Source organism: Nicotiana tabacum, chromosome 4, assembly GCF_000715075.1.
Source record: "Nicotiana tabacum cultivar K326 chromosome 4, ASM71507v2, whole genome shotgun sequence".
In the NCBI taxonomy this organism is placed as follows: domain Eukaryota; kingdom Viridiplantae; phylum Streptophyta; class Magnoliopsida; order Solanales; family Solanaceae; genus Nicotiana; species Nicotiana tabacum.
This window is the reverse complement of record NC_134083.1, coordinates 102,422,548-102,494,636: the sequence shown is the minus strand read 5'-3', so window position 1 is coordinate 102,494,636 and position 72,089 is coordinate 102,422,548. Positions and strand designations below refer to the sequence as shown.

Below are 72,089 nucleotides of genomic sequence, written 5' to 3'. Positions count from 1 at the left end.
GATAATACTCTCATACCCAAGAATCATACTCCTAATCAACCAACTTCTACCCAAATTCGAAATTGAAAACTAGGGTATGGAACTTTACCTCTTAGATGAAGAACTTGTGGGTTTTTCCTTATTAATCTTCTAAGATTTGAGCAACACTTGATGAATAATTATCCTAGGGTTTTCTCTCTCTCTAAAACACTCTCCCTTCTCTCTAAAACATCAGAATATTTGCTCAAAAATGACCTTTTGTGTGTATTTAACGAAGTAGGGTCGGGTTTTAAAAACCCAAAAATGAAGCTCCGGAATAGGTTCTACGGTTGCATATGTGATTGCATATCCGTCGCATAATTGGTGTCCAAAATAACCAAAAATATGCCTGAATCTGCGGTCACTATGCGGTCCGCATAACTGTTATGCGGTCGTATAGTACACTGCATAACAGTTATGCGGTCGCATAGTCGACCGCATAATTGCTTCCAACTGACCCAGCTGCAGATCTCGTAATTGCAAGACTCTTGTTCGCAATTGAGATGTTCACAAAAGCGAACCACTTATCGCAATTGCAAACAGTGCCTGTGCCTCACAGATGTCGCAAATGCGACTAAACCTTCATACTTAAGAAGTAATAGCCTCTCGCAAATGCGAATCTGTCCCACCTACTTCCCAGTATCACAATTGCGACATAAGCCTCGCAATTACAAAGTCCACCAACTCGCAAAAGTGACCAAAGCTTCGTAAATGCGAACCTGCCCTACCCCTGCCCAATATCGCAAATGCGAGCTAGCATTCGCAAATGCAAGGCTCGCATTTGCGAATTGACCCTCGCAAATGCGAGGTCTATAGCACCAGTAAATCCCAGCTTTGCCAAAATAATCCCAAACTCATCCAAAACTCATATGATCTCCTCGCGCTCCAATTCGAACATGCACACAAGTGTAATAACATCATACGAACTCGCCCGTAAGCTCAAATCCACAAAAAAATCATAATTCAAGAATCAAACACCAAAACTCAAAGAACTTCAAAGTTCATACTTCAGATTTCCAATTTTCACATGAAGTGATGAAATAGCCTCGGGTCACTCGAGACCCCCAAAAATAACATGTGTATAAGTTCAAAATCACTATACGAACCTACTATAATTATCAAAATACTGGTCCGAGGTTATTTATAAAAACAATTGACTATGGTCAACTATAGCCATTTCCAAGTTTCACAATCAAGTTTTCTTTAAAATTCACATTAAAGCTTTCTGGTAATTAATACGGACCACGCATGCAAGTCATAAATCATTATATAGCGCTATGAAAGTGCTCGATAATAAAAAGGGGAGCTAGTATTGTAATGAAAATCTCCTCAAAAGTCGCTTATTCCCAAAATCTAAAACTTTGTGAGGAAAAAGTGACTAAATTTTGGAACAAGTGAAAAACTATAGCAGTTGTCCCTGCCTGAATCAGATGCTAGATGATCCCGAAACTCACCTTTGACGAGCGCAACATGCGAGATTCCGCCCAAGATAGACTTTTGAATCACCAATTTGGCCTTAAATGAGAGAGACATGATATTTTGAAGTTTTAAAGGAAGTCTAAAATTTATGGATGAACTTAGGGACATAACCGATATTTTCGAAATTATCGTACCAGAAAATTCAGCAATTGCAAAATCTTACTTTTATCCTCGAACTCATCCGGAACCTCATGAACACAAATCATATATGCATTTCAATCATAAAACACGTTATCAACCTGCTCGCGCACTCAACACACCGAAAAGTGGTCGTCTTGACCCGATATTGACCGTGGTCAAACTCAAAATTCTTAACTTAACTAGTCTCTCAATCAATGATCTAAAATATACCCGAGCCCCCTCGGGACCTCGTCTAATCATAATAACAAGTAAAAATGTATTATCCAAACTAATCCAAAGACTCGAAGTACCACAAATAACATCAAAATCAAGAATTGAAGATCAAATCATTCTCTTAAGTTTCAAACAGTCTAATTTGCCGAACACGTCCGAATCATACTTAGATATTCTAGATCACAACCAAACTTTGCACACAAGTTTTAATCAACTAAATGAACCTATACAAGGTTTCAAAACCACAATAGGATTCTGATAATACCGAAGTCAACTCCTAGTGAAACTTATGAACTCTCCAATTCTTTAAATTGCCAACTTTCGACACATAGAGCCAAAACATTCTAGGAATATCCAAATTTAAATTCAAACATATGCCCAGGTCCAAAATCACTACACAAACCTATTGAAACCATCAACTTTCGATTCCGATACAATTTACTCAAAAGTCAAATCTTGGTTAACTCTTCTAACTTAAGGCTTCCAAATTGAGAATTACACTATCAAATCAAATTTGAACCATGCGAATATCAAAACCAACCATATACAAAAGTCATAATACATCATATGAATCTATTCAAGGTCTCAAATTGCCGAACGGAATGTTAAAGCTCAAAATGACCAGTCGGGTCCTTACACAACTTCAGAAACCTATCAATTCTATTCATCAACGGGCCTAACCTCAGGCTGTGCGGCAATGATAGGCTAAATTACCCCAACTGATAACATTCATGAGGTCTGATATCGCTAAGTCATATGCTCCGGAGTATGAATGATGAAAGTATGAACTCTTCCCCTGGCCTGAGAAGTGGCAGGTGCCATAGGGAACACATCGGCCTGAGCCATTCTCTCCATAAAGCCCACTATACGGACTAAGGCTTCCTGGAGTACTGGAGTAGCAATAAACCCCTCTAGGACCTGTTTTGGTCCTACTAGCTGACGAGCGCAAAACACAACACGAAATTGATGCTCGCTAGCCAAAAATATTATAGAATAATTATCGTCTCCACAGAGATTGGATTTAAATAATGTTCAAGTAATTTCTGGTTTAACGCTATTCAAGATGATTAACAATTTGATTGGAATGATTATGAACCAAAATTAACTATTAAAATTAAAGCAATTGATCACAGAGAACTAGAGAGTAAAGCACTAGGTTATTATCAAGACAAAGAATAAGGGTTTTGACATGATAGGTGCACTGCTATCCTGGATATGACACTGTTATATTTCACTCTTGAGGTTCTATTCAATTCTCAAGAATTCAATAGGTGATTAGCTTATACTCCCGATTCATACTCTCTATATTAAATCTAAATCTTTCAAATAAACTAATGTGAAGTGCGATGAAACTTGCAAGAATCTATTGGTAGGAATGATCTAAGGGAAACTTCTCGCCGATATTTCTCAATCTTAATTTATGGCGCGGCACGGTAGTGCAATTTTCTCAAAATAATCTCTTTATTTCATTTTTTGACATCCAGACTTGGTCCTCGACCCCGAACGTGATTCCAGCTTAATTTCTTAGGCTTCTACTGAGACTTCAAAGCTCCAAATCATCCATTTTATCTCTAAACTGGTTTTTTCACTCAAAATCATATCCTACATAACATAACACATATAATAAGTACAAAGCACTACAATTAGGCTCAAACACAATCAAAGTGTAGTAATTAGAGTGTAAAATGTATTTAAAACACAAGTTCCTAGCCTACCATCACTGGCTCAACCTGCACCGGAATCTCATCCTCTGGATTCATCTGATGCTCAACTAGCGTTGCTCTAGCATGAGCTTGAGTGGTTGCAGGTGCTGCTGCATGTGCCCTTGGCTGGGCTTTGGCTCTGCCACTACCACAGCCTCCGCTTCTACCCCTCGTATCGGCTATGACCTGGGGCTCCGGCTCCTGCTCTGCTGCGGCTGAAGCACGTGTCTTCACCATCTATGAGAGAATAAGATAAAAAAAATTCAAACTTTAGAATAGAACAAAATCAAACGACAGAGAAAGAAAGAAAGTGAAGTTTCCTAAAGTCTTCTAGCCTCTAAAAGATAAGTACAGACGTTTCTTTACCGATCCTCCAGACTCTACCAAGATTGCTCATGACTCGTGAGACTTATGTAACCTAATGCTCTAATACCTTATCATGAACCAAAATCCCGCTTGCTAGGCAAGCCAACACTTAGCAACAATAAGTAAATCAAATTTAATAGTAAACACCATTATAATAAAGATAAAGAGGGAAAACTCATAAAATATATAATAAGGCTACAACCTAACGCTGTCTAAACCTCTTCCTAGATTTAGTGACACAAGTACATAAGCTACTAAGAGTATTAAATACAAAGTCAACAAGAAAATACAAAACTATCTAGTACACTGAACAGTAATAAAATGAAAGGAAGGGGACTCCATGGTCTGCAAACTGCATGCGGCACTACCTCAAGTCTTCTGAATAGTCCGAGCTAATCACACGTAGGAGCACCGCTGGGACCAATACCGGTATCTGCACAAAAAGTACAGAAGTGTAGTATGAGTACAACCAACCCCATGTACTCAGTAAGTATTGAGCATAACCTCGACGAGGTAATGACGAGGCGATGATAAGATATTTACCGTACTATTTTGCACAGATAATAGGCAACAGAAATAGTAATAGAGATAATAGTAATGATAGCATGAATAAAGGCAAGAAACAATAGAAGAATCTGGTAGCAATAGTGATAACCATATTTCTTGAACAACGCAACCAAAACCCTTTACAGCGGTTCAAATCAATGGGAAAGGAATGATATCCATAATCAACAAAACCAAAACCCACAAAGAAAGACTATATCAAAAATAAAAATCCACATCTCATAACACATATATTGTGGCGCATAACCCGATCTAACGCATACATAAATATCGTTGCGGTAGCAAAACGATCCCATGGACATACTATTATTGCAGCGGTCAACCCGATATAGCGATTGTCAATCCTGATCCAACATATCAATTCACACAGAACCATCCAACAACACATCCAAATATAGCGAAATTCATAATAACTATCAAGGAGAATAAATAAGCATAATTTATGTAGTAATGAAAAATCCCAAGTTTTAGAGTTAATCTTACTCATGTAACATAATAAGAATCCAAACAAGGTTATTAACATACACACGATGAAAGGATCGCAAAATCCCCAATATAGCATAGGAAAATAAGGTATAAAACAAGTCTAGGCATGTTCTAGTAAAGGCATTTATTAAGTAAAAGCATGACCCCAATAAGGCATACATTAAATAAAAGCATATATTAAGTAATAGTATGTATCAAGTGAAGGCATGTAGCAAGTAAAGCAAGTAACAAATAAAGGCACAAAACAAGTAAGAGTATGTAATAAATAAAACATAACATAAACTAATTATACATGTATTCTTTGATCCACGACAGTGTATATGTACTCGTCACCTTACATATATGGCGTCTCCAACACATAATTCATGTCGGAAATAGACCCAATAACGTCCTAATTCCCTGAATCAAGGTTAACCATGATACTTACCTCTTCCGGAACCAAATCAATAATCCAACACAACTTTGCGTTTAGCACAAACCTCCAAACAACCCGAATCTAGTCAAATAAAATTCAAATAAATCAAAACAAGTTTTAGAAACTATCCTAGTATCAAAAGGTTTCGATCATTAACATATTTGGAAAAGTCAATAAAAAGTTAAGCTGGGCTCACATGGTCGAAATTCAAAATTAACTCCGAATTTCGACTACCCATTCATCCCCAAATCCAAATGTGTTTTGTTTCGTTATCTGACCTCAATTCGAGGTCTAAATATCTAAAATATAAAAATCATATGTTCTAACCAAAAACCGTATTTCTACTCTATGAAAACTTAGATTTAGGGATACAAATCTATGAAAAATAATAAAAGTTAATCAAAAAATAAGTTAAAGCTACTAACGTATGAAGTTGGGATGAATATCTCTTCAAAAGTTGGCTCTACACGAAGTCCAGATCTCTAAAATAGAAGAAAATGAGCTAAAACACTAAACCATTCGCATTTAGTCAGTTGTGGCTGTCGCATGTGCTAACTGTTGTTCGCACATGCAGACATCACAAATGCAACCACTCATCTCGCAATTGCGAACTAGCGTCGATGTAAATATCGCATTTGCGATCAAGCCATCGCTAATGCGTCACAGACATCGCAAATGCGATCCTTCCCCAAGCTGAGCTCCTTCGCAAATGCAAGCCGGCATTCGCAAATGCAGACCTCGCATTTGCGGACAGTGTTTCGCAATTGCGAAACCACCTGAGCTCTTCCCAATCTTGCAAATGTGAGCTAGCATTCGCAAATGCGAGCCTCGCAATTTGCGAGGCTGCCTTCGCATCTGCGACAACAGCAGCACCAACATATCTCAAGTCTTCCTAAACATCCTGAAACCGATTCCTCGGGGCCCAATCCAAAAATCCATACAAGTATATAAACATCATACGAACTCGCTCGTAATCTCAAAACACCAAAATAACATCAAGAAACAAGAATCACGCATCAAAACTCAAAAATTTCAAAGTTCATAAATTCAATTTTTAACTTTTCATAATAAGCACTGAAACGGCCTAGGGTCACCCGGGACCCCAACCAAACATGCGTATGAACCTACTAAAATCGTCAAAACACTGATCCGAGGTCGTTTACTAACAATGTTGACCGTGGTCAACGCCAATAACTCCTAAGTTCAAAAAGCAAGTTTTCTTTGAAAAATCACATTTAAACTTTCTGAAAATCAAAAGTGACCACGCAAGTCATAAATCATCAAATAACGCTATGTAAGGTTTCAAATCATGAAATGAGAAGTTAGAACTTAAAACAACCTATCGGATTGTTACATGTATAAAAATCCCTTTTCTATAAACCTATGTATTTTCCAAATTTCCCCTACATTTCTCAATTTATCTTTTACTTACATGTACTTTTGTTTATATTTATCCTTCTAAATGTACTAAAAGGTAGTTAAAAAAGGTTCAATTTTGCTTTTAAACTTTGCAAAATTAGTCTTTTTTGTCTTCTGTTAAAAGTTTACTTCAAAAAAGATTTCGTTGTTACCAAAATGTATTAATACCCTTCGTTTCTGTCGACGCTCCAACTTACATATTTTGTTTATGCTGATCATTTTAAGTTAAGTCGGGGAGACGGGGAGAGACGTGAAAGAAAAAAAGAAAAAAATTCAAATTTTCCCTCAACTTTATGAAAAAGGAAGAGGGAAGACAAAAGTCTGTATAATGAACAATTTTTTTTTAATTTTCTTTTTAGAAAAATGACTTACCTTTTACAAAATATTTTTCGATGGTTGATCGAAGAGAAAAATATCTTTTAAATAAAATATTTACTAAAAATTGATAATAATATTATTAAATCAAATAATGATTTGATGATGTTATGAAAATAATTATATTGTGGATGTCCATTTATTACTCCGCTATAGATAATCTTCCTGAAGAAGATTATCCATTTAGTACTTTGTTGAAATTTATCTACAAGCAGCTGATGCAGGCAGGATGCAAGCAGCTCAATGAAATGATTTGCAGCAGCTTATTATTAAACAGGCAGGTTGCAAGCAGCTCATGCAGACAGCTTACAAGCAGCTAAAGAAAAACCTTGCAGCTGCTTCCTGAAAAGCCTCGCAACTGCTTCCTTTCTTCTATAAATAGAGGAGTTTTCAGTTCATTATGTACAGAAGTTTGAAGTTTGAATAATATATCAATCTCTCTCTATACTTGTCTTCGATTTATTTACTTTATAGTTTTTTATTTTAAAACACATTATCAGCACGAGACCCTGCCATCTCGAGCAAATACTTTGAAAGTATCACAGGTATGAACTTTCTTTTTCTAAATAATGTCAAATCTTTCTAAACTTGAATTTGTAGCCCTGGATGTATCGGGTAAAAGCTATATGTCTTGGGTGATTGATGCCGAAATTCATCTTGATGCGATGGGTCTGGCAGACACCATCAAGGACAAAAATTAGGCATCAAACCAAGATCGTACCAAAGCAATGATATTCCTACGACATCACCTTGATGAGGGCCTGAAAATGGAATATCTTACTGTTAAAGATCCAGTCATACTGTGGGATAATTTGAAAGATAGATATGATCACCTGAAGATAGTCGTTCTTCCACAGGAACTCATTTAAGGCTACAAGATTTTAAATCTATCAGCAAGTATAATTCTGCTATGTTCAGAATTATTTTCCAATTAAAATTATGTGGTGATAATATTAATGATCATGATATGTTAGAGAAAACTTTCATCACTTTTCATGTCTTAAACATGCTCCTGCAGCAGCAATATCGAGAGATGGGATTCAAAAAGTATTCTGAACTTATCTCACATCTTCTTGTAGCCGAGCAACATAATGGGCTATTAATAAAAAATCATGAAAGTCGACCTACTGGTTCTTGTCCATTCCCTGAAGTGAATGAGACGAACTTCCACCAAGCTAAGCGTGGAAGAGGACGTGGCCCCAGTCGTGGTCATGGCCATGGTCGGGGAAGAAACACTAATCATGGTAATAATAATGCACCAAAGAACCCTCCTCACCACCAGCAGTGGAAAAGGAAGGAACAAAAGCATGAAGCGGTGCAAGCAGCAAACGTAGAAAATGCATGTTATAGATGTGGAGGAAAAGGGCACTGGTCACATACATGTCGTACGCCAAAGCACCTAGTTGAGCTGTATCAAGCTTCCCTGAAGAATACTGAGAAAAATGCTAAAGCAAATTTTATTTCTGAAGATAATTTAGACTTTATGCATTTGGATGTAACTGATTACTTTGCACTCCCGGAAGGAGAAACAAGTCATGTGATCGGTGATGAATCTGTAAAGATGTAAATATTTTAATTTTTGTTGTTTGTAGTAGATAGTATGGTTATGTAATAGTTGTACATAAATAAAAGTTATGCTTTGATAATAATGTTTACTATCATATTTATTTTGTTTATGTCATTTTGAAGAATATGGATAATCCTCAAATTATGTTTGGATCAAAGACCAATCATGAAGATATTTGTGTAATTGATAGTGGAACAACCCATGCCATATTCAAAGATCAGAAATACATTTCTTATTTGTATAAGTAAAAAGCAAATGTTTCTACAATTTCTGGTAATATAAGTTTGATTGAAGGCTCCGGAAGAGCTATTATATTTATGTCTAATGGAACAAAACTTATTATAGACAATGCATTATTTCTCCTCCAAGTCCCGAAGAAACTTGTTGAGTTTTATGGATATCCGCCGAAATGCTTATCATGTTGAGACCATAGATGAAATGAATATGGAATATCTTTGTATTACAAAGAATGTTTCTGGCCAGAAGTGCATTGTAGAAAAGTTACCAACTTTATCTTCTGGCTTATACTATTCAAAGATTAGTACAGTTGAAGCACACTCTATCGTAAACCGGAAGTTTACTGATTCAAATGCTTTTTGTGCTTTGGCATGGCTGTTTGGGCCATCCTGGATCAATAATGATGAGATGAATTACTGAAAATCCGAGTAGGCATCCATTAAAGAACCTGAAGAGTCTTACAAATGATGGATTTTCTTGTGATGCTTGTTATCAAGGCAAAATGATCACTAGACCATCACCAATGAAGGTTGGCATTAAGTCCCCTGCCTTTTTAGAGCGTATACATGGGGATATATGTGGACCTATTTACCCACCAAGTGGGTTGTTCAGATATTTTATGGTCCTAATAGATGCATCTTCAAGATGGTCTCATGAGTGCCTACTATCATCTTGCAATCTGGCGTTTGTAAAGTTATTAGCCCAAATAATTCGATTAAGGGGAAAATTCCCAGATTATCCTATAAAGGCTATTCGCCTTGATAATGCTGGAGAATTCCCATCTCAAGCTTTTGATGATTACTGTCTATCAGTTGGGATAAAAGTTGAACATCCTGTAACTTATGTTCATACTCAAAATGACCTTGCAGAGTCATTTATTAAACACCTACAGTTGATAGCAAGACCACTACTTATGAAAATAAAATTGTTCACTACTGTTTGGGGCCATGCTATCTTGCACGCATCATCACTTATCCGTCTCAGACCGACACATTATAATAAATATTCTCCGTCACAATTCGTTTTTGGTCATGAACCAAATATTGCCCATCTACAAATTTTTGGATGTGTTGTATATGTGCCAGTAGCACCACCACAGCACAGTAAGATAGGCCCGCAAAGAAGGTTAGGAATATATGTTGGGTTTGAATCACCCTCTATCATTCTCTATCTTGAACCATTGACGGGAGATTTATTTACTACTCGATTTACAGATTGTCAATTTGATGAAACAAATTTTCCACAATTAGGGGGAGAGAAAAAGGAAATCAAAAGAAAAATTGTGTGGAAAGTTTCATCATTATCTCACTTTGATCAACGTACCCCTATATGTAATCAGGAGGTCCAAAAGATCATCCATTTACAGAATATAGCAAATCAAATTCCAGACGCATTTACTTATTTGAAAAGGATAACTAAGTCACATATCCCAGCAGAGAATGTGCCTATCCGAATTAATATCCCAGCAGGACCATCTACTAGCATGAGAGCTAGTGAACTTAAAGCACGCCTGAAGCGTGGTAGGCCTTTGGGTTCTAAGGATCGAAATCCTAGAAAAAGAAAATCGACAAATGATCAAAATGATATAATGAAGGGATCTCCTGAAGAGACCCAAGATCTGATTAGTTCTGAGATTCCTGAAGAAATCAATGAACTCGAGACTCGAGTGAGGAACTTTTAATAAGTTCTACTAGTGATGGGATTAATTTAAATCGATCTGAAATAATGGTGGATAATATTTTTGCATATAATGTTACACTTAACATTATGCAAGATAGTAAGAATCTTGAACCCCGATCTGTCGAAAAATGTCGATAAAGATCTGATTGGCCAAAATGGCAAGAGTCAATTCAATCGGAATTGAAGTCACTTGCTAAAAGAGAGGTTTTTGGACCAGTAGTCCAAACACCTGCTGGTATAAAGCCAGTTGGTCATAAATGGGTTTTTGTGCGAAAAAAGAATGATAAAAATAAAGTTGAAAGATACAAGACTCGCCTTGTTGCACAAGGATTTTCACAACGACCTGGAGTCGATTATGAAGAAACATATTCACCCGTTATGGATGCCATAACATTTTGATATCTCATCAGTTTAGCCTTACGTGAAAGGCTTGAAATACATCTAATAGATGTGGTTACAACTTATCTATACGGGTCACTTGATAATGAAATTTACATGAAAATCCCTGAAGGATTTAAAATGCCTGAAGCATATTCAAAATCTCGCGAAATGTACTCAATCAGATTACAAAGATCTTTGTACGGTTTAAAGTAATCTGGGTGCATGTGGTATAATCGCCTCAGTGAATATTTGCTGAAAGAGGGTTACATAAATGATGTTATTTGTCCATATATTTTTATAAAGAAAACGGCTTCAGAATTTGTTATACTTGTTGTTTATGTTGATGACATAAATCTTGTTGGAACTCCAGAAGAGCTCCAAAAGGCAATTGAATATCTTAAGAAAGAATTTGAGATGAAAGATCTTGGAAAGACAAAACTTTGTCTTGGTCTGCAAATTGAACATTTAGCAGACGGGATCTTTGTCCATCAATCTGCCTATACAGAAAGGATCTTAAAACGCTTTTACATGGACAAAGCGCACCCATTGAGTACACCAATGGTTGTTCGATCACTTGAAGTGAATAAAGATTTGTTCTGACCTCCAGAAGAGGATGAGGAACTCCTTGGTCCCGAAGTACCCAATCTCAGTGCAATTGGTGCACTAATGTATCTTGCTAATGCTACAAGGCCTGACATAGCATTTTCTGTTAATTTACTAGCAAGATATAGTTCTTATCCTACACGGAGACATTGGAACGGGATTAAGCATATATTGCGAATTTAAAGGGAACTCTTGATATGGGTTTGTTTTATGCTAACAAAGATAGTATAGATCTTATTGGTTATGCAGATGCACGTTATTTATCTGATCCCCATAAAGCTAGATCTCAAATCGGGTACGTGTTTACATGTGGATGTACTATCATATCATGGCGCTCCACAAAGCAATCTATTGTTGCTACTGCTTCAAATCATGCTGAAATAATAGCTATTCATGAAGCAAGTAGGGAATGCGTATGGTTGAGATCAATAATTCATTTTATTCAAGAAAAATGTAATTTTGAATGTGAGAAAAGACCCACAATTTTATACGAAAATAATGCTGCATGCATAGCCCAATTGAAGGGAGGATTTATAAAAGGAGATCGAACGAAGCACATTTCACCAAAATTATTCTACACACACGATCTTCAGAAAAATGGTGACATTGATGTGCAACAAATACGTTTAAGTGACAATCTGGCAGATTTATTCACTAAATCTTTGCCAACTTCAACTTTTGAGAAGATGGTATACAAGATTGGAATGCAGAGACTCAAGTATTTGAAACAAGGTTTTCATCAGGGGAAGTAAAATACGCGATGTACTCTTTTTTCCTTACTAAGGTTTGTTCCCACAGGGTTTTCCTTATAACATTTTTAATGAGACAGCTAGAAATGCGTATTACTAAATATGTGTACTCTTTTTCCTTCACTAGGATTTTTTTCACTGGGTTTTTCCTAGTAAAGTTTTAACGAGGCACAATACCTTTTAATGAACATCCAAGGGGGAGTATTATGAAAATAATTATATTGTGGATGTCCATTTATTACTCCGCTATAGATAATCTTCCTGAAGAAGATTATCCATTTAGTACTCTGTTGAAGTTTATCTACAAGCAGCTGATGCAGGCAGGTTGCAAGCAGCTCAATGAAATGATTTGCAACAGTTTCTTATTAAACAGGCAAGTTGCAAGCAGCTCATGCAGACAGCTTACAAGCAGCTAAAGAAAAGCCTTGCAGCTGCTTCCTGAAAAGCCTCGCAGCTGCTTCCTTTCTTCTATAAATAGAGGAGTTTTCAGTTCATTATGTACAAAAGTTAGATGTTTGAATAATATATCAATCTCTCTCTATACTTGTCTTCGGTTTATTTACTTTACAGTTTTTATTTTATAACGGATGACAGTTTCTCAGCATTAAAGAATGATAATATGTGCTGGCCAAATATTGATATGAAGTTAAGGGGGTCGTTTGGTAGGATGTAAATACATGTATTATCTTTGGTATTATTAATCCCTTATTTGGTAGTATTTTTTAATCTATGTGTAATTAATCTAAGTACTAGTTATACACCATAGTCAATACTATTTTTGTACATAGCAAACTATGACATTAACAATACCATAATATTTAATACAAGGATAAGTAAATATAAAGACAGAACTGCCCTTTCAAAACCTTTTCTAAATCTTTTCCAACGTTTTTTAGATGTAGATGGAGGGCATTTTTCGAACAAATATTTTTTTTTTTTTAAAAGTATTGCAATGGATGTTATTTTTAATACACCAAATTAAATAGTTGATAAGAAATAATCTCAATATTACCAATACACCTTATTCAGCAGGGGGGTACGCATAAATTTTTGTAAGTGGTATCAAAATTTATAGAATGGGAATATTTGCCAAAAAATAAGTGCTAGTTCAGCTTAGAACCTCTAACCTCTAACCTCTTAGAGTAAAATCAAGCATATACCAACACGCCAAGAGACAATGTGTCAAGTGGTGTCATTTTTTCTACTTATTAATTTCCTCATTGTATTAATACATATTTATTATAAAAAAAATTCGACGAAGTGGTGTCGCGTGACACCGCTTCCTTGAATATATGTCCGCCACTAATATTCAGTATTATTTTTGTACACTCTACCAAACGACCCCTAATAGTTAAAATTGTTGCAAATGGAATAACTTCCGCCAAAAAAGTAAGTGAAGTTATTTTACCCATTTTTCTGGCAACTTAACACCAAACAATGAATTATTTTCCAAAAAATATTTCCCATTATACGAAACACATCAAAAAATCCATTAAATGACTCAGAATTGGGATTTATGGTTTGAAAAATGATAAAAAGAAACAGTTCTTCGAAAGAAAAGAAAACTTGCCCATAAAAATAAAAGGATGTTTCTAGATGAACGCGCGAATATTGCGTTGACGTAGTAAATATATAGCGATTTGAAAAATCATCACATGCAGCTGCAGTTGCCATATCCCATCACCTAAACCTAAAACAAAGGGAATTAGTCATAAAATTCAGCCAACTACTCCTCCCCCCACCCCCACCCGCCAAAACCCCTTCTCTTCTTTCTTCTCCTTTTTCTTCCAGGATTAGGTACGCGCTTTCAAGCTTTGTCAACACTTTTACTTTATAAAAAGGCAACCGCTTTCTAGCATTTAGCAGAAAAACAGGGAAGACACAAATTAGGCATTCGAGGTTGCAGATATTTACATAGAAATTCTGGGGAAAATATCATCATGTGTCCTTTAAGATTTATCTTGGTGTTCTTTTCGGCATTATTGGCTGGTTATGTAGCTTGGAGGACGGTTCGTTCTTCTTCGACAGATACAGATTTTACAATTCCTGAGGATTCTATGGTTGAAACAACTAATGCTCCCCAGAAAGAGAAACAAGAATTCGATTCCATTGAGGTGAGATTTCCATGTAACTTCCCTAAGATGATTCAAAATGGATTCTGGGTTTTTGTGGACATGGCAAGTGGGAAATACTTGTGGAGGAATCTCAAGTCATTGCAGAACGTTGACAAGTCAAAGAGTTATTAGGAAACATTCTGGAAAAGCACAAAAGATTCTGAAATTGTCCATTTCACCGACCAAATCTCAGTTTTTGTACAAGGAGGTTTAGAAGTGGCTAAGACAAGAAATGTAAACAATTATGCCAACCCAATGTACAAGTCATTATTTTTGTAGAGTTGTGTAATTAATTGACTCATCAATATAATGTATCTATTCGTTCCTTCCTTTCACTTTTCGGGACTTCTCAAGAAACATGTAAATTTTTCCTAATGTATCAAAAATCAATAGAGGGACTGAAAGAAATGTAACATGCCACCTCAAAAAGTCAAGAATCGCATTTAGAGAGCTATGGAAACCTAAAACATGGTAGTGTCTAACTTGTCAAATGCTTAAAAATTTACACATTTTGCTGAAATCTATATTGCCAACCTTCCTGCCATATTAGCAGTAATTGTAAATTGAAAATGCATTCCTGGCACAGTGAAAGTAGTAAAGTACTCACCTTCAGTGGTTTTGCTCAAAAAGATGTGATGAACAGCTAGTTAAACTTAAGGTAATATTGGGTATGCATTTACATTATGAACCAACAATGTTCTCCTTATATGAGTTCTACGAAATCCACTACTATCAGACAACTCCACTGTAAGAAACAGGAAGGACTAATACATATACAACTGGACTAACATATTCACACAACAGTAACTTTGTTGCAAAACCTTCTAACTCAAATCAGCTTGTAATTCGATTGACATGTATAACAGAGTAAGAATAGCATCTTGTGGGAGTGGAGCATACCTAGCAACATTGCAGCCGAGCCACATGGCCACAACCACCAGTGCTAGCAGGCTACTACTGGTTTTCCACAAAGCCAACCTGCAAATGAAAGGCAAAAAGTAAAATGCCACCTCTGCCTCCCAGTATCCATGCAAGTACCAATCTTGTATCCAGCATCTAACTTTCTGTCAAACAGGGCCATGAGACTACTAAACGTCAAAGAAAAATGCATGCCTGCTGTGTACATTATAGGAATAAAGAGACAAAGGCAGATCTGAGCACTTCTACGAAAGGACCTCTTTCTTCTTCATCAGGGATTTCTTCTTCCAACTCATCGACATTTCATAATAAAAAGAGAAGTTTTCCCTAGGATAATACTGTTCCCAGTATCTCTGCCTCCGCCAATTTCGTTTGCTATCAGCCCACCTGTAGGTCCTTACACCATTGCTGTACTCAAAGTTGTAGTCCCAATCTCCGCCCAATAGACTGTTATTATCATATTGATGTTGAAGGGCACAATCATACTGATTTCTAGTTGATTCATTAGACAATACCTGTCAAAGCCAACTGAACTTTGTCAATTGCGTTGAAACTTCAACCAAAAAGACTTGTTGGTTTTAAATAAAATGTTTATTGACGTGGGAAAAGTTAAAGCACTAGCATCCTTTTCATCAAATGCCCAAGAAACTTCAACCAAAAAGACTTGTTGGTTTTAAATAAAATGTTTATTGACTTGGGAAAAGTTAAAGCACTAGCATCCTTTTCATCAAATGCCCAAGAAGCACAAAAACCCAAACTTTTCACCACCGACAAAACCAGAATAGTAAATGAAGATAAGAAAAGAAGAAGAAATCAGCTTCTACTAAAAGAGCTACCATATATAGCAAAATTAAATTTAAAGCCAAAAATCGCAAATGAATCACCAACTTTCATACTCTTCCTATCAGCCCTTCGCCATTAAGCACCTCTCTGTATCTGCTCTGATTATCCACATAAGCTATTTCATTATCTCCTCATTATCCTGGTTTCTATGAACCTTTCTTTTTCAGTTTCATTCCTACAGATCCGCCAAGGATGTAACACCCAAACAGAACTCCTTAACCTTCCTTTCCCCCTGCTCCCCTCCCCTCCATCATCAACAGAATTCCAAGGCAATCCAAAGGAGTAAATTTGACGCCATAATAGTTAACACACTTAGGAGACGGAAAATTTGGCAATTATTGATTATAGCACTTTCTCACATGCTAGCATGAATAAAAATAGGGTGATCAGTTCTACTAATTTCATTACAAACAACTTACTCGTATCTAAAGATTTAGTTTATTCGAAAGGGTTTTAATTTCAAGGGCATACAACATCTGTGAAGATTGTAAAGCAACTGTGAACAAATGACCCCTCATCAAAACTTTGCACTTCCTTCTTTTGTAACATCCATATAGAAACTAAGTTTTCCTTCAATAGAAAACAGATATACATATTGAAGCATGTCATTTATTAACAAAACCATCCACACTCATGCTCGTTCGTTAAAGGAAAGTGTACACATCAACAGAATCTCTAGTGCTCTATAAGAAAGCGCTTAGTTTCACATCCATGAGGAAATCCCAAGTGTTTCCAGAACCAGTCTCAATGTTCATTTGACTCTTCAGTGAAAAGCCATTTGTAAACCCCACACAGAAAAATCGACGAGCTTGTCATAGTGGCTTCCTTGTTCATGCTGAAAAATGCTCATACGAGACATTGTTTAGGAATTGCTTCAGAAATGTAGAGTGGTTTCACAAGATAGCATCTCCACAAACATATACATCAATTACTTGGTTCGTTTTGATTAAAGCCTATTCAGAAAAAAGAGCCAACAGAATAGTCTACCATTTGCGAATCATTATAGTTTTCCAAATTCTGGACCAAGAAACATGTTTTGCCTCCTCCATGTCCAAACTGTCGAATACGACAGGACAGGTATGTTCAATAACCAAATCTGATTTGCGATAAATCTCCATGTCTGGTAAACTGGAAAATGAAGCTGCTCTCTGGTTTACGTTATGACAGATAAAAACTATTTTTTCCTTAATACTATTTGTCTAATATTTTCAACCATTAGAATAAGATAAACCTTTGAGCCTACTGTAAGAAACAACACTAACAACAATTATTTTCTTCAGCATTCTAAAGTCGACCATAAAATATGAGGGAAAAGAAACCCTTTTCTCTGCTCAAGCAAACAAATTATATACACAACATCCCCGAGCAATAATTACTCAGTTTCATGAAAATAAGAGACAAATGTCAAAACCAAACCGAAAGGAGTTACGCACTTCATATGCGAGACGTATTTTCTTGAAAACCTCATCAGCTCCTGAATCCTTGCTAACATCTGGATGATACTGCACTTAAGTGTTAATAATTAACTTTCAGGAATGTCACAGATGCTGGAAAGGAAACAAGAATATGGTGTCTCCAATTCAATCCAAAAAGTAAAAGAAAATACGATAAATAAGTGACCTCCTTGCAAGAAAATGATCCAAGTGAAGAAGAAAAATTAGTTCCAGGGAACAGTCTTAGTTTGTAACCATGCAAGAAAGTGTTCCCTGTTGAGACCGAGATGATGGGGTCAACACATATAAGCGTATCATGGAACATGCATCAAGCACTCTCGCTGGTTCAATTTTAGGAAAAGAGTGACACTGTCAGATAGTATGACAGTAGCCTCAGAAGAAACAGGAAAGTCATTCCTTGTGATCAATCCATAGATACTGATAGAAAATAAATAGGCACTCAAGACAAGTACATGTTCGAGAATCATTAAACAACTCCTTATCAATCTAGACTCCTTTCAATACAACAACAACAACAACAACTCAGTATAATCCCACTAGTGGGGTCTGGGAGGGTAGTGTGTACGCAGACCTTACCCCTACCCTGGGGTAGAGAGGCTGTTTCCGATAGACCCTCGGCTCCCTCCCTCCAAGAACTCCTCACCTTGCTCTTGGGGTGACTCGAACTCACAACCTCTTGGTTGGAAGTGGAGGGTGCTCACCACTAAAGCAACTCACTCTTGTACTTATGCAATTAATCAATATATGTGAATATAATGCATTTGATATTGGGAAAAAATCTTTTTAGTAGATATTCAGAGATTATGGCAATAAACAACAGGATGGAAACCAATAGCAGAATATTTGCACAAGTCCTAGCTCTGAGTTACTGTGACCTTGTTTTTCCTATTTTCTTCCCGAATTACTTGGCTTGTGATTGCCATTCATATGTTGTTCACTACATTTTTTTTTCTTTTTGAGAAGTTAAATTCCACGTCAATATATTATGCCAGAATAGAACCTGCATCATTTGCATCAAATTAAACACCCTTAACCGCTCAGCTCTCTCCCTCTACATATGCTGTTCACTGCATTTGTTTCAGGAAATAGAGAATTGGACAAGAGAAAAAGACTGATTCAGGCTAAGTACTGTTCCTCTAGTCATATGTTAGTTCTATAAATTTAACAGATATTTCATCTTTTAGGTTTCATCAATAGTTATTTGAGAAATAAAGGAGAAAACTATGTATTGTTGATGCAGCTAAACTTGTGAAGAAATTTACCCGATATAGTTTTAAGTATGTGTATCTTGACTTTTTACAGTTGCCCCCACTTCAACATTTTCCAGTAACATCTTTCTATATAGAATTAGAACGACAGAAAAAAATGACCTATTTATTTTTCTTATTTCATTCTGGTAACTAAGCATGATTGTTAACATATTGAGGCAATTCAGTGAAGCATTTTTTAGTCAACGCTTCACTTGAATCGCACAAGATATCAACTTTTTGGTCTTCTTTTCGTGCATTATTCTGTAAGGTTTTATACATGTCTGAGGAAAATACGAAGTAGTACCTTGAGAACGAGAAGACGATAGGACTTTTTTAGATCAGCAAAAGACGCATTGTTAGGCACACCAATCATACTATAGTGGTTTTGCTGGCTGCCACTGATAGCGGATGTAGAAACCTGGGTACAACATCGAAGTGTACTTCTTTGCTTGCTCCATCGTACCCATAGTCAATCAAAAGGGGAGCCAAGAAGAGGTAGGCCTCCATGATATTGTTTGCACTTATTCAAACCTCCATGATACTCCACATTCTGTTTTCAGGTATAGAAATTGAAAATATAAATGGACGTGTCAGCAAACGCTTTTGTGATTAAGCGAGTAATAAGTGATAATAGGGTGTGAACAAGAACATTCTTGCAGTAAATGGCCTTTTTCGTCAGAAATACGTGTTCAATATGATTTTTGTACTGATACAACGAAAACTGAATCAGAAAGATTAGCAAATACAGTGCCCACAAATCATTTCCATGTAGTACGTTTACTAGCTTTAGGATAAATTTTCATAAGTAGGAGTCATCTAGTTAACAGCTTTAGCTATTTTTCAAAGATCTCAAGATTGCAAGAAGATGTCTCATGAAACAATCTCTACTATAAAAACCATCAGCAACCTTATCTTGATTTCATTTTTGTGGATACACTCACAGCACGATTTCAAACTCCAAAAGGGTCATCATCTGCAATGCTGTTTGTTAAGAAAGTCGAACAAGTTGGGTTAAGTAGCATTAGTACAAGAAATGAACCTTAAACTTGACAAAATGAAAAATTCTCGATCAACTAATAACAAAGTATGGTACTTGGCATGAAGAATAAAAATAAAAATAAAAATATACGGTTTCTTTCCCTTTTGAAAATCGCAATCTCAAGATTAATAAAAACGACAACAAAAGAAAAAGAGTTGGACGAAGATACGCAGAAAAACAAATAACGGTAATAATTAGCCATTTCAGGGTCAAAAAATGAAGAAATGGGGAGATTTTCCCCTGCAATTACCTGAAGGCTGACGGTTGAGGGTGCGTTAACGATTCTCCACATATTTGAAGTAGAAGAAATGAAAGGGGAAGAAAGAATTGGATAATTTCTTGCTCTTTGTTTCATTCGTTTTATCTTATACCAGTGTTAAAACCCGCGCATAATTTGACATAATATTAATTTTGTAATTTTTTACTAAATTATAATTTTGAATTCATCAAAAAGTATAAAGAGATAAACCTTTTATTACTTTAATAAAAAATATACTAATATTTTTAATAAGTAATCATTTGTGTTTTATATTATCTTATGTATAATATCCTAATAGTTTCTTTATATTTTTATATTTTTCATTATGAAATTATGAGTTCCATTTATTAACTAAAATTTTCTACACGAGAAATTTAATTAGTATATAAATATTATAAAACTATCTTTATCCCCCTCTTTTCGTACATTCTTTTCTACTGTAATATTTACTTAGTTTTCTCATTTTGTATTACACTGAAAATTTAAATAATGAAACTTTGTTTACTAAATTATAATTTTGAATTCATCAAAAAGTATAAAGAGATAGACTTTTTATTATTTTAATAAAAAATATACTAATATTTTTAATAATTAATCATTTGTGTTTTATATTATCTTATGTATAATATCCTAATAGTTTCTTTATATTTTTGTATTTTTCATTATGAAATTATGAGTTCTATTTATTAACTAAAATTTTCTACATGAGAAATTTAATTAGTATATAAATATTATAAAAGTATCTTTATCCCCTCTTTTTGTACATTCTTTTCTACTGTAATATTTGCTTAGTTTTCTCATTTTGTATTACACTGAAAATTTAAATAATATAACTTTGTTTACTAAATTATAATTTTGAATTCATCAAAAAGTATAAAGAGATAAACCTTTTATTATTTTAATAAAAAATATACTAATATTTTTAATAATTAATAATTTATGTTTTATATATAATATATTATATTGTGTATAATATCCTAATAGCTTCTTTATATTTTTGTATTTTTTATTATGAAATTATAAGTTCTATTTATTAACTAAAATTTCCTACATGAGAAATTTAATTAGTATATAAATTTTTGCGCTATCGCATTTTTTTTTAAGTATTCTTCCTTTGTTATTTGTAGATGTACGATTTTTTTAATAATAATTCTAATTATAAGTCTTATATTTTTATAGTTTCCCATAAATTTATTTCTTTTGCTTATCTAATTGTAATATCCATTACTTTTATTTTTTTAATTTTAAAATAATTTAAAAATAATTTCATTATTTATTTTTAAATAATTTAAAACTCCAACTTTGTTGGAGCCGTTTTCCTAAAAATCTACACTTGTCGTCTTATGGTGCCACTTGGCATCATATAATTATTTGCTTTTCTTTATATATATTAGGAAGAAATTACTCCCAATTTGAATTGGTAATTTTTTATTTTATTTTTATTTTTATTTTAAAATAATTTTAATACTCCAACTTGAAACTACTCCCCAATTTGAATGAGTAATTTATTTTTTTATATTTTCATTTTAATTGATAATTATAAGATATCTACATTTGTTAATTCAAGTAGAGTAACCAATTAATTCAAAATTTAAAATTTAAAAAAATAGTTAGAAAGGTAGTTTATTTTGTCTTAACAATGCCACTTGGCTTTTTATAGTTATGACATTTGTCTTACTATAATGCTTTTGCTTCTGCTATTATATATAGATATATAGATAGATAGATAGATAGACTAGTCGAACTTGCCGAGCTTTGGGTGGTTATTTTGTAAAAAAACTCTTAATCCATACATACACTGTACAATCATAGCATCGTATTATATTATAAGTGTGAACGCTCTAAATCAAAGTTAATTTATAAATTTACCCATTTAATACTAAGTATCAGTTTTGCCCATCATTTTTACCCTTTAGAAGTAAAATAGTAATCGTACTTGCGCGATGTGCGGTTAATATTAATTAAATTAAATTATGATCGGACTTGTTTGAACATATTAGATCGTATTGCTTTAATAAATTTCAATTTCATCTTATTTATCAATATGATATACCTAATAATAAAATCTTTTTTGTCTGCACACTTTTTTTTGTAATATAAGAGAAGATATATATTATATTAATGTTGAAATATTTTTTATTTTAAATTTTATTCTGTTGTTGTCAATAATATTATCTGAATTTTAATGAATAAAATCTCTATTAAATTAAAGGGACTTATATAGTCAATTAGTTGTTTTTTGTTATGTATTTTTCTTTATTATATTATCCAATATTTAATATAATTGTATTATTAATAGAAATTTTTATTAGCATATTACTTTATTTAATATTTTTGTCTACTACTTCTTTTTGTAATATAATAGAAGATATATATATTATTACTCTTGAAATACTCTTTTTATTTTAATTTTATTCCAATGTTCTCAATAATATTGTCTAAATTTTAATGAATAAAATCTCTATTAAATTAAAGAGACTTGTATAGTCATTGAATAAATTTTTTGTTCTATATATATATTTTTTTTAATAATTATCCAATATTTAGTATTTTTACATTGGTAATAGAAATTTTTATTAGCATGTTACTTTGTTTAATATTTTTATCTACTATACTTTCTTTTTGTAATATAATAGAAGATATATATTTTAGTACTCTTTAAATATTTTTTATTTTAAATTTTATTCTATTGTTCTCAATAATATTATCTGAACTTTAATGAATAAAATTTCTATTAAATTATAGAGACTTATATAGTCATCGAATAACTTTTTTGTTTTGTATTTTTCTTTATTATATTATCCATATTTAGTATTATTTCATTGTTAATAGAAACTTTTATTAGCATATTACTTTATTTAAATTTTTGTATGCTACTTTCTTTTGATAATATAATAGAAGATATATATATTTATAATTTATATTTTATTCTATTATTCTCAATAATATTTTCTGAAAAAATAAACTTTGTATTTTTAAAAAGAAAAACAAAAATTATTAAGGAAAACAAAGAAATTTTGAATTGGCATTATTTTTTGTAATTTTAGTTTTTTATTTTAAAATAATTTTAAAACTCCAACTTGAAACTACCCTCCAATTTGAATGGACAGTTATTTTTGTTAATTTTCGTTTTTTATTATAAAATTTTTTATTTTATTATTTAATAAATATTTAAATACAAAAATAATAACCAATAACTACTTATGCCATGTGGCTTTTTTCTAGGCTACCACTTGGCTTAAGGAGAGGGCTTTTTTCTCTCCTTTTAATAATATATAGATTATCTCTTGGTTATTGATGTATAAAAATGTAACAACACTAGATTACAATATACAATGTATCTGATACACTTTTAAACTTGTGATTTTTTTAGTATTCCTAACTAATTAATTGTGCTACTTATTATAGTATGAACTAAGTAATTCATAAAACATCTCAGTTGAGACTTGAAAATATATTCCAAATGGAATACTAAGAGTCGCAGAGCTCGATCTCTCACTGCATATATAAGAGCTGACAGCCGGGTAGGAACGCGCACAACAATATAGGAGTTGGTTTTACCTTTAGTTACCGAACACTTTGATTTCATATCCTATCTACTGTTAAATTCCAAACGTTAATATTAAGTCGTGACGAACTATAACACTTTCTTAGGCATCTATAAAAGGAAGCTTGGGTCACATTGAATATGGTTTGCTTGTTTGGTTGATATAAAGCGAAGAAAACTGACAAACTAAAACAAACCAGAAGTGAGACTTTATGTAAGTGAGGGGTTCTAGCATTTTCCATTTCTTGTTTGTAAAGTAACAATCAAACCAGAAGTTGTTTCCTGAAGAAAAAAATGTGTTCTACTTATTTATGCTGTCATCGCCATTTGTATTAGTTTTTTCCTAAAATTTCCCTTGTAATTTTAAAGTGTTCATAATTATGATCTTATTACATTTTTAATTTTCATGCTTGTATTAACTTTTTAAATAAACACTAAGTTGAAGCATACAAATTTTGATGTTTGACATGCTTTATCTCAATCATTTGAAGCTGTTTAATTTCTCATTATTATTTATGAATATTTTTCGGGATGTAATGCCTGATGATCTCAACTCTCAAAACAATGAACTACGGAAGACCTCTAGAATAGTGAAATCTATTGTAGGAATGTAATTAAACACACAAATAAAATAATTTTTTCGTGACTTTTGAATTATTGTTTGAAGTTAAAAGGAATAAACTTCTAATTGACATTATAAACCCTAAAGGTTGAGATAGTATGCACTGTGTACATTGCAATAACGTACCCATAGATAAAAGTAACGTAGAGGATTTCAATCAGTGTGTCCAAACAATTAATGCATTCATATTCAAATAGCAATACAAGTACCGCATTTGAGTTATTTTCGTTTACGGAGCACAGAGCTCTTTTAAGTTTCTTTTGCTTCTTGCTTCTTACTTATCGTGTAACTAGTTTTTCGGCAAGTACATTGCACGTGTATGCCAAGTCATATTATATATGCCATCATAAAATAATATTAATATTATTAGAACAAAACTTTGAGTATATATATAAGTATACATTAATAGAAAAAGTAAATTTTTTTGTGATAGATTTATGTGGATTGTCGCATATTAAATAATTATATATGAAGTGCTTAATCTATCAAAAACATATGAAGTCTAGAAAAATTTATCAACTTGGCTAATTCGAACTAATTACATTGTCATTAACACGACAATATAGATATTTAATGTAAGATATATATAAAAATTAAATTTAGACGGCATCCGAACATGAGTTATGGTACGATACAGTAACTACCACTACTTAGTTTACTCCCCTTCTAAATTTCTTTGCTATTCTTTTATTAGTAAATTTCTTGCATATTTTTATTTCAACAATAAAAGCTCAAGTGTCTAATTAGGAAAATGTGAATGTTGGCACTCTTAGTTCTCATATATTTCATGTAAAAATAATAAATGAATACTGACATCTGTGTGTATAAAGTCGAGGTATATTTTTGTAAGGATTAGCACAACGAATACATTTAATCAACATCTTTCACTTTTATATTCAATAATTGGCCGGTTCATGGAATGTACGATGTTCTATAATGATAAGGAAAATACAATTCAAAGAACAAATAAAACACGAAGTGCCAACTATTTCTTTGCGCATAGAGATAAATATATAGAATCAAGACAGGAGAGAAGAATGAATTTTGGTCACGAAAGAAGTACTTGAGCTAAATACATGAATAGTCTTAAATTGGAGTAATATATATATATAGTGTTTTATAGTGGTTATATATATATATATATATATATATATATATATATATATATATATATATATATATATATATATATATATATATATATATAAAAGTATTATTTTTTTTTTTTAAACCCCTCCCAAATTAAGAAGATTTATAGTATTTTCACACTTCCCTTCCAATGTGACTCGAACCCAATACCTAACGGTCGTAGGTAAAGGTGTTTTTACCAACTGAGCAAGCCTCACTTGTCTACATGGTTATTGAGTACTATTAACTAAGTGACATCCAAAAGAAGATAATATATATAATGGTGTGAATTTTCAAGGAAAAATTTCATCTTCACTGACCATGACAATTTTCAAATGAAAGTTTATTATGAACTAATGCCAAAATCTAAAAGTTAGTTCCAAACAAATGCTATATGTACAAGCAATGGTAAGTATTTCATCTTTGACGGCATTTATATCTATTTCTCGTTCGAAGCCTTATTTTTCCTTCTAATTAATGAGATTCTATATCTTACTTGGGAATTCTCATCCACAATCTACCCATCATTTAATATTGTTTGGTTGTCTTTGTTATATTTTCACTCCAGAGCATGGAGACAAAGGTCAACCTATTGCTTCTCATTGTCATTTTTTGGGGTATTCATTTAGGAATAAAGCATACATGGTTCTCAACTTAAAGACTATGACTATGATAGTTTCTACAGCTTTATTGTAGAAATGGGATCAGTAGAAAATCTATTAATGAGTTAGGTTGTAATAGAAACCTTAAATTATTCCAAAAACTTTGCAATGATCAAGAGATAGTAATAAAATATCATCATTTATGAGCATTACATAGAATCAGATAAGGACACATAGAAATTGTACAAAAAAACACATAGAGAAGCATGCTCTCATCAACTCATAATCTGCAGGACATTAACTATTCATCTTATCAAGAAATTAAGAAATAAAATCATTTGCTTTATCTCATCATAATTAATTGGCAATGTGTAATTTGAACATAAGTTTGTGACCATAATGGATGATTTATATTGGCAGAGAAACACAAACAATATAATAAAGGGCAAAAGTCCAAAATAGCAAAGTAGAAGAAGTGATTCACGGGCAGAAACTTCCCTTCTCTTTTAGAAAATAAAGCACCACAAAATCTTTAAATAAACTAAAATGGTCAAATATCCCTATCCAAAAGAAACTGACACAATTAACTAACACTAACCAGTGAGTCATAAGAAGTTTGAACCGACAGTTTTTGCTAAGTAAACAGAAAATTGAACTTAGGAGTATATTTTTGTTGGATATAGATATCGTTGAAATTGTCAAAAGTCCCACATCGGTGGATGACAATTTTGAATGGGAATTTTACCCTATAAAAGGAGGCCTAATGTTTAGGATTTATGTACACCTCTCATTTGCCTTTTTTATCTTCTTAAGGCATTTGTATCTTCTCTCTTTAGTATTATTTCACTTGTAATTTTGGAGTGGAATAAAATATTGATTGTGTCCGAGGAAGTAGGTAAAATTGGCCGAACCTCGTAAATTCTGGTGTTCTTTTATTGTTGTCTTATTATTTTGTTTATTATTTAGTGGTTGTCATAATTTTTGGTATAGTAGTTGTGACTCATTCACACTATATACATTTGGCTTCCGCAACAATTAGTATCAGAGCCAAGGTACTGTCTAAGTATGCTCTGTGGTTGCAGCATAGTCTCATCTTCCACATTAGAAAAGATCTATCTTGGTAACTGAGTCAAGGTTCTGTCTGAGTATGCTCTGTGGTTGCAGCTTAGTCTGATCTTCCACACCAGAAAGGAAATAATCTTGATTTGTGTCGTGAGCTACTAAATAATATTTCTGTCAAAATGGAAGACAATAAACAAGAAGAATCTACATCAAGTGTCAATAATACATCATCGTTGGCATCTTCGCTTATGACAAGAATTGCGTCAAATGCAAAATTTGCGGTAGAAATTTTTGACGGGTCAGGACATTTTGGGATGTGGTAAGGCGAGGTTCTAGATATTCTTTTTCTACAAGGGCTAGATCTTGCCATTGAAGAAAAGAAGCTAGAAGTTATTGGAGAAGAAAATTGAAAAATTATCAATCATATTGCTTGCGGTACCATTCGATCCTACCTTGCTAGAGAGCAGAAATATCCATACACAAAGAAAACTTCTGCAAGTAAATTATGGAAAGCACTGGAGGATAAATTTTTGAAGAAAAACAGTCAAAATAAAATGTACATGAAGAAGAGACTGTTTCGCTTCACCTATATTCCTGGTACCACAATGAATGAACATATCACCAGTTTCAATAAGTTGGTCACAGATTTGCAAAATATGGATCCAACTGTTGATGATGGTGACTTGGCCTTGATGTTGTTCGGGTCACTTCCTAATGAGTACGAGCACCTTGAAACTACTCTACTCCATGGAAATGACGAAATTTCTCTCAGAGAAGTTTGTTCGGCTTTGTACAGCTATGAACAAAGAAAGGGAGAAAAACAGAAGGGCGGAGAAGGAAAAGCACTAATTGTGAGGGGTCGTCCTCAAAATCAAACGAGGACTAAGAAGGGAAGATCCAAGTCGAGATCTAGACCCAGCAAAGATGAATGTGCCTTTTGTCAAAAAAAGGGGCACTGGAAGAAAGACTGTCCGAAGTTGAAGAATAAGGCCAGACATAACAATGGAAAGGCCATTATGGATTCAAATGTAGCTGATTGTGATGATTCAGACTTCTTATTAGTTACAACAGAGTTATCAACATCATCAGACATATGGTTGATGGACTCGTCTTGTAGCTATCATATATGTCCCAACAAGGACTAGTTCATGAATTTTCAAGAAGGAGAATATGGAGTCATCCACACAGCGGATAACAGCCCTCTTACCTCATATGGCATTGGTTCAATAAGATTAAGGAGCCATGATGGAATGATCAGAACATTAACAGATGTTCGATATGTACCGGGTTTGAAGAAGAATCTCATCTCTGTGGGAGCCCTAGAATCAAAAGGGTTCAAAATCATTGCAGAAAATGGAGTGATGAGAATATACTCCGGTGCACTAGTGGTAATGAAGGCCAATCAGAAGAACAATAACATGTACCGCTATCGTGGTAGTACAGTTATTGGGACAACAACAGTGACATCCAGTGATGACAAAGAGACAGAAGCAACCAGGTTGTGGCACATGCGCTTGGGACATACTGGAGGGAAATCCTTCAAAGATCTATCTAATCAAGGATTGTTAAAAGGCGTAAAGACTTGCAACTTGGAGTTTTGCGAGCATTGTGTCAAAGGAAAACAAACAAGGGTTAAATTTGGTATAGCGATCCATAATACTAAAGGCATTTTGGATTATGTGCACTCTGATATTTGGGGTTCTTCCAAAACACCTTCATTGGGTGGGAAGCACTATTTTGTAACCTTTATTGATAATTTTTCCCGAAGAGTGTGGGTGTATACAATGAAGAGGAAAGATGAAGTGTTGGGAATTTTTCTCAAATGGAAGAGGATGGTGGAGAATCAAACAGGCAGGAGGATCAAGTGTATTCGCACAGACAATGGAGGTGAATACAAAAATGATCATTTCAATAAGGTCTGTGACAATGATGGTATCGTCCGACACTTCACTGTCAGACATACACCACAACAGAATGGAGTGGCAGAACGTATGAACCGGACTTTACTGGAGAAGGTACGGTGCATGTTGTCCAATGCTGGCTTGGGCAAAAAATTTTGGGCTGAGGAAATTATATATGCATGCCACCTCATTAATCGTCTACCATCTGCTGCCATTGATGGCAAGACACCATTTGAAAAATGGTATGGAAAACCTACTGTACATTATGACTCTTTGCACGTGTTTGGCTCAATTGCATACTATCATGTGAAAGAGTCAAAATTGGATCCGAGAACAAAGAAGGCTATATTTATGGGGATTACTTCTGGAGTCAAAGGATACCGCTTATGGTGTCCAGAGACAAGGAATATTATATTCAGCAGAGATGTTACCTTTGATGAATCTGCCATAACAGATAAGGTGACAGTTGAAGATGTCAAACAAACTGGTGGTGCATCAAAGCAGGTGGAGTTTGAGGGAAAATTTATTTTTCCTACGCAAGAAGCAGAGGAGGAAACAAATGAAGATTACCCTCTGGAAGAAGAGCCAGTAGAGAGGGAGATTCCAACTCAGGAACCTCGATAACAACTTGAATCAATAGTAACTAACAGGCCAAAAAGGACAATAACGAAACCTGTTCGTCTCATAGAGACGGTTGCTTGTGCAACCTCAATTGTAGCTGATGGTGTTCCTACCACTTATAAAGACGCAATCCAAAGTTCAGAAGAAGATAAGTGGAGGATTGCCATGAATGAAGAAATGCAGTCCCTTCATCAGAATCATACATGGAAATTGGCCAATCTCCCGAAGGGAAAGAAAATAATTGGGTGCAAATGGGTATTTGCAAAGAAAGAAGGATTTCCTAACCAAGAAGATGTTCGCTACAAAGCAAGATTGGTGGCCAAAGGATATGCTCAGAAGGAGGAAGTTGATTACAATGAAGTATTTTCTCCAGTTGTATAACATTTCTCCATTAGAATTATGTGGCTTTGGTAGCACAGTTAGATTTAGAACTAGTTCAGATGGATGTAAAAACTGCGTTTTTACATGGAAACTTGGAGGAGGAAATCTACATGAATCAGCCAGAAGGATTCAAAGTTGCTGGAAAAGAAAATATGGTATGCAAACTTGAAAAATCGTTGTACGGATTGAAACAATCTTCTAGACAATGGTACAAGCGATTTGACAAGTTTATGTTACGGCAAGGGTACAAGAGAAGTAAATACGATCATTGTGTGTATTTGCGCAAACTTAATGATGGTTTCTTTGTATATCTTCTCCTATATGTTGATGATATGTTAATCACTTCCAAGAATTCGGAAGAAATTGATAAGTTGAAGATTCAACTGAAGGAGGAGTTCGAGATGAAGGATCTGGGTGAGGCAAAGAAAATTCTTGGCATGGAGATAATAAGAGATAGACGTTCGAAGAAACTCTGTTTATCTCAGAAAGAATATTTGAAGAGAGTACTATAGCGTTTTGGCATAGATAAGAAGACTAAGCCAATTAGTACGCCACTTGCTCCCCATTTTAAACTAAGTACTACTATGTCGCCAAAGGATGAAACTGAACAGGAGTATATGTCAAGGGTACCACACGCAAATGCTGTTGGTAGCTTGATGTATGCAATGGTTTGTACGAGACCTGACATTTCATAAGCCGTTGGAGTTATTAGCAGATATATGTATAATCCAGGAAAGGAGCATTGGCAAGCTGTGAAATGGATTCTACGGTATATTCATAGTACTGTAGATGTTGGGTTAGTTTTTGAGCAGGAAGGCAATCGGTCAGTAGTTGGATATTGTGACTCGGATTTTGCGGGTGATCTGGACAAGCGAAGGTCAACTACTGGTTATGTGTTTACTTTTGCAAAGGCACCAGTTAGTTAGAAGTCTACTTTGCAGTCAACAGTTGCTTTGTCTATAACAGAGGCAGAGTACATGGCTATTACAGAGGCTGTGAAGGAGGCAATTTGGCTTCAGGGGTTGCTAAAGGAGCTTGGTATTGAACAAAAAAATATTACAAATTTTTGTGATAGTCAAAGTGCTATTCAATTAGCGAAGAACCAAGTTTATCATGCAAGGACGAAGCACATTGGTGTTCGGTATCATTTCGTATGAGAAATCATAGAAGAAGGTGGAGTCATGATGAAGAAAATTCATACTACAGAGAACCCTGCTGATATGCTGACAAAAGTGGTGACTGTGGTTAAGTTTCAACATTGTTTGGATTTGATCAACATTGTTGAACACTAAAGATTGAAGATGAAGACACAACCAAAATTTGTTATTGAGAGAAAATTGAAGATGTGGAATTTTGCCAAGGTGGAGATTTGTTGAAATTGTCAAAAGTCCCACATCGGTGGATGACAATTTTGAATGGGAATTTAACCCTATAAAAGGAGGCCTAATGTTTAGGATTTATGTACACCTCTCATTTGACTTTTTTATCTTCTTAAGGTATTTGTATCTTCTCTCTTTAGTATTATTTCACTTGTAATTTTGGAGTGGAATAAAATATTGATTGTGTCCGAGAAAGTAGGCAAAATTGGCCGAACCTCGTAAATTCTGGTGTTCTTTTATTGTTGTCTTATTGTCTTGTTTATTATTTAGTAGTTGTCATAATTTTTGGTATAGTAGTTGTGACTCATTCACACTATATACATTTGGCTTCCACAACAATTGGTATCAGAGAAAAGGTACTGTCTAAGTATGCTCTGTGGTTGCAGCATAGACTGATCTTCCACATCAGAAAAGATCTATCTTGGTAACTGAGTCAAGGTTCTGTATGAGTATGTTCTGTGGTTGCAGCTTAGTATGATCTTCCACACCAGAAAGGAAATAATCTTGATTTGTGTTGTGAGCTACTAAATAATATTTCTGTCAAAATGGAAGATAATAAACAAGAAGAATCTACATCAAGTGTCAATAATACGTCATCGTTGGCATCTTCGCTTATGACAAGAATTGCGTCAAATGCAAAATTTGCGGTAGAAATTTTTGACGGGTCAGGATATTTTGGGATGTGGTAAGGTGAGGTTCTAGATGTTCTTTTTCTACAAGGGCTAGATCTTGCCATTGAAGAAAAGAAGCCAAAAGTTATTGGAGAAGAAGATTGAAAAATCATCAATCGTATTGCTTGCGGTACCATTCGATCCTACCTTGCTAGAGAGCAGAAATATCCATACACAAAGGAAACTTCTGCAAGTAAATTATGGAAAGCACTGGAGGATAAAATTTTGAAGAAAAACAGTCAAAATAAATTGTACATGAAGAAGAGACTGTTTCGCTTCACCTATGTTCCTGGTACCACAATGAATGAACATATCACCAGTTTCAATAAGTTGGTCACAGATTTGCAAAATATGGATGCAACTTTTGATGATGGTGACTTGGCCTTGATGTTGTTGGGGTCACTTCCTAATGAGTACGAGCACCTTGAAACTACTCTACTCCATGAAAATGACGAAATTTCTCTCAGAGAAGTTTGTTCGGCTTTGTACAGCTATGAACAAAGAAAGGGAGAAAAACAGAAGGGCGGAGAAGGAGAAGCACTAATTATGAGGGGTCGTCCTCAAAATCAAACGAGGACTAAGAAGGGAAGATCCAAGTCGAGATCTAGACCCAGCAAAGATGAATGTGCCTTTTGTCGAGAAAAGGGGCACTGGAAGAAAGACTGTCCGAAGTTGAAGAATAAGGCCAGACATAACAATGGAAAGGCCATTATGGATTCAAATGTAGCTGATTGTGATGATTCAGACTTCTCATTAGTTACAACAGAGTTATCAACATCATCAGACATATGGTTGATGGACTCGGCTTGTAGCTATCATATGTGTCCCAACAAGGACTAGTTCATGAATTTTCAAGAAGGAGAATATGGAGTCATCCACACAGCGGATAACAGCCCTCTTACCTCATATGGCATTGGTTCAATAAGATTAAGGAGCCATGATGGAATGATCAGAACATTAACAGATGTTCGATATGTACCGGGTTTGAAGAAGAATCTCATCTCTGTGGGAGCCCTAGAATCAAAAGGGTTCAAAATCATTGCAGAAAATGGAGTGATGAGAATATACTCCGGTGCACTAGTGGTAATGAAGGCCAATCAGAAGAACAATAACATGTACCGCTATCGTGGTAGTACAGTTATTGGGACAACAACAGTGACATCCAGTGATGACAAAGAGACAGAAGCAACCAGGCTGTGGCACATGCGCTTGGGACATACTGGAGGGAAATCCTTCAAAGATCTATCTAATCAAGGATTGTTAAAAGGCGTAAAGACTTGCAACTTGGAGTTTTGCGAGCATTGTGTCAAAGGGAAACAAACAAGGGTTAAATTTGGTATAGCGATCCATAATACTAAAGGCATTTTGGATTATGTGCACTCTGATATTTGGGGTTCTTCCAAAACACCTTCATTGGGTGGGAAGCACTATTTTGTAACCTTTATTGATAATTTTTCCCGAAGAGTGTGGGTGTATACAATGAAGAGGAAAGATGAAGTGTTGGGAATTTTTCTCAAATGGAAGAGGATGGTGGAGAATCAAACAGGCAGGAGGATCAAGTGTATTCGCACAGACAATGGAGGTGAATACAAAAATGATCATTTCAATAAGGTCTGTGAAAATGATGGTATCGTCCGACACTTCACTGTCAGACATACACCACAACAGAATGGAGTGGCAGAACGTATGAACCGGACTTTACTGGAGAAGGTACGGTGTATGTTGTCCAATGCTGGCTTGGGCAAAAAATTTTGGGCTGAGGCAATTATATATGCATGCCACCTCATTAATCGTCTACCATCTGCTGCCATTGATGGCAAGACACCATTTGAAAAATGGTATGGAAAACCTGCTGTACATTATGACTCTTTGCACGTGTTTGGCTCAATTGCATACTATCATGTGAAAGAGTCAAAATTGGATCCGAGAACAAAGAAGGCTATATTTATGGGGATTACTTCTGGAGTCAAAGGATACCGCTTATGGTGTCCAGAAACAAGGAATATTATATTCAGCAGAGATGTTACCTTTGATGAATCTGCCATAACAGATAAGGTGACAGTTGAAGATGTCAAACAAACTGGTGGTGCATCAAAGCAGGTGGAGTTTGAGGGAAAATTTATTTTTCCTACGCAAGAAGCAGAGGAGGAAACAAATGAAGATTACCCTCTGGAAGAAGAGCCAGTAGAGAGGGAGATTCCAACTCAGGAACCTCGATAACAACTTGAATCAATAGTAACTAACAGGCCAAAAAGGACAATAACGAAACCTGTTCGTCTCATAGAGACGGTTGCTTGTGCAACCTCAATTGTAGCTGATGGTGTTCCTACCACTTATAAAGACGCAATCCAAAGTTCAGAAGAAGATAAGTGGAGGATTGCCATGAATGAAGAAATGCAGTCCCTTCATCAGAATCATACATGGAAATTGGCCAATCTCCCGAAGGGAAAGAAAATAATTGGGTGCAAATGGGTATTTGCAAAGAAAGAAGGATTTCCTAACCAAGAAGATGTTCGCTACAAAGCAAGATTGGTGGCCAAAGGATATGCTCAGAAGGAGGAAGTTGATTATAATGAAGTATTTTCTCCAGTTGTAAAATATTTCTCCATTAGAATTATGTTGGCTTTGGTAGCACAGTTAGATTTGGAACTAGTTCAGATGGATGTAAAAACTGCGTTTTTACATGGAAACTTGGAGGAGAAAATCTACATGAATCAACCAGAAGGATTCAAAGCTGCTGGAAAAGAAAATATGGTATGCAAACTTGAAAAATCGTTGTACGGATTGAAACAATCTTCTAGACAATGGTACAAACGATTTGACAAGTTTATGTTACGGCAAGGGTACAAGAGAAGTAAATACAATCATTGTGTGTATTTGTGCAAACTTAATGATGGTTCCTTTGTATATCTTCTCCTATATGTTGATGATATGTTGATCACTTCCAAGAATTCGGAAGAAATTGATAAGTTGAAGATTCAACTGAAGGAGGAGTTCGAGATGAAGGATCTGGGTGAGGCAAAGAAAATTCTTGGCATGGAGATAATAAGAGATAGACGTTCGAAGAAACTCTGTTTATCTCAGAATGAATATTTGAAGAGAGTACTATAGCGTTTTGGCATAGATAAGAAGACTAAGCCAATTAGTACGCCACTTGCTCCCCATTTTAAACTAAGTACTACTATGTCGCCAAAGGATGAAACTGAACAGGAGTATATGTCAAGGGTACCATACGCAAATGCTGTTGGTAGCTTGATGTATGCAATGGTTTGTACGAGACCTGACATTTCACAAGCCGTTGGAGTTATTAGCAGATATATGCATAATCCAGGAAAGGAGCATTGGCAAGCTGTGAAATGGATTCTACGGTATATTCATAGTACTGTAGATGTTGGGTTAGTTTTTGAGCAGGAAGGCAATCGGCCAGTAGTTGGATATTGTGACTCGGATTTTGCGGGTGATCTGGACAAGCGAAGGTCAACTACTGGTTATGTGTTTACTTTTGCAAAGGCACCAGTTAGTTAGAAGTCTACTTTGCAGTCAACAGTTGCTTTGTCTATAACAGAGGCAGAGTACATGGCTATTACAGAGGCTGTGAAGGAGGCAATTTGGCTTCAGGGGTTGCTAAAGGAGCTTGGTATTGAACAAAAAAATATTACAAATTTTTGTGATAGTCAAAGTGCTATTCAATTAGCGAAGAACCAAGTTTATCATGCAAGGACGAAGCACATTGGTGTTCGGTATCATTTCGTACGAGAAATCATAGAAGAAGGTGGAGTCACGGTGAAGAAAATTCATACTACAGAGAACCCTGCTGATATGCTGACAAAAGTGGTGACTGCGGTCAAGTTTCAACATTGTTTGGATTTGATCAACATTGTTGAACACTAAAGATTGAAGATGAAGACACAACCAAAATTTGTTATTGAGAGAAAATTGAAGATGTGAAATTTTGCCAAGGTGGAGATTTGTTGAAATTGTCAAAAGTCCCACATCGGTGGATGACAATTTTGAATGGAAATTTCACCCTATAAAAGGAGGCCTAATGTTTAGGATTTATGTACACCTCTCATTTGCCTTTTTTTAATCTTCTTAAGGCATTTGTATCTTCTCTTTTTAGTATTATTTTACTTGTAATTTTGGAGTGGAATAAAATATTGATTGTGTCCGAGGAAGTAGGCAAAATTGGCCGAACCTCGTAAATTCTGGTGTTCTTTTATTGTTGTCTTGTTGTCTTGTTTATTATTTAGTGGTTATCATAATTTTTGATATAGTAATTGTGACTCATTCACACTATATACATTTGGCTTCCGCAACAAATATCACCAGGATTAAGCACACAAACTTGGTAAGAAAAGTGAAGAAAGAAGACGTTTGGTGAAGGCATGTTAAGAGGCTAATTTGAAGAGTGAGGAGAGCAGCGACTCTTCGCCGAGAGTAGCGATGTAAAACCGTAAAGGTGGCAACGGTTGAAAAACTTAGGAACGATAGTTAATGGTCTTTAGGGTAACAAGGCTAAAAACAAGAGCAATTAAGTAATTTAAGTTTTAGTTTAGAGGGCTCTTGATTTTATAGTAATATAGATAGATTAGTTTTAAATTTAGGGGTGGCAAATGGGCAGGTTGGGCTAAATTTGGGCGGATCAAGATGAGTTGAGTCAATAAATGAGTTATTGCCCAACCCAAGTCAAAGTTTACTTGGGTTAAGATGGCCTTGGTCAAGATGGGCTAAACAATGGGTCATAACTCAACCCGCCCAACTTGACCCATGTTTTAGAACCATGCTCATTTTGCATAAACAAAATATTTTACCTTTTATACACCTATGTATAAATGGTAAATAAATACTATTAGTAAAAAAAAAAACAGAAAATAGAAAATTGAAAATACAAAAAAAAAGTAATCTTTTTTTTGTGGGTGGATGGGTAGGGGGTGAGTGGTGCAGGAAAACGAAAAAACAGAAAATTAAAAATACAAAAAAAAAAGTGAAAAAACAAAAAAAATTGCGGGGTTGGGGGTTGGATGGGTGGTGTAGGAAAACAAAAAAACAGAAAACAGAAAATTAAAAATATAAAAAACAAAAAGTAAAAAAGAAAATTTTTCAGGGATGGTGCAGGAAAACGAAAAAACAGAAAATTGAAAATTGAAAATACAAAAAAAAAAGGAGTAAAAATACAAAAACATTTGCGGGGGTTGGGGGTTGGGTGGGGTTGGGGTGGGTGGGTGGTGCAGGAAAACGAAAAAACAGAAAACAGAAAATTAAAAATACAAAAAAAAAAGTTTGGGGGCGGGTGGTTTTGGTGGTAACTAAGTAAATTTTTAGATAAGTTGGGTTGAGATCCCTTTGTTTTGGGGTGAGTTTCATGAGTTGTATTTGAGCTAAATCATGGGTCAGAATGGCTAAAAACAATAATGGATTAACTTGGGTTCAACCCTAATTGACCCATGAGCTAAAATATTGTAGCTCAACCCATTAATCTCTGGGAGGGTTGGACGGGCTGGATGAGTTTGGGCTCAAATTGTTTTCTTCCTCTAAAATAACTAAACCATCAGGGGTGGATCCAGTATTGTATTACCGGGTTCACTAAAAAGTTAAATTACCAAATTACCCTTCTTATTAATCTAAATTCTTTACTTTCTTAAATAAATAAATATAAATATCAAATTTATTTGAAGGGGTGTAGCCCTTCAGATTTTATATTACTAATGTGACTAACCGTTCCAGTTTCATTTGAAGTGTCATTTATAAAATGTTATGTCTTTTTAATAAGTAACTAAATATTTTTTTTGCAAGTTTATATATATATATATATATATAAACTTTTTCAGTTGAATACTCACAAGTACAAGTCTGCACATAACAAGATCTCATCTCCAATATTTTCGGTGTTAGTAAGTCGAATGCTTCGGGATAGATTTTTCATAAGCAGATGCAATTATCAATTTTGAAAACCAAGAATTAACATATTGTCCAAATCCTTTGAGCAATTTTTTTATCACTCTAAATTATATAACGTATAGAACTATAGAGGGAGAAAGAAGAACTATATATATAAACTCTCATAATATCATCTAGACACTGTGTGGTTTGGAAGCTCTTTCTGATAATTTTTCTTTCTTTGCTGTGGAAATATATCATTCTCCTTTTTTGTCAATTCTTGTTGAGAGTTGAAGAATATTAAAAGGGCAGTGTGATTCACAAAGTATTCCGCCTTTACATCGAGTCTAAGTAATAACCGCACCTCAAGGAGTATGATGCTTGATGCAGACAACTTATTATAATGTAAGTTGAAGAAAATATTTTTAAATATTCCTATTGGGTTGAGGCTTTACGACAGAAGAAAGCAATTTTTTGTTTGGTTATAAATAGAATTGTATTTATGGTGAATGTCTATAGTTTAGAGATATTCTAGGGTTTGTTACTTGACGGTTAAGTCCCTTCTTCCCCTATAAATAGAGAGGTTATATTTTATTGTATGTGATCCCAAAATCAATAACATTTTTCTCTATATATATTTTTCTCTGCAATATTCTTCTTTTATTATTTCATAACACGTTATTGGCACGAAACGCTACCATTTTAGATCAGATGCCGTGAAAAGATCAAAGTGTAACTTAGGTCTTGTTCTTTCAAAATTAGGAAGTATGAATATGAAATTAAAAGTACGGGCCGAGGACAATTTTGTCAAGACAACAATGGTCGATTGATACAAACCTCAAAATCATTAAACTCTAAACAATTTCAGGGGACACGCAAGGAGAATATTTCTTGAAGTGTTCAAAGTGATGGTGGAAATGGTCCACTTGCATTTTCTTGCTTCTTGCCTTATTACCCATCTCAAGCAGTTTTTAAGGTATGTGAAAGGTTTTGATGTAGAAAATCCTGTTGCTATTTTGTAGTCGCTGCTACGAATTGGATTATTGATTTTACTTCACAATAATTTTAGAAACAAAATTTCTTGTATTAAAAGATATACTTGTACTCCAGTAGATTTTGCAAGAATTATAACTACCTGAAGTGGTAATAGAGTTTGTAGAAAATTATAACCATCCGAAGTGGTAGAATTTCTATATCTTACCATCATCAAATTCATGTATGATTGTAAGTAGAAGAAGTGAAAATCCGTCCCATTGAATTTGTTTCATTCTCATTCCCTTAAGAGAATGTGATAACAGTATGCGACAAGTCTAAAAGAAGACAAAATTATTATTTTATGTCCTTTTGAACATCATCAATTATATTTTATTGGATCATGTTCTCTTATCAGTATTTAAAAAGGCGGGGTATGAGGCGGAGCATTTTATTAGGGGTGAGGCATAAGCCCCGATACATGCGGCATGCACCATGGATCCTTAACATTTTAATTTTATATTTTAATAAAATAACATAATAATCACAAAAATATACAAATTAAAGTACATTAAAAATTTGAGAAAAATAAAAAAGATTAGATATATAGCATAATAATTGTAAATAAAATATAAATTACATATAAAAGTTTAAGTAAGAAAAATTAGAAAGGATTAAAATATTTGCATGTTTTATGAATATAAATAATGCAATAGTGTTAAAGTTACTGTGAGAGAACCATTAAGTATAACGACTTATTTTTCAAATGATTGAAAATCACAATATTTTTAAACAAATTGCACATTTTACCTTCTAAAAGTTAATAATCAATAAACTTTATTAATACTTTATTTAAAATATTAATTACTCCTGATGAATAAATATAAAATTACTTTCAAATAACAAAATAATAAAAGTTTAATAATTTTAAGAGACATAAAACTAATATATGATAACCTATAGTAAGCAAAGACGCAAAAGTTTAGCTATTAAAATGATATATATTCACCCTCATGAAATTCTCAATTAATAAATATGCAATATTATGGGTTGGTATTTTGAGTTACTCGCAGTTTTCATATTCCATAGTTGAATAGAAGTTTTAGTCATTCATTTGTTAGAATTATGAAGGTTAACAATGCTAATTAGGAAATTTCATGCATGATTTGCATTAATAATTGTTAGGCGAGTCCCGAGCGGTGAGTGTTAGGCACATTTTGGGCACCTGGGAAGTAAGTCTCACAAAACTAAGCTCCATTGAGCCTTATAGTATTTTGATAGTGCCCCTGCCCAGGGCGAGCCTCGAGACGAATCCCAAAAAAGCCTTTTAAAACACTGTCTCTTATTTGCATAGGTTAAGAAAAAATTTGAGACGATATTTACGAAATGGAACAATATGATGCATCTAATGTAGAAAAATTAAACATGGCAAATAATGAGAAAAGCATACACAAAAGATCAGGTGACGCTAACAAAGTTATTTGTTATTCAACATTATACAACGTATTGATTATACATATATGTGTGGGTGTTTGTGTGCGCGTACATGTATTACATATACTACATTATTTGTCAAAAAACTTTTATATTTACTTTTATGCTAGTATATTATCATTGGGAACGATATTGGGAAGAGTAAAAAAATATGTTGTACATGTTTGCATCATTAGAAAGCTACTAGTTTTCGGACAAGTGCTTCACACGTGTATACCTAGCATCCTGCATCTATCATACCTGACGTGTAGCAAATTAAAAAAAAAACTATAACCTAAACTCCATATATAATCTAAAGTGGTTGAGTTATAAAATAAATTTTATAACATACACAAAGTTAATTATTGTATATCATTTGACATATCTTTAACATCTTAACTTTTGTTCTTGAGTGATGTACGTAATTGGAAGTAATATTAATCGCCTGTAATTTGTTCATAAACACTATATGAGAATAAGGAAAGGAAGATTCAGTTCGCCATGCTATGGAGGGTTTTGAAACTTCTCACTTAAAATTTTCATATGCATTTTAGCAACAATTTCAATTATTTTTAATTTCTTTCAAGACCAATCATCTATCGACCGGTAGAGAAACGTCAACGCTCTAATTTTGTACTATTCGCATTCATGATATGACTCATAAAAACTAAAAATTTGAGCTTTAATAGAAATGACAAGGGAAAATTTTTTAATATACCTAAACGAAAATAATTTAAGCGGCCAAGATATCACTCGCCCTCTAAATACATAAATAACACCCTTTCTTTGGCCGTAAATACTATATATCGAATAGTATAGATTGTCTTTTAATCTTAAAAGATTGTAATCAAAATACACTAAAATGATTGAATCAAGTAGTGTCAATCCTAAAACCAGCTTTTCGGAGAAACCAACCTCTCATATATCTCACGAACTCTGCTAGCGTCATATGTGATCTTATCGTCCGTGAAGTTTGAAGATAGCGAGAGTTTAAACTATTCTAATTCTAGCATCCATCATATCTGTATACTTTTCCGACTCTCAATTTCTATATTTCCTACATTTGTTTTACATTGGAACAGAAAGGAAAGAAAACAGAAAAAGTAAGATCAAAGAAAATTTACTACTTCAAGACCGTCCTTGAGGGAAATGGAAATCATTTCATTGCCTTTATATAGTCCTTTTTTCGTTGTGTTCTTTGGGCTCCCATTATATATATTAATAGAATTAACCTACATTAATTTCCTCATATTCTACAGATTTTTGTAGTAAACTAGTAATGAATAGGTTGCTAAGTTAGTGCGCTGGTTAATGAAGGAATAAGTTACAAGAGTTACATATAAGATGAAGTGAAACTTTGATTTGTAAATAATAACTTTTAAGAAAATGGAGTTAGAATTATTCATTTAATTGAAGGTTTTTGGGGTGAAGGACAAAATGGTCACTCAGCTTCTAATAGGTAATTTGGTAATTCAATCTTAACTCTGAAGGTTCCCACTTATAATATAGTATGATTTGGTTTGTCTATCATAAATAATTACTACCTTTTTTTGTAGGTATACACAATAAAATTAATAATGATCTCCTAGCCATCCTAAGGAAGACACACATGTTGATCGAATTTTAATACAAACTTCTAAAAAGTACTATTTTCATTCTATCATAGTTTCTTGACATGTATACAACAATAAAAATGAGATGGCTACAGTTTCTTGAAGAAAAGGCAGAAACTTTATGACATGAAACATTTGCAACCATCGCCAATGTCGGGTAATAGGCACATTTAAACTGTGTTGAAAATGTTACCCCCCATTTCGGGGAATGCAATCGGTGCTCAACCGAGATATTCCGGCCGAGCAAGCCTGTACAATACCTTCTACCCAACTCACCCATGAATAAAGAGAAGAATGCATTTAATTAATTAGACAGTAAGAGGTCATGTGAATAACAACAGTTCATTTTCATTAGTTACGTCATTAACAAGTTCCCAAAACAGTACACTATACATTCATAGTTAAAGTGGGACAGATGATACAATTACAACAAGTTTAGTTCAACCTTCCCAAAAAAAGATACAACCCACACTATGTCTACGGAGCCTCTAACAGAAACAAAAGAGTGCTACGACAGTGCCGGCAACAAGGCCCCGGCTATACCTCAAAACACTATGTACATGGAACAAGAGATACATGACCCCGAAATGAAGTGGGGCTCACTCAGTCAGCTGAGGAGAGGCTGTGCTGCTCTCACTGATCTGGATGATGATTTTGGACTTGAGCGTATGCCATAATTTGCATCTAGACGTTTCTAGAAGGTTTTGGCTCTATTTGGCAAAAGATGACAATTTGAAGGTTGGAAAAGGTCATAGGTTTGATCGGGAGTTGACTTTGATATTATCGGGTTTGGATTGTTATTCAGGGAGTTGGAATAGGTTCGATATGTCATTTGGAGCTTGTATGCAAAATTGTGGTTCATTTCAAATTGTTTAGGCTTGAATCAGATGCTTAGTTCGAAGTTTATGAACTTAAGAGATTGATCTTGATCGATGATTCGTGGTTTTGATGTTATTATATGTGATTTGAGGCCTTGAGTAGGTCTGTGTTATGTATTGGGACTTGTTGGTATGTTCGGACAGGTTACCGAGGGGCTCAGGCGAGTTTCAGAGTGGTTTCGGACCACATTGGGTGATCACTTTATATATGGTTTTCTAGTGCTGTTTCTCTTTCTTCGCGATCGCGAGTGAGGGACTAAAATCACATTGTGTAAAGTTGGATCTGGGTACTATTACTCTATGCGTCCATCATTGGAAGACCGCATTCGTGGAGCTTGAGTGGTTTGACTATCACGGTCGCAGGAGTGAGTTCGCGATCGCGAAGTAGTGTGCGTGCTTGGCAAAATGTCGTTGCATTCGCTTGGAGTTGGGCACGTTTGCATAGTTCTGTTCCTATTGTCATCGCGTTCTTGTGCGTTGTTTCGTGAATGTGATGTGTATTTTAGGCAACGCCATTTTTTTTCTACGCGATCGCGTGGGATATGCCGTGATCGCGATGAATATAGTTGGGCAGTGTTATAAAATACGCTATTTCGGACCTTGAGCTCATTTTATCACATTTTGAGTTGGGGAGCTTGCATTTGGGCAATATTAGAGAGGATTTTCATCAAATTGATTATGAATCTAAAAGCGAAATTTGGGGTTTTTGTATAAACATTTCAAAAGCGAATAATTAGATTTGAACATCGATTCGGAGTCAGAATTGAATGAAATTAGTATGGTTGGACTCGTATTCGAATAGGTTGTCAAAATTTGTGAGTTTTGTTGGGTTCAAGGGTGCGGGTCCATGTTGACATTTTGGTTGACATTCAGTATTTGATTACAGATTTGACCCTTTTCGTTTGGGCTTGTTTCCTATGACATTATTTGATGTTTTTGAGTTACTTTTTGGCTAGTTTCGAGCCGTTCCGAGGTCGGTGCATGCGAGATGGCATTTCTAGAGTATTGTTTTGGCTTGCTCGGTGTTGGTTTGGCTTGTTCGAGGCAAGTAACATATCTAAACTTGGATTTAAGAGTAATTATCCCTTAGGACTATGATATTTGAGATGTGTTAGGGGTGACACACATGCTAGGTGACAGGCGTGTTTGTTATTTGTATCGGGTTGCACGCCGTAACAGATTGTTATTTGGATCAGGTTGAATGCCACAACTGATTATTATTTGGATCGGGTTGCATGCCGTATTAGGCCATATTGGCTATTGATTAGCGCTTGGGCCAGGATCCGCCCTTCCGGAGTTTGATATTACAGCGATCACATGCACTGTGACATATACGTGCTTTGGTGAGGGGCTTTTGAGCCAGCACCCGTACAGTGCTGGGTGATTGTGTGTGTGATGATGAGGGGCATTTGAGCCAGGCACCTTGAGTGTGTTGAGAGAAAGTGTACTTGATGATTTCACTGTGATAATATTGACTTGACATGTAGGCATATAGATATATTTTCCTCTTGCTAGATGGCGATATGGTGTTATTGACTTGACGTGCATACTTGACATGTAGGCATAGAGATTTATTTTCCTCATTCTAACGGGTAAATGAAAAGTTTTATCTGTTGTTGAAAGTTGGGAGAGATCATAGTTATCTGATAAACTCATATTTTAATGATTTCGATCTGAGATTTGGACTTTAACTGTTATACTTGAAAATCATATCTTATTTCCTGTACTTGTGAACGAGTTGATCATGATATTTTTTGAGTTATTTACTGTTACCGGCATTATCATATCTCATGTTGTTATTGAATATTGATGTTGGATACTGACCTTCTTCCGAGCATGTCATTTATTTCAACCTGAGGTTAGTTTTGTTGCTTAATTAGTGCATGGGATCGATTGTACTCACACTACACTTCTGCACCTTGCGTGTAGATCTTGGAGCTGAGATGTCGTGGATGACGGGAGCTGGCACTAAAGATGTATATGCCTTCCGGTTATAACTACCACTTGTCCTTGGTAGTTTTAGATTTGATTCTGTTTATTTTCATTCCAAACATATGTGGTACTTATTTCATACCAGCTTTGTAAAATCTAAGTCTTAGTGGCTCATGACTTGTACTACCAGTCCTTGGGATATTGTATGGAAATTCAGTTATTTCATTTGTTGACTACTTTATTTTATTTGAATTATGTTGACTATCATTGGGCTTACCTAGCGGGTCGGGTTAGGTATCATAATGACAAACTTGGTGGGATTTTGGGTCGTGACAAGTTGGTATTAGAGCTCTAGGTTCATAGGTTCTACGAGTCATGAGCAAGTGTCTAGTGAAGTCTTGCAGATCGGTATAATGACATCCATACCTATCTTCGAGCGGCTATAGGGCATTTAGGAAAACTTTCCATTTTTCTTTCTTATCGTGCGACTTTGATTCAGCTTGAGGCGTATATCTTTGATTTCTTTCCATCCACGAACTGGTTGGCCAAGGCCTGAACATCAACTGCAAGAGGTCTCTCACCAATTGGAATGAATGCAAAGCTACCCATACTCACTGCCTTTCTACTCAAGGCATCGGCCACCACATTGGCCTTCCCGGGATGATACAGAAATGTGATATCATAGTCCTTTAGTAGCTCCAACCATCTCCGTTGCCTCAAATTTAGATCCTTCTGTTTGAACAAGTGCTGGAGACTCCGATTATCTGTAAACACCTCACAAGACACACCGTAAAGATAATGCCTCCAAATCTTCAATGCATGAACGATGGCAGCTAACTCCAAATCATGGACAAGGTAGTTCTTCTCATGAGGCTTCAATTGACGCGAAGCATAAGCAATCATTCTACCTCCCTGCATCAAGACACACCCAATACCGATCCGAGAAGCATCATAATATACTGTATAAGAACCAGAAGCTGAGCTTCTGAAACTGGAACTGGAGTGGTGGTCAAGGCAGTCTGGAGCTTTTGGAAGCTCTCCTCACACTCATCCAACTATCTAAAAATAGCACCCTTTTGGACAGTTTAGTCAAAGAAGATGCAATAGACGAGAAACTCTCAACGAATCGACGATAATAACCGGCCAAGCCAAGAAAGCTCCAAATCTCTGTCGCTGAGGACGATCTGGGCCAACTCTGAACCGCCTCTATCTTCCTCGGATCCACCTGAATCCCCTCACTGGACACCTCTAAGCCAAAACTCATATTTGGAGAACTTAGCATAAAGCTTCTTCTCCCTCAACCGCTGCAACACAATCCCCAAATGCTAGGCATGCTCCTCCTGGCTACGAGAGTACACCAGAATGTCATCAATGAACACTATGACAAACGAGTCGAGATAAGGCTGAAATACACTATTCATCAGGTGCATGAATATTGCTGGGGCATTGGTCACCCAAAAGACATCACAAAGAACTCAAAATGACCATAACGAGTCCTGAATGCTGTCTTTAGAATATCCGAGTTCCGAATCTTCAACTGGTGCTACCCAGACCTCAAGTCAATCTTAGAGAACACCCTTGATCCCTGAAGCTGGTCGAATAGATCATCAATATGCGGCAAAGGATACTTGTTCTTGATTGTAACTTTGTTCAACTACCTATAATCAATGTACATTCGCATAGTACCATCCTTCTTCTTCACAAACAGAACCGATGCACCCCAAGGCGACACATTAGGCCTAATAAACCCCTTATCAAGGAGTTCCTGAAGTTGCTCCTTCAATTCCTTCAACTTAGTCGGTGCCATACGATACGGTAGAATAGAAATGGGCTATGTGTCCGGAACCAAGTTAATACCAAAATCAATATCCCTGTCGGGCATCACACCCGGCAGGTCTGCAGGAAACACATCCGGAAAATCTCGTACCGCAGGAACAGAATCAATAGCAGGAGTATCAGCACCAACATCCCTCACAAAGGCCAAATAAGATAAATAACCCTTCCCAACCATCTGCTGGGCCTTCAAATATGAAATCACTCTGTGGGGAACATAATCTAGAGAACCTCTCCACTCGATCCTTGGCAACCCCGGCATTGCCAACGTCACAGTCTTAGCGTGACAATCCAGAACATCATGATATGGAGACAGCCAATCCATACCCAAGATCACATTGAAGTCCACCATACTAAGCAATAAGAGATCAGCTCGAGTCTCCAATCCCCCAATAGTCACTACACACGACCGATATACACGGTCCACAATAATAGTATCGCTTACTGGTGTAGATACATGAATAAATAAAACTAAGGACTCATGGGCATATCCAAATAATGAGCAAAATACGATGATACATACGAATAAGTGGAACCAGGGTCAAATAAGGCATCCTTGTGGCATAATGAGACAATACCTGTGATCACTGAATCGGAGGCAACGACATCTGGTCTGGCAGGGATAGCATAGAATCGGGCCTGACCCCTCCCCCCGATCGGCCTCCCCCTCTAGGGCGACCTCTAGCTGCCTAGGCCCCACCCCGAGCTAGCTGAGTGGGTGGTGTAACTGTTGGTGCTGGTTCCATTAGCTGAGAACTCTGTTGTGGATCCCCACTCAACAACCTAGGGCAATCTCTCTTGATATGACCAAAGTCTCCGCACTCGAAACAACCCCTCCTCTGATGGAACTGCTGCTCCTGATAACCCGAGGAACTACTTGTAGAAACCTGAGCGGACGAGGCATAGTGAGAACTCTGTGCTAGTAGTGCACTAAATGAAGACTGTCCTGAGTGAGCACTGTAAGAACCGTGGCTAGCTGATGCGCCACGATGAGCTGGATGAGTCGTCTGAGCGGGCCTATACGGATGACCCCTACTATGGTAGGACTTCCCCCAGAAGGTACATCGTCGAAAGTGCCCAAACCTCGAGGCCTCTTGGCCTCCCCCTCACCACACTCCTGGCTATGGACCATCTCTATCTGCCGAGCAATATCAACCACCTCGTCAAAACTGGCACCAGATACCCTCTCCCTAATCATAAGCAACCGCAGCTGATACGTGAGGCCATCAATGAACCTCATGATCCTATCACTATCAGTGGGAACCAATCAAACTGCGTGGCAGGCTAACTCAGAAAACTTTATTTTTTATTAGGTCATAGACATGCCCTCCTGTCGAAGCTGCTCAAACTATCTGCGCAGCTCCTCTGTACGAGACTGCAGCACGAACTTCTCCAAGAAGAGAACGGAGAACTCCTGCCATGTAAGTGGTGCTACACCGACCGGCCTATGCCTCTCATAAGCCTCCCACCATCTTAAGGAAGCCCCAAAAAACAGAAATATAGTGAACGAGACCTCGCTAGTATCTAGAATACCTGTTGTACGAAGAATCTGCTGGCACTTATCCAAGAAGCCATGGGCATCCTCCGACTCAGCACCGCTAAATGATGGAGGCCGAAGCCTACCAAATCTCTCAAGTCTCCTCTGCTCATCATCAGTCATAACGGGGACCACCGGGGCCTGAGCAAATGCAATCGGCTGGGCTAGTAGTATCTCCGGTGTCTGAAGTCCCGGCATAGCTTGCTCTAGAGTACGGGCAGCGGGGGTATGAGTACCTCCCCCGGCCTGAGAAGTGGCTGGCGCGGCCTGAGCCGATACCACCTGAGCATGGCCAGTGCAAACCGTCAATATTTGGGCCAAAGCCTCGTGAAGGCCTAGAATCACAATGGGCACAGCTAGTGTCTGAGCCGACCCCACTGGCTCAACTATATATGGAACCTGCTCCTGAGCTGGAGAAACTGGCGGATCTGCAGGTGCTGCTCTAGCTGTTGTACGAGCTGCACCTCTACCCCTACCGCGACCTCGGCCTCTCGTGGCCCTAGCTAGTGGCACTGGTGGTTGTCCATCTTGTCCGGTAGCACGTGTCCTCACCATTTGTGAGAGAATAGAATACAGAAGTTTAGTTACCGGAACCAACAAATCGGCACGACAAGAATACAAGAATGTGAAATTTCCTAAGGGTTCGGCAGCCTCTCGAAGATAAGTACAGACGTCTCTGTACCGATCTGCAAGACTACTGAACCTACTCATGACTCGTGAGACCTATGTAATCTAGGTTCTGATACCAACTTGTTATGATCCAAAATCCTAACCTGTTGTGATGGCGCCTATCGTGGTACTAGGCAAGCCGACATTTCAAAATATTTCCAACACTTTTAATAGAAAACGAATTAAAGCAGTTTAAACAATAAAAGTTCTCATAAACGGGATAGAAACCATAAATACAACGCGAAAATTCCCAACCACCGGGGTATCATAGAGTACATGAGCATCTATACATCACAAGTATGGAAAAATACTATCTATGATCATCTGAAACTAAATACAATAAGTGGAAAGATAGGGAAGGAGAAACAAGGTCTGCGAAACGCCAAGTAGCTACCTCGATAGTCCCCGAGAATCTGAACTCCACAACTCAGCAACCGCCGTGACCGGAAGCGCCTGGGTCTACGCACAAGGTGTAGGGTGTAGCGTGAGTACAACCAACTCAGTAAGTAATAAGACTAAATAAAGAACAGAAAATAGTGACAAGATTCACCGTTATAGTTCAATTACAGTGATTTCAACATAGGAAAGTAGGCATGTTCTCAAGTTCGATAAATTAGGTCAAACAGTTACTCCATTACAAGTTTAAGTGAAACATAGTGTAATATCTTTCAGAAATTTCAAGATAGTGATACATGGCAGCTAAGTGCAACAATAATGAAATCAAATGCATCCTCTCAGGGCCACAGTCACTTAGCCCTCCCATTCACTCAGCACTCGGCACTCGCACTCAGTAGGTACCTGCGCTCACTGGGGGTGTGTACAGACTCTGGAGGGGCTCCTTCAGCCCAAGCACTATAATCCGCACGGACAACTCATGTGATGCATGGACAACTCATGTACTATAGTATAATATCTGGATCCACAGGGATAACTCAAGTGTTATAGTATAATATCAAGATCCGCACGGACAACTCACGTGCTATAGTATCAATATCTCACAGTCAGGCCCTCGGCCTTACTCAGTCATCAATCTCTCCAGTCTCTCGGGCTCTCAGTAATCATGAAAGTCAGCCCCAATAGAAATGATATAATGTGTCAACACGGAATAATAGAGACTGAGATATAATAACAAGTAAAACTGTGATTGAGCATAAAACAATAATTTAGCAGATAATTCATCATGTACACGACCTATGTGGGTCCCTACAGTGCCAACACATAGTCTAAACATGATTTCTAACATGATTTGTGGTTCAATTTCTCTACTACATGGAGAATATACAGACAACAACAGATTATTCAACTATATGGTTCCACGAAATTTGACTAAGTCACAATTTCCTACGGTGCACGTCCACACGCCCGTCACCTAGCATGTGTGTCACCTCAAAACCAAATACATGACACGTAATATGGGGTTTTGTACCCTCAAAACCAAATTTAGAACTGTTACTTACCTTAATCCGAGCAAATCTCTACTCCAACACACCCTTGGCTCGCGAAACGGCCTCTGAATGCCTCGAATCTAGTCATAAACAATGCAATATAATCAATACGGGCTAAAGAAATCAACTCCATAAGAAAATGCTAAGCTGTTAATCAAAATAAAAAATCGACTCAAAAGTCGGCCCTCGGGACCACATCTCAAAATTCGATAAAAGTCACAAAACCCGAAAGCCCACTCGACCACGAGTCTAACCATGCCAAATCTATCAAAATGCGATACCAAATCGTCACCCAAATCTCCAAATCAAACTCTCTAAATCCCTCGCCTCAAACTCCCAATTTACACCTTAAATACACACCAACTAGGTGAAAACATCAATGGGGAAGCAAGATTATTGATCAAAAATGAGCACAAAGGACTTACCTGAAGAATCCCCTCGAAAACACTCTCAAGAATCGCCTAAATCGTGCTTGAAATGTTTGAAATGAAGCCAAAATTGCAAACCCTTGTTTTAATAATCTGCCCAGGCTTTACGCTTCTGCGGAGTCTTAACCGCTTCTGCGGTGTCGCAGAAGCGACATAACCCACGCATTTGCGGTCCATACCGCTCCTGCGGTCACTCACTCCGGTACTCGCTTCTGCGAGCATCCAAGTCACTTCTGCGGTCCCAGCTCACCTGCCCACTTCTGCTTCTGTGGTCTTCCTGCCGCATCTGCGGTCACGCAGAAGAGGAACTCCCTATCGCACCTGCGCCCCTTCTGCTGATGCGCACCTCTCACCGTACTTGCGGCAATGCAGGTGCAGAAAACTCTTCGCATCTGCGACCACCTGCACACTCCTCAAAACGCATTTGCGCATCACAGCCCGCACCTGTGAGCTCGCACATGCGATCAAGGCTCCATAGGTGCGGTTACACTAGCAGAGGTCCAACTTCAGCAGTCATTCGACTTCAACTTTTGATCCATTAACCATACGGAATCAACCTGAGGCCCCCGGGACCTCAACCAAATATACCAACAAGTCCTAAAACCTCACACGAACTTAGTCGAGCCCTCAAATAACATCAAACAACTTCAAAAACATAAATCGCACCCCGATTCAAGCCTATTGAAACTAAGGAAATTCAACTTCTACAAACGACGTCGAAACCTATCTAAACACGTCCGATTGACCCCAAATTTTGCACACAAGTCACATTTGACATTATGGACCTACACTAACTTCCAGAATCGGACTCCGATCCGGATATCAAAAAGTTCACTCCCGGTCAAATTTCCCAAAAATTCAACTTTCTCCATTTCAAGCCTAATTCCACTACGGGTCTACGAATCACAATTCAGACACGCTCCTAAGTCCAAAATCATACAACGGAGCTAACATAACCTTCAAAACTCTATTCCGAAGTCGTTTACTCATAGATCGATATCCGGCCAATCATTTCAACTTAAGCTCTCAACCTTGAGACTAAGTGTCTCATTTCATTCTGAATTTATTCCGGACCCGAACAAACTGCCCTGACAAGTCGCATAACAACTATAAAGTACAAAATGAGTAGTAAATGTGGGAACGGGACTACAACTCTCAAAATGATTGGCCGAGTCGTTACACTTGTCTTCTCCTTTGTACATATTTACAAGACAAAGTGTATATTTAGCATATTACAAGACTTGGATTATTAACAAACCCTGAAACAGCAAATTAGTCTCCAATTCAAGTTACAAGCTTATGATCTTGAGATCCAACAAGCCTCCAAAATTACATACATAAGTGTGACATATAAATCATGTACAAGTCCCAAAACTATACAAATCCTAGGTACATATACAAATGTGATATCCAAAAAAGCTCTCGAAAAGTCTACTACGAAAGGCCCTCTTCAAATCTCTTCTCGCACATTACCTACGATAAAAAATAACTATCGCTAAGCATAAAGCTTAGAGGCATATAAACTTTAGTCTTGGAGCTATTAGATTCTCCAATTTCCCTTTTTCAGTCATAGGTAGCTCAAATGAAACATAAATTTAAAGTAAGTAAATATACCAAAGGTATCAAATATCAAACCTTGAAATGTTTCCAAATATCAATTTCATTGTTGAAGAATCAAGTGTCAAGAAAGCGTATAACATCAATCCAAGAGAGCTTGGCAAATATCCCTTTTTGCCCAATATGTACATCTTGCCATCACACCAAGCATAATTAGATATAAAGATGCACCGAAGCCCCAAATCAAGTAGGGTCAAACCCAATAGTTAAGAGAATCAAGAACCATATTAAAAGTGAATTTATAGTTCATACTTAACACGGACAAGTTTCATAATTTAAATGGTATTTGGATTGTCTTATTTTAAGTGCTTATTGGCTTCTAAGCACTTTTCTAGTTTGGGTGGTGTTTGGCAATGATAAAAAGTGCTTAAAAGAACTTACTTTTAGGCATGAAAAGTACAAAAATAAGTCAAAAGCCAAAAGTTGGGTATTACCAACTTATGGCTTTTGGCTTAAAAGCTACTTTCTAAAAGCCAATCCAAACACCTTCTTCGGACAAATCACAAATCCAAAGTCAAGATGGTAAAATATCTGAATCAGGTGGTACGCCGAGATGAGTAAAAAAGTCACTGCCACAAGAAGGACAAAGTCCAAACAAGAATACAAAATGATCAAGCAATCCGTACAAGTGGACGAGTTAGCGAATATATTAAAATACATGATTAACATGAATACAAAGATATTAATTGAAGACAAGGGAAACAAAAGCTCAAGTTAGTTCAAAACATTCAAGCAAGTAAACAGAGTACAACTTCAAGTTTATACACAAATCTTGGTGTTTTACCACAAAACAGTTCAACCACAACTTGAGGATGTCCGAATCGCCTACGCCATAGACCAACTAAATCCATCCACTCCCTCAACTTCCCCTTAAATTTTACAAGAATATATATACCTTAAATACATAATCAAATATCTATATAAGTTCAGTAATTCAACATGTCAAATTAAACATGATATCAGTAAAAATCACCCTAAATATTTAAAACTGAAAATTTGGACAGTGCCATTGTCTTGTGTTGTGGCTAAGTTTAGAACCTGTAAACGGAAGAATTAGACTTAATGGTATTCATGAAAGTTGTAGATAAATGTCTTAAGGTTCTAGGGAGTCTTGAATCATCCCCATATAAGTTTTATATAAAAGGGTATTATAAATATACTAACAATAGTACATAGAAGATTTGTAAAACAGAAAATCTGGGCAGCACCTGCTCTGTATTTTATCACCCCTTTACGGGTACCTAAAAGTAAAACTAGATTTTGATACCTGAACAAGAGTTATAGAGCTATAAAATAAATTTCCATTAAAGCTTGAATCACTTAAAAAAGAGTTCTATACAAGAATATATGATAAAAATACTAACAACTATCTAGTGCAAAAATGACTTTAGTAACTTACCCCAAAAGAGAGGAGCAACTTGAGTTTCACCAAAAACTAGTTTGGCTGATTCGTTTAGTGAAATATTTTGATGGTTTTAATGTAGTATTTCATGTGATAAGAAGGAGAGAGAGGGTTGGGGTGTTATTTGGCATGAAGGAATAAAATATGAGAGGAGGTTATGTAAAAGCAAATCACAAAAGTAATATATATGAACTTTGGATAAGTATGAAAAAGGTGACTGCCCAAACTACTAAATATCTTTAGATTATAGATGGTTTGCTGCCCAAAACATTATATATATCTATTGTATTTCATAACAATGCATCAAAATGATGTTAAGTGTTAAACACAGCAACACCATGACTTCTTTGTACATATTAACACAAACTAAAGTAGGCAATTTTCATATATCATCAAATTCACGTTTAGAAAGTGCAGAGTAAAATCTATCCTCATTATAAAGATGGTAAATTGAGAATGCAACTATTATTCTAAAAACATTGGGGGTGTTTCGCGGAGCTTGAGTGGTTTGACTATCACGCTCGCGCGAGTAAGTTCGTGATTGCGAGGCAGAGTGGGTGTGGGCAAATTATCGTCGCGTTCGCATGGAGTTAGGTGTGTTCACGCAGTTCTCTTCATGTGGTCATCGCATTCACATTTGTTGTGTCGCGAACGTGATGTGTATTTTGGGCAGTGCCATGTTTCTTCTATGAGATCGCGTAGGATATGTCGCGATGGCGATGAATATAGTTGGGTAGTGTTATAAAATACTCTATTTCGAAGCTTAAGCTCATTTTATCAATTTTAAGTTGGAGAGCTCGAATTTAGGCTATTATGGAATGAATTTTCATCAAATGGATTGGGTTAAGTATTTTTTACTCGGATATGATTATATTACATGATTTCATCTTTGAGTTTGGCATTTTGATTATGAATTTAAAAGAGAAATTACGGGATTTTGTCTAAACGTTTATACAGTGAATAATTGGATTTTGAACATCGATTGGGACGGCATTGGATGAAATTAGTATGGTTGGACTCTTATTCGAATGGGTTTTCGAAATTATTGAGTTTTGTCGGGTTTCGGGGTACGGGCCCGGGTTGACATTTTTGTTGATTTTGAGTATTTGATTAAAATATTTAACCTTTATTGTTTGGGTTTGTTTCTTATGGTATTATTTGATATTTTTGAATTGCTTTTGGCTAGTTTCGAGCCATTTAGAGGTCGGTTCGCGTGGGATGGCTTTTCTAGAGTATTGTTTTGGCTTGCTTGGTATTGGTTTGGCTTGTTCGAGGTAAGTAACATATCTAAACATGAATTTGAGGTTAATTATCCCTGGCAACTATGATATTTGAAATGTTTTAGGGTTGACGCACGTACTAGGTGACGGTCGTGTGTGCGTGCACCGGGGTATTCATAATCCGGATAGTTCTTAGGCTATTATATGTCTTATTTTGTCCTCATGTTTCTTTGATATCATGTTTTCTCCAATTATATGACTACGTGAGTAATATTCATGCTAGAAATCATGTCTAGGTTATTTGCTTTATTGTTTGAGACAAGATAGGGCTATTTTGCCATGTTGAGCTATTTGCCTTAGCTGTAGTCATATTGTTGAGTCATAATAGTTCTATATATGTTATATCTCTGCCTTTATACGTTTTTCGTATGCTATCTCACATGTTATTGGTATCACTGTATATGACACGAGTTTGAGCTGAATTTGTGGCTTATTATGATATCTCGTATTGTATTGTTGACTATGTTGTTGTGAGATGTTGGCATATGGAGACGTGAGCGGATTGCTGACTGATGTGGGCTCTAATATTTGAATCGGGTTGCACACCGCAATAGATTATTATTTATATCGGGTTGCACCGAGATTGTCACTGCTTTCAACCTGAGGTTAGGTTTGTTACTTATTGAGTACATGGGGTCAGTTGTACTCATACTACATTTTTGCACCTTGTGTGCAGATCCTGGAACTGAGATATTGTGGATGACGGGAGCTGGCACTAAAGATGTACTTGCCTTCCGGATATAGCTACCACTTGTCTTTGGTAGTTTAGATTTGATTCTGTCAATGTACATTCCACACAGATGTTGTAATTATTTCATACCAGCTTTGTAAAATCTAAGTCTTAGTGGCCCATGACTTGTATTACCAGTCCTTGGGATATTATGTGAAAATTCAGTTATTCATTTGTTGACTACTTTTATTTCATTTGAATTATGTTGACTGTCATTAGTCTTAAATAGCGGGTCAGGTTAGGTGCCATCACGACTAGATAGATTTTGGATCGTTACACTAGTATAGTAATATATCCTTCTAGGAGATATTTGGGTGCAGAATATTATTTAGAAGGTTGTTAGCATTATTTTTATGTGTCAGAATGTTAAACAAGTGACGGGAGGACTTCAGAGAAGCACAGATTTGTGTTTGGGAATTGGGTCCCACAAGGTTATAGTGGATCATGTGTAATCTTTGTAGTTAGAGGAACATAAAGAAAAAGGATAGGCTACAAGATGTTGCTTCTTGGGATTTGAGTTGATATGGGTCAAGAAATCCATAGTTGAGACTGGGAGATTAGAAACTTATTTGGATATCCATGAGTGGAAGTTAGGATGGGTCACTTTGGATTTTTGGAAGACTTGTTACCTATTTTTCAAAGGTTTAAAATTTATTTGGATGTCTATTTATAGGCCTATTAAGAATGTGTATTCTACGCCAGATCAAATTTGCTTACGCAATGTAGCATTTACTACGAATGTATCACCTAGAAGGATATTATATTATCTAGAAGTTTGTATGTTTCATAAGGTACTTGTTTCATCAGATTTGATAAAGTAACAGCCCACCATATGGTTTTGGCAGTTGTTCTATGTGTTTTGAGTTTGCAGGATAAGTTAAGTTGGTTTTCTTATATGTTACATGTCAAACAGTTCGAGTAGGGTATATAGATGCTCAAAGACTTGTTGAGAAGGGATACAATAGACTCAAAGAGTCACTGGAGCAATCAGTTGTTCTTCAACAGATTTATCATTTTTATGTTATTGCTTATATAGTGCACAACCATGTCGTTTGAGGTCTATGTGGAATTTGGTATGACTGGTCAGTCGATCAGCTTATATTGAATGGGATAAAGTTAATGGACCTGGAATTAGCGCAATCAGATTTGGATAAAGTATGTTTAGAAGAAGAATGCTATTAGGCAGCTTAGAGCATGTAATGATTCTTCGCAAACAAGAAATATCCCTAACTTTTTTAAATGATTAATGGTTATGAGTTTCTATAAGTTTATTATATCATTAGGTGTATTGTGAAATCTTGGGAGAAGGATCTATTTGAGTTGTGGCATTTTATCGACACCGAGTTTGACAATAAACACTTATTATATCCTAAGGGTATCACTATAATCATGAGATATATGGAATATAACATGTGGTTATGGTTGGATAGTACAATTATGAGTCGACACAGGTCATTTAGATGGATATAGTGAAAATATACAAGATTTGGACTTTTGAGGAAGTTTCAAGTGTTAAAGAAGAGTTTATGAGCTTATAAGCTAGAGTCAATGAAGAAATCCTCAGTTGAGGTACGCTAATGGTATTATTTGTATGTAAGTAATAAGATGACTGCAGAATCGTGCATGACAAGTATCTATAGTTACTTGATAATTTTGAAAGGACTCTTGGCATGTTCGAGGATGAACATATGTTTAAGTGGAGGAGAATGTAATGATCCAAACGGTCATTTTCAGTTCTAGTATCCCATTTTATGATTTGAGAATTTCATAGGTTTATTTGGTGATTTGTGACTTGCGAGTATGAATGGAATGGATCTCATGGGGTTTAGAATTGATTTGCAACACCTAGTTCATAACTAGATGCTTAAAGTTAAGAAAGTTGATCAAAGTCCATATTTTGGGCAAACGGACTCAGAATCAGGATTTGAAGGCTTCATTAGATTCGTATGATTATTTTGAACTTATAGATATATTTGGATCGAGTCTCAGGTGTCCCGTAGTTGATTCGGCGCTTTAAGTTGAAAGTTGGTAATTTGAAGAACTTATTTTGACTCAAGTTTTGCTTTTGTGTAGTTACGCTTAGATTCGTGTTTTGACACTTTTCATTAGTACACATAGATTATTTTGACTTGTTGGAATGTTTTTAAGGTGACTCGAGGGGCTCGGGTGTGATTCAAGTACAAAATATGAAAATTAGAATTTTTGAAGTTAAAAATTTTTGAGACTTTGATTTGAATCTTAATTCTTGGATATGATGTTTCCTACATGTTTTTAGACCATAAACAAGTTTTTATAGGGTGTATGAACTATTAAGGATGATTGAACGGGGTCTCGAGGGACTCAGATGATATTTGGTACATTTGGAGCAGGTTTCGAAAGATTTGAAGTGCTGAAATTCTGATTTTCTGCATTAAACCCAGCTTCAAGAGAAATCTGTTTAAAGTATATAAGGAATTTGGTGAAGATGCATTGATGAAAGTTGTAGTAATTTGAATGTAGTTTCCATAAATTTAAACCATTTATCATTCCGACATCTATACAAAACGTTATTACCATACACACACACACACACACACACACACACACACACACACACACACACACACACACACATATATATATATATATATATATATATATATATATATATATATATATAAAGTTATGATTGATTGAATGAAAAAAGGGTCAATGTTGTTATTTTTGAAAATTTGCACTAAAAATTTCTGCACTTGTATATATAACTCTCATTTAGTGCTTGGACTTTATATTATCATTTTGGGAGCTAGGGAGCTCAAATTGAGGTATTTTTTAAGCGATTTTATCTAAGATGATAGGGTAAGTGATTCTCGCTCAAATTTATAATTATAACAAGAATCTATTAATGATTTTATCTTAAAATCAAGGATTCAAAAGATCAAAAAAACAAGAAGGATAGAGATGGAACACGAAATTCAATACGAAAATAGTGTAGTTGATCACCGCTGGATAGGGCAAGCGACAAGATATTTTTGGCAAGACATTACAGCTTCATTAGAGACAAACTGGGTTTATATCTGGATGCAATATTATAGTAGGACAACTCAGCATGGACTCCATGCAAAGAACTCAACAGAAAACAGAAGTAGTTCATGCAACAATGAGTGCAAACACAGTGTATTTAAACATTTTTGGGCTGGGCATTTTGTTCAGAGATGCTTAGAGCATTATTACATATGCAAGTGTTACTGGGAGAACATAGTGGATAATTGGAGTGAAATGACATCTCAAGATCAAAAGAAGGAAGTCCATATCACCATGATAGGGACAGTGCTACAATTGCAAAGTGAAACGGGCTATCTAGGCAATCAGTGGAGCTGGGCTCTGCTCTTTATGGAACTGGGCTATATTTCCAAACATCGAATATTGTACATCACTATGGGTTATTTGTTTAATCAGCAGACCTAGGAAGTGCGAATATAGGGCTACTGCTGCATGAAGCACATTAATCAGTAAAATAATTTGTATGGGCTTCAATGGCTAGTTTTATTTTTAATAACTACAGTAGAACTAATGTGATATCATTGTTGATCATATTACTCAACTTTGATAATAGGCTATATATAGTTTGCAAAGTTTATTTCTTTCATTTAGTAGGATTTCATGACACTTTGTTTTATATTTCCTTATACATATAAAAACTAGCCCTAGGCACTACCTAGTAGATTAAAAACAAAAAGATCAAAAAAAATATTTTGAGCCAAAAACATAAGAAAGTAATACACCGATTTGAACTCGAATTTAGAGTCTAATCATATTTTTTGACTCATAAGATTATGGGTCAACGAGATTTAATTTTTATTTTGGGATTCAACCATGTGGACCCCAGGTTGACTTTTTTGTTGACCTTCGAGATTTTATTATAGATGGAAGCTTTATCATTCGGATTTGATTTCAATAGCTTTAATTGACTTTCTTCAGCATTATTTGGGCTAGAATGAGCTCATTTGATGGATTTAGAGTCAGAAAAGGAGGACTGTTACGACACAAATCCCACCTTAAGGTCGTGATGGAACCTAACCATACTTCCTAAGCAAGCTAATTCGCATTCTACAAAAATGAAGTCCATTTTCTTAAATTAATGTAAATATAGAATAAATAAAAAGAGTAATAATCCAAAACAGTAACTAAATCCGATAAAGTCATAATATGGCCTAAACACGGCCAACATCGCACAACCCCAAGACTATGTGGTACAAGTACATGAGCTACTACGATCAGAGAATATAATTGAATACATAACCAACTATCTGAAATACAAATAGAGAGGAATAATAATAGAACAGGTACACGAAAACTGCGAAATAGATCCATGAAGTGCAGCTCACCCTGAGTCTCTGTGTGAACTCCAAACTCAGTCCGAAACTCTGCTAGGACCCACCTGATGATATGAACAAAAGGATGTGCGAAAACATAGTATGAGTATACCACAATCGGTACCCAGTAAGTATCAAGACTAACCCCGATAAAGCAGTGACGAGGTTCAAATCATAAGACACTCACTAGTCAAATCGTCCGTTTGATAAGTCAATAACTAGCAATATGATATGAAGTTGAAAATAATATCAACAAATCATCAAATAAAAGATAAGGCATATCAAATAGCATGATGAATGAAATTTCACAATTTATGAACATACAACACAAAGTTTCAATGAAAACAAGTATAAGATTAACATATTACTTTTGTCCTATCACAACAATAAATTAATAAATGACATCCATAACATCACATAATCTCAGCTAGAATATTCCCCGAAACCATCACGTATGACAACATCACAATACCTCCTTATCTCATTGTGTCTGCTAACATAAAGTAAATGCATGCCTTATCTTGCCACATGCGTAGTAACAATTCATCCCTCCTTCTCTCACCATATGGGCAAACCTAATATAGCCCGCCTTATCTTGCCACATGTGCAATATCAACAATAACAATAGCACGAAAAAGACCTCGTGCCAACATCAAAAATAATCTGCCCTACACGTCCACATGTGCCACAATCATAATAACATAACATGCCAAAAATTGTCATCAAGACACAAACTCATAATCTGACAATGCAATGCACAAAGACATATCAATAAAAAATGCGGATGGGTGTTCGACATATAAGCATGAATTCAGTTAATTCAATTTAGCAACAATCTCACAAATGCCCATACTGATCAATTTAGGAAAAAAAATCCTAAAACATGATCTCTAGCATAGAAAAATAAACTCAGGTAATCATCCAAAGTTAATACACGTAGCACAAAGATCTACCAATCAAAACAAGGCAATAAGGCACCCTCGGGTCAATTTGATCATAATTCACACAAAGCACCTGTGTACACGCTCGTCACCTTATGTACACATCATTTTTCACATAACATAATTAAAAGTTATGGCTAAATCCTAAGGGGTATTCTCCCACACAAGGTTAGGCAAGATACTTACCTCAAACAAAGCCAAATCAGTACTCTAAAAATCCCTTTCAACGTGAATCAATCTCAGGACGGCACAAATCTAGCCAAGATAACTTAATAATATCTATAAAACCTATAGAAAACAACCACAGACAATAAAGCTATGATCTTGATTTAAATATGCAAATTCAACCCAAAAGGTCAACTCGGGCCCATTCCCCAAAAATCTAAGAAAACTCACAAATTCCAAACACCCATTCCAATACGAGTCCAACCATATAAGTTTCATCCAATTCTGACTCCAAATCGGAGTTCAAATCTCGAATTTACACTTTAGATAAGTTTTTACTAGAATCCTTAATTTATTCACTTAGATCATCATTCAATTTCTAAAATCAAGGTTGGAATCATGAATAATAATTTAATCCGAGTCATAAACAATTACCCCAAATAAAATCGTGAAAATTCCCTTTAAATCTCCCAAATCTGAGCTCCCGATATCAAAATATGATAAATGAAATTAAATCCTCGCTCAAGATATATTCTGCCCGACACTTTCACTTATGTGGCCCATAAGTCGCTTTTTCAACACCGCATCTATGGAAAAACCATCGCAAATGCAGAATCCACTTAAGTCCCATTCTTTTGCTTTCGCGGAACAGTACCTCGCTCCGGACCAAGCTGCCTCACTCCCATCTCTGCATATGCGGCCATACGTCCGTATTTGTGACTCGCACCTGAGGTCCTGTCATGCCCCGACCTCAGGGAGCGCGACCGGTGCTTAACTAAGATAACCCGGCCGAACAAGCCTGTGCAATACCTTCTACCCGAACTCACCCATGAATAAAGAGAAGATCTATTTCATTAATTAGAGCGGGAGAAGATCATGTGAGCAACACTAATTCATTACCATTAGTTACATCATTTATAAGCTCCCAAAATACATACATTTTCATAGTTTGAAGTGGAGAAAGTTGTACAAATACAACATTACTAGTTTGACTTTCCCAACACCAACATACAACCCACACTATGTCTACGGAGCCTCTAATAGATACAAAAGAGTACTATGATAAAGTCGGCAACAAGGCCCCGACTATACCGCAAAATATAATATACAAGGAACAAAAGATACACGACCCCGAAATGAAATGGTGCTCACCAAGTCAGCTGGGAAGAGGGTATACCGCTATTACTGATCAAAGCCTGCTGTGGAACCACCTGCATCTATTAAAAATGCAGCACCCCCGGTAAAAGAGACGTTAGTACATATGTAATAGTACTAGTATGAATGAATATACACCCTCTCAATAGACCGAGTAACAAAACAAGAAAGAACAATCATAGAATCAACGGAAGCCTCAAACAATACCAAGTCATCAATTTAGGAGCAAGACAAGTTTTCAAGTAAATTTTCCATATTTTAGGTTGGGAGATCGTTAGCATCGATATACCACCGTGATTTTTGGCATGGATTCCGATCACGGCTCGATCGGCTAGGCCGTCTCACCCAAAGACATCAACCACAATCACATTCACTATCAAGATCTCAATCATTATATCAATCACAATCTCAAGCACAATCACCACCATGTGTGTGGCATGGCGTCCGATCTCGACCCGACCGGCTAGGCTGTCTCACCACAATTCTGTGTGGATCGACATCACCCTTTTGCTAGCAATCATCTCATCCCATTTAAGGGGAATAATCTCATCACATCAATCTCATCCCAAACAAAGGGAAATAATCATAATACACACCTACACCGGCACGTGTAGTTTCGGGGTTAGGTCATTTCAACCTACCCTTCCTCGGTGACTAACTATACTCCCAAATGCTTATTATATAATGAACTTTCAGCTCATTTCATAGTATTTTACTCATATTTTCATTTCATTGGCACTAGTGGCCATAAATGTAATATCATTTTTGGCACGTCGGCCGTATTTCCTATTTCATGTTCACCCTTTCATTTTCAAAAATCATCATGGATTATCAACAACAAAGCATCTCTAATCAAGACTTTTAATACACATATGAGCAAATAAGAGTTTTAGGCACATTGAACTTTCTTCCACAATTTGGCATAATAACTAGCAATTTAGACATAATTGAATTCATAATACTTCGACACGTGGTCACATTCGAATACAATCTCGAAGGATAACACAATATGATAAGAGCATTCGGAAAATATTTTGAACATATATATTTCGACACATAGTTTATTCGGAATAGTCAAATTTATAAGGAATAACTTGGAACATAAGACATAAGAGCTTGAGCCATTCATAATTACAACTTACGAGGACATCATGGATTCGATTGTACAAGAGGAATTTAGCCAACATACCTCGCTTTGAGCTCTCCTTAAATTACTACACAGTTTCGGAAATCCTAGCAACTTTGATCTATTTAGAGACATGATAAAATTGAGCCATAATTAGGAAGATATTCATAGGTTCAGCTCACTTAAGAATTTTATCAAGCTCTAGGGGTGAATTAGGTTTTCAAGGTCCTCCTATGGTGAATTTCTTCATCCCACAACCCAATATTTACCTTTTTGAGCTCAACAACCTTCCCACAGCTCTGTTAGTACATGCATGCATAGATAACACCACAATGCCTAAGAATCACACTCCCCATTACCCATCTTCTACCCCAAACTCGAAATTGAAGACTAGGGTATGGAACCTTATCTCTTAGATGAAGATCTTGTGAGTTTTCCTTGTGAATTCATCAAGTCTTGAGCAAAGATGGATGAACAATTAGCTTAGGAATCTCCATCTCACTCTAAACCATTTTCATCTCTCTAAAATGTCAATTAGAAGTAGCCAAAATAAACCCCCAGTTGTTTTTATAAAAACGGTATCAGGTGAAATTTTCTAAAACTTAAACTCTATGAAGTCGGGTCTGCAGTCGCAGACCGGACCGCAAAACACGTATGTGACCACAGAAAAGGGTCCCAAAAACTAAGGGGCTGGATAAGTCTACAACGGATCTGCGGTCCGCAGATCAGTTTACGGTCGCATAGTAGACCGCAGAACCTCCTTCCGAAGTTTTCTCATGCTGGATCTGTGATGGATTGTGCGGCTCACAAAATGGCTATGCGGCTGCATAATGGACCGCATAATGGTCCTCAAAATTAGCTCAAGTTTTGCTTCACTCTGTAGCTGATCTGCGGCCCACAAAGTGGTTCTGCAGTCGCATAGCGGACCGCAGACATGCCATGCTCTGCAAAATGATTCCTTCAACTCACCGACGTACTATATAATCCTCAATCACATTACTCTACCTCGGTGCCACGGAACCCTGGGTTTTAGGTAAAATTTTTACAGGGCCTTACTGGTCCAGTCCTTGTAGGTGCGAAAACATCACAACAAAAATGCTCACCAAGGCCAAAATGATCAAAAACTCACCCAAGCCCCTTGCGACCTAGTCCAAACACACCAACCAATCTCAAAACATAACACAGGCTTACTTGAGCCCTTGCATCACTCAAAATAACATCAAAACTACGAATCGCACCTCAATTCAAACTTAATAAACTAATCCAAATTTCCAAAATCCAAACTTACGCCGAACATGCCTAAACAACTTAGAATGAACCAAATGTTATACACAGGTCATAAATCACCATACGAACCTATTCCAGGACTCGGAATCCCAAACGGACATCGATAACCACAAAGTCAACTTTGGGTTAAATGTAGGAACTTCTAAACCTTCAAACTTCCAACTTTCACTAATTAGAGCCAAATCAACCTAGGAACCTTCGAATCCAAATCCGGACATACGCCTAAGTTCAAAATCACCTTCCGAACCTAACGGAACTATCAAAACTTCGATCCGAGTTCAAGTATACAAAAGTCAAAATTGGTCTACACTTCCAACTTAAGCTTCCAAACTAGGAACTAAGTGTTCAATTCAATCCAAAAGTTTCCCTAAACCAAACCAACCATCCTCGCAAGTCACATAACAATAAATGTACCTACGAGAAGTATCGAATAGGGGAACAGGGTTCAAATACACAAAATAACCGGTCGGGTCGTTACATTCTCCCCCTCGAAAACAAACGTTCATCCTCAAACGAGTTTAGAGATATACCTGAAGTGCAAAGAAGATGAGGATATCGGCTTCGCATATCATGCTCGGTCTCCCAAGTGGCCTACTTGACAGGTTGACCTCTCCATTGGACCTTCACGATGAAATGTTCTTCGACCTTAGCCTTCAAACCTGCCTGTTTAAAATGGCTACCGACTCCAAAACATAAGTGAAATTCTTGTCCAACTGCACCGAGTTAAAATCTAACACATGTGACGGATCCTCATAGTACTTCCGAAGCTTGGAACACTGGATGAACCCCCGATAAGCTGGGTGGCAAAGCAAGTCTGTAGACCACCTCACCAACTCTATCTAGAATCTCAAAAGGACCAATATACCGAGGGTTCAACTTTCCCTTCTTCCCGAACTTCATCACACCCTTCATGGGAGAAACTATGAGTAGAACCCTTTCACCCACCATGAATGCCACATCACGACCCTTCCTATCAGCATAACTTTTTTGCTTGGACTGCGTTGTACAAAGCCGCTCCTGAATCAATTTCACTTTCTCTAAAGCATCACAAACCAAATCAGTGACCAAATACCTAGCCTCCCCAGGCTCAAACCAACCAACCAGAGAACGACATCGCCTCCCATATAATGCCTCATACGGAGCCACCTGAATGCTCGACTGGTAGTTGTTGTTTTAGGCAAACTCTGCTAGCGATAGGAACTGATCCAGCTAATCCTCAAAATCAATGACACAAGCTCGCAACATATCCTCCAATATCTGAATAGTACTCTTGGACTGCCCGTCAGCCAGTGGATGAAATGTCGTACTCATCTCGACCTGTGTTCCTAACTCACGTTGCACGGCTCTCCAAAAATGCAATATACATTGAGTGCCTCAATCCGAGATAATAGACACGGGCACATCATGCGGGTGAACAATCTCTCTAACATAAATCCCGGCCAGCTGCTATGAAGTGTAAGTAGTCATGACTAGAATAAAGTGTGCAAACTTGGTCACTCTGTCCATAATGACCCACACAAAGTCAAATCTCCTCAAGGTCTATGGAAGCCCAACTACAAAATCCATAGTAATACGCTCACACTTCCACTCCAAAATATCTAGCCTTTGAAGCAAACCACCAGAATCTGATGCTCATACTTAACCTGGTGACAATTCAAACACTGTGACACATACTCAACGATATCTTTCTTCATCCTTCTCCACTAGTAGTGTTGCTTCAATTCATGGTATATCGTTGCAGTACCCGGATGAATAGAATACCGCGAACTATGGGCCTACTCAAGAATCAACAACTCCCATAACCCCTCCACATTGGGCACACAAATCTGGCCCTGAAGCCTTAATACCCCATCATCACCAGTAGTCACCTCCTTGGCATCAATATGTTGCATAGTGTCCTTATGGACAAGCAAGTGGGGATTATCATACTGACGCGCCTTGATTTGCTCAAACAAGGAAAACCGCGATACAAAGCAAGCAAGAACCCTGCTAGGCTCTGAAATATCCAACCATACAAATTTGTTGGCTAAAGCCTGAATATCCAAAAATAACGGTCTCTCCCAACCTGGGATAAAAGCAAGACTCAAAATGCTCTCCACCTTCCTGCTTAAAGCGTCGGCCACCATATTGGCCTTCCCGGGATGGTAAAGAATGGTGATATCATAGTCCTTTAGTAGCTCTAACCACCTTCATCTCCTCAAGTTTAAGTCTTTTTTCTTGAATAGGAACTAGAGTCCTGTGATTCGTGAACACCTCACAAGATACACCATAAAGATAGTGCCTCCAAATCTTAAGCACGTGAACAATGGCTGCTAACTCCAAATCGTGCACTGGGTAGTTCTTCTCATAGGGCTTCAAATGATGCGAAGCATACACAATCACCCTACCATCCTGCATCAATACACACCCAATGCCAACCCGTGAAGCATCACAGTAAACTCTATATGAACCCCATGCTGAAGGCAAAGCCAGAACTGGAGTTATAGTCAAGGCAGTCTTGAGCTTATGAAAGCTCTCCTCATACTCCTCAGACCACCTGAATAGGCACCCTTCTAAGTCAATCTGGTCAAAGGAGTTGCAATAGACGAGAAACTCTCCATGAAGCGGCGATAATACCCATCCAAACCTAGAAAACTCCGGATCTCAGTAGCGGTAAAATGTCTGGGACAACTCCGAACTGCCTCAACCTTCTTCGGATCCACCTTAATCCCCACACTGCACACCACATGACCCAAGAATGCCACTGAGTCTAGCCAAAACTCGCACTTGGAGAATTTAGCATATAGAGGTTTCTCCCTCAAAGTATAGAGAACGATCCTCAATTGTTGCTCATGCTTCTACCATCTGTTAAGACTTCAAATAAGACACCACCCTACTAGGACCATGACCCAAGAAACCTCTCCACTCCAACCCCGGCAACCCTGAGATAGCTAATGTTACGGTCCTAGCACGACAATCAAGAATAATGTGATATGGTGACAACAAATCCATACCCAAAATTACATAAAACACCAACATATGAAGCAACAGAAGATCAACCCTAGTCTCGTAGCCCCCAATAGTGACCAAACAAGAACGATAGACACGGTCCATGGTAATAGAATCCCCAACGGGCGTGGACACATAAATAGGAGCATCCAAAGAATCATGAGACCTATCTAAATGAAGAAAAATAGGATGACACATACAAATAAGTAGAACCCTGATCAAATATAACCGATGCATCTCTATGACAGACCAGAACAATACCTGTAATGACAACATCAGATACGACTACCTCAGTCCTACTACGGAAAGTATAACAACGGGCCTTGCCTCCCTCTCTAGGACGCCCTCTACCCGCCTATCCTTTACCTCTAGTTGGTTGTGCAGGTGATGTAGCAACTGGAGAGGGAATCATAGCCTGAGTGCCCTGCTGAGGTACACCTGCCCAGAGTCTGGGACAATCTCTCACCATGTGCCTAGTATCCCCACACTCAAAGCAACCTCTTTGTTGACGTGGCTGCGAGAACTGTCTGGGATGACTATAGTAACCAATGTAAGAACCCCGTGTTGAAGTTGCACTGAAAGATGAATGCCTAGCACAAGTGCTCTAGGACTCACAGATAACTAGAGCACCACATGAAAGATGAAATGTAGACTGAGCTGGTGGACCAATAAAACCTCGCCCTGCTCCCAAAATAGGGACCAGTAGATCCTCCGGGTCCACAAGGCTTCTTAGACTCCCTCTCTAGACCACGGATGCGCTCTAATCTCCTGGTAATCTCCACAACCTGATGAAATGGAGTCTCAGTCTCCAACTCCCGTGCCATCCCAAATTTGAGGTTGTAGGCGAATCCCTCAATAAATCCATGGACTCTCTCCCTAACAATGGAAACCAAAGCAGGTGCATGACGAGATAAATGTATAAACCTCATAGTATACTCGGACATAGTCATACCCCTATGGTGCAACTGCTTGAACTCGGCGCACAACGCATCCCAATGGGTCTGTGGAACAAACTCTCTCAAGAAAAGATCAGAGAAATAGGACCAAGTAAGTGGTGTTGCACCAACTAGGATGCTCTCCTCATAACACTGCCACAATCTATATATTGCCCTCGTCAGCTGAAAAGTACTAAGGTCAATCCCGCTCGGATCTATCGAACCCATTGTACGCAGAATGCGGTGACACTGATCCGAGAAATCATGTGCATCCTCACAAGCCCCTCCACAGAACTGGGGAAGATGGAACTTTTGAAACCTCTCTAAACTCCTCTGCCCCTCAACTGACACAACTATCCCTACCTCGGGCTAAATTGCAACTACTAGATGTACCAGCACAACACTTGGTGTCTGATAAGCATGAGTCTGCTGCTCTGGTGTACGGGAAGCGGGATTCTAAGCTCCTTCCCCAACCTGTAAAGTAGATGGTGCAACTGGGATCAACCTTGCATGAGCCAAAGTCCCAAACATGCTCAAGAAGCATGGCAAGGTCTCCTGGAGTGTAGGGGTAGCAACAAGCCCCTTATGAACATGCTCCTCAACCGTAGCTACTGGTGGCTCTGGCAGGTGCTGCTATGCCAGGTGCTCTAGCTATAACATGTGCCTCTTCTCGGCCTCTACCTCGACCCCAGCCTCTCACAGTTTTAGCAGGGGGCACGGGTGTCTGATCATACGATCTAATAGAGTGTGTCCTCACCATCTGTGAGGGAATATAAAGACAATGACTCAAACTCTGAAATCAATAAATCTGCACGATAAGGAATGAAAGAAGTGAAATTTTCCTAATGGTTTCGTAGCCTCTCAAAGATAAGTACAAAGTCTCTGTACCGATCCGCAAGACTCTACTAAACTTGCTCATGACTTGTAGAACCTATGAACCAAAAGATCTGATACCAACTTGTCACGACCCAAATCCCACCTTAAGGTCGTGATGGCGCCTAGACGAACTTGCTAACCAAGCCAACTCGTATTACACAAAAATAAAGTCCATTTTCTTAAATTAATATAAAGATAGCATAAAAAGACACTAATAATCCAAAATAGTAACAAAATTTGATAAAGTTATAACATGGCCTAAACACGGACAACATCGCACAATCCCAAGTCTAGGTAGTACAAGTCCATGAGCTACTACGATCCGAGAATATGTCTGAATACATAACCAACTGTCTAAAATACAAATACACAGGAATAATAATAGAACAGGGACTCGAAAACTGCAAAATAGATCCATGAAGTGCAGCTCACCCTGAGTCTCTCTGTGAACTCCTCACTCAGTCCGAAACTCTGCTAGGACCCACATGAGGATCTGCACAAAAAGATGTGTAAAAGTGTAGTATGAGTACTGTTACGCCCCAAATCCGAAGAGTCATGGCTGGCACCCGATTCCATACTCGGCTAGAGCGTACCACTCTATAACTGTGAACTCTAGAGGGGTAACCCTCAACTTAGACCGATGAGGCCATATTTCTGAATCATCTGAAAAGAACGTCTTCCTCATCTGAGGGGTAAACATACCCAAAAGCTCATATGCATAACTGTGCAGGCCGACGAGGCCGCCATGAACGTCTACAACCAGCAATACCAAACTGAACATGCACACAGGGCTAACAAGGTCACAATACTGACATACAAATTATACATGACTCGTTTACAACCCTCTAGAGATAACAAAACTGTATCATGGTTGGGACAGGTCCTCGACCTACCCATCAAACCTATATATATAGAATGGACTCCAAGGTCTAGACCTAGTAAATCCGAGGAAGTGGAGCTTACCAACCGAGCTGATGTTTGACTCTGTCTACTGGGAAGGTCTATCCAGTTGTCTATCAAGGACCTGCATGCATGAAATGCAGCATCCCCAGCAAAAAGGACGTTAGCACGCAATATACCGAGTATGTAAGGCAGCAAAATAACTAAAAGCTAAAACTGAATTGATAATATAATAACTGAAAGTAACTGGGAGTTAAAGATGATCTGAAAACATGCTTACCTACTAATACTGACTCAACTCTTTCAATATAGTAAGTAAAATAGATGTCCCGCCTAGTAAGGCTCGGTACGTATGACTGCTCTGCCGTAGTAGGCTCGCTCATAGGTGCTCGACCATACTAGGCTATGTATCTCAGCCATTCTAGGCGCATTCATAGGTGCTCGAATGCAGTAGGCTCGGTATATAACTTACCATCTGATCAGAGGTTGCCCAATAGGGGCCTGCCCACTGATTATAGCCTGATGGTGGTGAAAATACTGTAATACTGAATATATATATAGACCCTCTGCTATCTTGACTGGAATAATACAATACTTAACTAAACATATAGTCCCGATAAGGGAGAATATGATAACTTATGAGACTAGGATAATATACATAAATTCAGGAATATGAACTTCTCTTTATGTCTTGTTTTCAAACACATGTAGTTACGGGATCATACCAAAATGAAGGAAAGGATTTTTCTTGACATAACTTAACCTCGTTTAGTCCTTAATACCTTCCAAGTAACTCAACTCAATTTACCATAGCATAAGGAGATTCAAAATCAGTGTTGATTAAAGGCTAAATCCCTTACTTATGCTATTAGCTCATTGACGTAAATTCGGCAACATCTCCCCTGTAACAAGGGCCTCCTCCAATAACATATACCAACAACAACAACTAGAGAAATCCAGTAACATATAAATATCAATAACAAGATACCATATAACAATAACAAGCCGCAACTACTTCACGACGAGCGGCAAGCTCCGATTGGAATCCGTATAACCTATATCACCCCTTATAGGCTTCTTAATTTAACTTAAAAGTATCATTAATATGATAATGAAGTCATTCATCAATAATTCCAGCCTTATACCATATATTTATAACAAAGAAAATAATCCACAACTCCATTTATCCTCAAATAGCAACTTTATTCACTAGTTCATGTCTAGTCCATCCATTTAACTTAATCAACATCAAGATAACCTTAAGCACGTGCAAGAACATAATACACATACCTCCTACAGTAGCTTCAAGTCAAAATCCAAATTATATTTAGCTTACAACAACCCTCAATGGCAATACAATACCATAGAAGTGACTTAAGCTAATCTTCACTTCCAATCTAAAGTTTCAAATGTTTCTTTCACCAATTACTTGATAAACATATAGACATGCATAACAACATAAATCATACCATAATCAAGTTATGTTTC

General features: G+C 36.7%; 1 pseudogene; it reads right to left on the bottom strand.

Annotated features, from left to right (window-relative positions):
• Positions 1-15,141: 15,141 nt before the first annotated feature.
• On the bottom strand, positions 15,142-67,028 carry LOC107827076 (uncharacterized; annotated as a pseudogene).
• Positions 67,029-72,089: the final 5,061 nt, after the last annotated feature.